We start from the raw sequence: 72,089 nt of genomic DNA on the forward strand, positions 1-72,089 counted from the left end.
GATACTCTCACACTTCCCCACATTAAATCCTGCTGAGTGATTTGGAAAGCTCCAGTGGGTGAAGCAACACTTTAAGGGAAAGGATACCATAAATAAACCAGTTCTGTTTCTGTAGAATAGGATCAGGAGTTGATTTTGCTGACCAAAATTCATTTTAAATTGTGTTTTATAGTCTACAAAATTGATGGTATGCTTAGAAAGTGGGAAGCCTCACTTTTCTTATTTTCAGTTTGTTTTTGTTTTGGACATCCTGCAAGTGACTTTTTTGCCAGAGAGATCTTTCATTGTTTAATGCCTTTAAATGTATGAAGTGAGAAGTCTGATTTTTTTTTTTTTTTCATAGTAAATATTCTGTTCTTCTCTTTAGGGTGCCAGTGGCAAAAATACAGATGTGGGTAAATGTTCTGCTATTGGTGCCTTTCTCCTTCAGGTCTGCTGCACCACTTGTGCCTGGCACACTCAACAAGCATCGCATCTCTACAATCTGCATTTACTAATTTACTAATTGTGAATATAATTGTCGTGTTCTCATTTCTCAGAGTCTAGGTTTGGGAAAGTGTTATTTATTTTAATATCAGCTTTTATTATTAATTAACTATTTCTTTCAGACTCATCTCTGAATTAGTGCATCACTGTGTGTGTAAGGCTTTGGAGCAAGTAGGGTGTTTATTAAAAAAAGTAAAAAAATATCAGTAGTTTGAACAGTTTTTCCTCCTGTGGAAATCCGTAGTCTGAGAACAAGAGATTTATAAAGAATATGGGAGTTGGCTGTGACCATCTGTAATTTTGCCTTTTTGCTCTAACTGCTGTCCTGTTCAGTTAAGAGCAGATGTCTTTCTCTCTGGGCTGTAGATTTTAGACAATGTTCATTGCATAAAGTAAGATTGCAGAGGAACTTCCCCTGCATTGATCTTTCATTTGTGAAGCTCTGCTGTTAAATTAACTGCTGACAATGTCACATAGAATTGGGCTGAAGATTAATATATTCTATAAGGATTAAATTTTCTCATTTTTCAGACTGGAATACTCATGCAGTACTAAGTATCCTCTTGGCAGAAGCCACCCCTGAGTTAATGGTGTAGCATAGGATGACAGCTTAGTCCTTCTAAAATCCTTTCTATTGCTTTTTTTATTTTCTTTTTTCATTTGGAGCTTTACATAATAGATGGCATAGTAATATATCACAAGCTTGGTACCAAAAAGCGTCACTCTTATTCAGGGAACTCTAATTTCCTCTTGAAATGTTGGTTGGTATCTGAACGAGTTTTCTTTCACGTTTCTGTCTTGCTGCTTCATGTAACTTCCCCTTATGTCACACCCCGTCAGTGTGATGACAGGTCTTAGTGCTCGAAACGTCAGCCAACACCTGATACGCACAGATCTGGGAAAATCCCTCAAAGAGCAGCTGCAATTCTTGACCTAAACTGAGACTCTCAGAACCAAACGGCAGGGAGCAGTGTACTGGAGGCATTCTTCCTTCAAGTCATTCGCACATCAAACCATTGTTTACAAAAGGATGGAGAAGGGAATTTCTCCAGTTCATTTTTTTCCTTTGCCTTGTCATGATCTCTCCTCAAAGAATTTTGTACTGGTAAATTCAGTTTTCATAACTCACTGAAATTTACATTGGTCAAAATTAAAATTAATGTCTTAATGATGATATGGGGCACAGATATTTGTGTCAGAACAATAACTGGGAAGACAAGGAATCCAGTGAAAATACGTTATCAAAAACCATGCAGTGTCTTGTGCACATAAATACGTAGAAATGTTTTTCTAAAATCACAACATTTGGTAATGGCTCTCAGAAATATTTAAGTATGGACTTTCAAATCATGGCAAATAGGGGAATTCATTTCTTAAAACAAGTGAACAAAACAAACATCCTTTTACCAAACCTCGTCTAAAATGTGACAATTATCATGATACAGCTTCTTCGATTTTTCTTCTAATCATGTTATTTTCAGTTTCACTTTTTACAGAATCTGGCTTTTCATAGTAGCTGTGAAAAAAGCAGCTAATTTGAACCATGAATCTCTATGTGATGGATGAATATATGGCACAGGCTTTATTTTATCGTCTTTTAGTGTAGCTTACAACTGATCATTCATTAGAGATTTTACACAGACCCACAAAAACAGGATCTTTATAATGGTTGTAAGTGACTAGTCAGAGACAGAGACATGTACATAATTTAGGAGAAAGGTAGGGAGAGAAATGAAAGTGTAAAATAATGGGCAAGGTAGCAGTTCATTTGTTTATGATTTTTACTGAAAATCGTTCTTCCTAATCATTAGTTTCTTATTACTTCCAGTTCCACTTCCAGTAACCCAACAATCCCTCACCTCCATTTTCCCTGCCCTTTTTAAATTAATATCCTTCCCTTTAGGACTTAAGTGTTTGATGAATGCAGGTGCTTCTTCCACTTTTTGAGAAAAAAATTGTAGTTTACTAAGGATTAGATTTGCTTAAGAGTTTACATTCAAGAGGAAAGCCTTTAAAAAAAATAAATTATTTGTGCTATTTGAAAATACCTGAAATGTAGTGTGCATGCCCCTGGAGGTGTTCAAGGCAGGCTGGATGAGGCTTTGAGCAACCTGATCCAGCAGAAGATGTCCCTATCCATGGCAGGGGGTTGGAACTGGATGAGCAGTAATGTCCCTTCTGACTCAAACCATTCTATGTTTCTATGAATGTCATCATATTGATTCCAAGCATGTAAAAAGCAAAAAAAAAAAGTCCAAAAGAGGATTTATTTCTCCAAATTCTCATTTGGAGAATTACTGTTACAGTGTAAGATTTAGTTATGCAATTTCCTGTTGTCTGATGTAACATCGGAAAGAAGTACTAGGTTTTCATTGCCCACTGGACGAGGACACTGGGCAGATCTAGACGCAACTGGTATGCTTTAAAGGGTGCATAAAAACAGAGGGCAGTCAAGACTGGGTGTTTTCCAGATTCAGCAGTGAGTTATTCTGTCCTCCTTACTGGCTCCCTTTTCCTTTTTTCTTAAACTTACCTACTTTTACTGCAAATTCATGGCCGAACTAGATCCAAACACCCACTTGCATATGTATGAATGGAAGCTGTTTTACTGAAGATGGATTCTGGGACGTGGGGATAAAGAGTTCAAGTGGAGGACATAGTCTTCTTTGCCAAATTTCACTTTGCTATTCCAAAGTATGAGGCACAGAAGTTTCAGTAAATCATTATCCTGTCTCCTTTGCTGTTCCATATTATACTTTTTCCACTGTAATTCCTTTCATTTATGTGACGGGATTGTTTCTGTTGTTGTTCCAACTAATGGCTGCCATTCCTTTTCCTACCTTTTATTAGTCTTTAGTTCCTTTCCTATGTGATCCAACAGACTCCTTATTTTTATAGGCATTATGTTAACCTAGGAGTTTAAATGAATGGTATATGGAGTGTGGAATTCCCCAGCAAAACCACCATGCTGTTCTGATTTTTTGTGTAGGGTATAAATGACTCCTCACTTCATCTCCTTCTCTCCTACCCCCTCTTATCCCCCCCCCCCCCCGCCTTTATGTAAAGGATGCAGAAATAAAATTAAAACTCTCTCAATAAAATCTTTACCTGTCAAATAGCACAATTTTAAGCCAATGTAGCCTGCCAATGCTCTTGATTCCACTCCAAGAGCTGCAAATAAGAGAGGATATCTTCAGTAATGATCTTTTATTATGAGGCTCCTGTCATTCTTCTGAATATATTTTGCAAGAGAAAAGCAAAGAAAGAGCTAACAACAAAACAGACTCCCATCATGTTTCTTCATTCCTTGCTAGTTATGCAAGTAAGGATGTCACTGTAAGGAAAAAGATCCAAGAGGTCTCAAAAAAGCCATTATTCCTACAATGTTTACAAGCCTCCCTTGAGTATAAAATCCAGACCATTGCAGGTGGGAGCAAAGGTCTGAGGGCTACTGGAACTCTACATTCTATAATGCATCACATTGAAAAGAAGCACCTGTGTTTCATAATTTTGTGCTGATGTGCTCATTCTGTGATCCAGGGATCAGGTAACTTTTGCACCCCACGTTAGCTTGTTTCTAAGCAGTGAGATTCTTGACTTTCACAGCACATTTGAGTCATCTCTTGCACAGGGGCAGACCATTCAGATGAAGGTTTAAATTAGGGAAATGATGCCAGTTTGCTGTCCATCATGCTTCCTTGATGATAATTAGTTGATTTGCTTGTGAACCTGCATATCCTCAATGAAACAGAAGGCTAAAATTAAGCGTGAACTTGCCTAAAGACTCCAGCAATACAATGATACGGGAATACTGGAGAAAGTGTGGATTAATGGAAAAGAATAAGAGGTCAAATCCCACAAATGCTGATTGGATAATTCTTTATATTTAGATAGATCTAACTTCCTGAATCCCCATTTTCTTCTGAATACTCTACCGACCATAATTCCAACCGAGTTTAACACCTTTATCAAAGATCTTGACTGAGTTCACCCTTAGTAAATTTGCAGATGTCATATACTTGAGTGGGAATGTTGAGCTTCTTGAGGGTGGGAGGGGTCTGCAGAAGGATATGGACAGGCTGGATCTATGATCTGGAGGCAACTGTATAGGGGTAAGCAAAGCTCAGCATAGGGTCTTGCACTTGGGCCACAACAACATTATGCAGTGCTACAGGCTTTCAGAAGAGTGGCTAGAAAGCTGTCTGGCAGATAAGGACTTAGGGGTGCTGGCTGACAATGTCAGCACATCAGCCAGTAGTGACCCAGGTGGCCAACAAGGCTAACGTCATCGTTACTTGGATCAGCCACGGTACGGTAAACAGGACCAGGAAAGGGATCATCACCCTGTACTCAGCACTGGAGAGGCTGCACCTCAAATCCTGTGTTCAGTTTTGCGTCCCTCACTACAAGAAGGACATTGAGGGGCTGGAGCATATCCAGAGAAGGGGAACGGATTTGAGGAAGGGTTTGGAGCACAGGGTTTATGGAGATTGGTTAAGGGATCTGGAGCTATTTAGTCTGGAGAAAAGGAGGCTGAGGAGAAACCTCATCACTCTTTATGACTACCTGAAAGGAGGATGTAGCGAGGCGGGTGTCAGTCCCTTCTCCAAAATAATAGGATAGGAAGAAATGGCCTCAAGTTGTGGCAGAGGAGGTTTAGATTCAATATTAGGAAGAATTTCTTCATGGAAGGGGTTGTCAAGCATTGGAATAAGCTGCCCGGGGAAGTGGTGGAGTCACCATCTCTGGAGGTATTTAAAAGACAGTTAGACGTTGTGTTTAGATAAATAGTTTAGTGGTGGACTTGGCGGTGTTAGGTTAAAGGGTTAGACTTGATGGCCTTAAATGTCCCTTCCAAACTAAACTATTCTATGATTCTGTAAAGTACGAAAAATAAACACAGGACTGCAAGTTCTTGTCAGACAATTATATATCTGTATCATTCCTAATCTTGTGGGACACAGGTTTAAAACCTTGCATCCCCATGCAACATGAAGAGTTTTTAAGTATAAAGTTAGTCTTAAGCACTAATTTTCCACTGTTTAGTCACAATTTCCATCTCGGATATATGTTATGGCCAGCAACCATTCTGGAAAACAAAGTTTATTCAATTCAGACTGGGACATCCTAAGAATCTATGTTTCAGGCAGAAACTCCTTCGATGCCTACAACCATGGGGTCCGAGTTTTCTTAGTGGTTTCCCTCTTCAATGTGATGTCAACTCAGCAAAGAGGAATCTCCTTCTCTTGGTAGGGGGGGACCAAGCATGCAAATACTAGGCCTTCTCATAAGCTCTGTTATCTAGTCCTGACACGTACTGTGTAATTATTCTGGTCTGATTAGTGTGTGGTACTGATCTTTTACACAGTTGCCTGGTCATCAAAAAGCTTCACAGAAGTGAAGATATGAGTGGACAAGTCTGCCTTATACCGAAAAGTTAAACTGTTTATGAGAGCATAAGGTTGTATTTAACTGCCCCCCTGCAGCTGAGATCTCCTGCTGACCTGGTTTTAGAGGAAATGGTTCAAATGCTTACTTCTGACCAGCTTACCTAGAATCTTTTGGTTGCATAACTAGATGAGGAAAAAAAGCTGTGTCCTGTTTACGTCAATAACCATCGTCTCTGTTCCATGTGGCGTCAAAGGATGACCTAAAAGAGGGTTTTTTCCCAAACCAACCAAGAGGCAAAATGCAACATCAGGAAGACAAGGAGAAAGCAGATTTTGAAACAGCTATCTAACAGGGTAACAAAGACAGTGTGGATTCCTACTGCCAGCCAAGGGCTCTTTTTAGCACTCATGTTGAATGAAGCTGATTGATTGGACTAAGGCCACAATTTTGTATATGATTCTAGCAGCCCTAAAGTCTCCATGTCACACTTGTTCTTTAAAGTGGTGAACAAATAAGGTTCATCCTTACCCAGCATACACATTCAAAAAGCTGTGCAGGGCATCCTCCTGTATCTTGCATCTTGCTGTTCTCACGGTGGCTCAGAAAGCCCTGAGGTTTCTAGGAGATCTGGTCTTTAGGCAGTTGTATGCCTGCGACTCCCATCAGCCAAGAGGGAGCACCAGTTGTCCATGCCGTGTGTAAGAGTCCTCACCTTTCCCACTCACTGAAAGATGGCTGGTGGGTTTTGAAGGTTTTGTGTGTACTACGTGAATGCAGTTATTGATAGGAATCTGAAGTCTCTACCTCCCTTTACCCAGGAGTGTAACCTGATGCCTGCCTGGACCCATTCTACTTTTCCTTTCCTGTCCTGGTAACTCCAAGAAATGTGTCCTAGATTGCCTGAATTCCCACAGGCTATAGCAGAAAGATTAGAAAATACTATTTCACATGTTTTCCTACTGTCCCTATAGGAAGATGTGAAATAAGTGGGTTCATGCCTTGACCACCACCTTCACTGAGACCTAACCTTCACCTGCAGACAGCACGTCTCGTGAAATACATTCCTCAGGGCCTTTTGGGTTCTATGGTTTAGACCCTCATTGGTTGATGTACTGACTTCCTGTCCAAGCCTACACGTTACACCAGCAGAACTGGAGCAATGCTCTTCAGTCACAGAGGTGGCTGACAGATTTTAAGTGTTAGAGATTAAAGTATCACAAAGCACAGAAACCTGCCATGTCATGTGTCCCAAACGCCCTTGTTCAGTGTGTGAGTGTCTCGTATTAGCAGCGATAAACAGTTTGCTTTCCAAATGAGAACTGATATTTTCTTGGGTGGTTAGATGCCTAAACATTGCATTAAAGACCTGAATTTCAGAGATTGTGGTAATCCCACTAAGTCCAAGGGATGCTATGCTCATTAGTTTTATCAAGACTGTAACATTAAGGCTAAATAGGAACCTCACTGTGAAAGTAGTCTCAGAAGTGGAAGGGAGGGTCGGTATTAATTAGAGTTTTTTTAAAAAGAACACTAAAAAACCCATATTTTTTACTCTACCCTTTGGTTTACTTTGGTTTTTTTTTTGTTTTTTTTTTTTTGTAGTAAGGTCGACAGGAATAAAAAAAGCTCTGATTTTTTCTGTTACGTACTAAACACTGCTTTATCCTTGGAGTTCATAGCAGTTTATTGTTTTTCTTCTTAGAAATATATATGTGAAATATCACATAAGGTTAGACCTCATTATTTTGCAACAGGAGGTATATTGTGATATGTTTTCTATGCACAGCAAAGTAGAGACCCAGTGTTTTACATTGTGTGGTTTTATTACAAGCCTTTAAAACATTGTTTAAACACCCGCCTTCCTAAAACGCATGCATGGCAATCTACAAGGCCTTTAGTGTCTCTATGGTCACTTTCTGGAGGTGGAATACATCAAGGAGGCACCTTCAGAGAAGGAGTTTTGAGTATCATTTAAGATCTTTAGAGGTACCTTGAAGAACTGGTCTTGTTCCAGGGACTATTTTTAAAAATATTTTGTTGAAATGGTCTGAAGTTAGCCAGGGGCAAGGGAATAAAGTCTATACATGAGGATAAGACAAGGAAGACTAATTGCACTTCTGGGAAATCCTGACTTGGATGATTATATTGTCAGAATCATTGATCTTAGTTTTGCTATCCCTCTCTTGAGAGGGAAAGAGGAGAGTCATGTACCTTATAAGCTACAGAAGGAATGATACTAAGTATAATTTTCCTTATATAAATAACTATGATGAGAATTGGGTGCAAAAGAATGTTTGCTTCCAAGCAAAAACAAAAATGTGTTGTAAAAGCAAAAGGTATATATTTTGTTCAGTGCCTGTAGGATTTAATCATAACCCAAAGCTGCCAATTGTATTTATTATATGGGACTAACATCTGCAGTTCAGCAATGTAATTGGGATTTCAAGTTCAACGTGAAAGAGCTCTGTTTATTTTTCGCTATTGTATATTATTCCCCCGTTTGTGCTAATAGCCCCTCTGTGCGTGTGGCCCATATTGTCTAACTCTTGCACTAGATAAGTTCATTTGTGCTTTGCTGGTCTCAAACACACCTGCAAAAACCTGTAACTGCTTTTAAAGCTGAAGATGTTTCCCTAGCTCCCTTTAGCACATCAGTGATGACTACCTCAAGTATCATCCTGAAAGACAGGGTAATTACAGCTGAATATAAAGAGGGAAGGAATGCAGTGGTAGATAAAATATAAACATTTAAGTATGTGGAACAACCTGAGCCAAATAGCAGTGGTTAATGTCATCGACCTCCTGGAATTACACAGCTCCTTTCTTATTATTTAGACATATACAGCACTGTGAGTTTAATCCAGTTTAGCAAATAAAAGAGTTATTTTGTTTGGAAAGAAAACTTTTCACGCTGAATTTTGCAATTCTTAAGATAATTTACACTGGACATGATCTGAAAAGTAAATGTGGTTTGGATAAAATGGTATGTTTGGTCTGGGAGAAGATTGCTTAACAGCTGTGTTCAAGGCTAGTTCTAATCGGGACAGCAAAATGCTCAGGACTCATTTTTTGCTGTTTGATTCTTTATTGAGGTTCATTTAAGATACTGTTTTGTGATGGACTTAGTTATGAATCTTAACAGCTGTCTAGGAAACACACAAAAGCGTGCAGAACAGGGTCTGTGCCTATTGAAACCTAAAAATTCTTTGTCATAGGATTACTACTCACTCTTTTACTTTAAAACCTGAAAATGCCAGTTTCTCTGACCTGATGATCAGTCTGACAGCTCAAAGCAGGCTTAACCAGCCAGTTGAGGATTCCATTTTTAAGGCTATAATGACTCCTATGATAACCTGCACTGGCTGTTGTCTTGGGGTCAAAGTATGACGTGCTGACTTTCTGCTAATTCCCTCCCTGCTCGAACAGCCTTCTGGGGTCAATGGCATGGTAAAATGAGAAAAGCTGTGGCTGCTGTAATTCCCAGAGTATCAGAAAGGGAGCGAAAGAGCATTTTTTAGTAGTCGATTTCACTTCTTCCTATGTCTTTTAATTGTGCCTAAGTTTGGCTCTTTAATTTCCCTGTTCTTGAGAGCGAAGAGGTGCATTTTGCTATATTTGTGTGAGAAAAAGACTTCAGGGTCTGCCAGTTTATGACAGTGCACTGTCAGACCGTTGTGTGGTCATTTACACCTGTACGAGTGCCTGAAGTCTTGTATGCAAGTATGAAAAGAGAATTCTGATGAGGAAGAGCATTTTATAAGCACTTATAATTAAGGCTATAAATGATTCCATAATGTGCAAAGCCATGCAGACTGAGGCCTGATATCTCCCTCATATGAATAAGTGATTCTCGCTTTTTATTCTGCTCAGCATACACATTTGAGATATTTTCAGTAAGGAGCAAACACGTTTTGCTGAAGAAAACCATCTATTTGCATCCTTGTAATCTTTGCACAGCTGTATATCATGATTTCTGATCTATAGAGTTCTTCTGAAATGGATGAATCTGGGACACCTGAAAGTCAGCTGAAGATGTGTAGGCAACAGCTCTGCTCAGTCTTTTTGGTTCATTTCCTGTAATACAGGACTCTGATATGGTTTGTTGATTTGTCATTGTCAAGAAGTATTCAAGAAGGCTAATAAACACAACCGGGCTGCTTTTCTAATCTTCAGTGTCATCAGCATTAGTCCTTCCTTCCACCTCATGTTATTAATCAGTTTGCAGTTATGTTTTCATGAAAACAGGTTATTCGACGCCAGTAAGAATAGATAGTTTCTCAGCTTTCTGATTTTATTCGATTACACATATTCCACAAAGCAGCAGTTTCCTCTTAGCTACTGAACAACTTAAATTATTGTAGGTGAAGCTAGAGCAACTAATTTCCTTTGCTTCTCTCCTTTTTTTTCTTTTTTTTTTTTTGCACTGCACAAGAAAACAAAACCGACAAGGGTCCAAAAGGCTTTAGGGTGTTTATTTGCTACTGGAACAGATCACCAATAAGGCCAGATAATATTCATGAACCTTGAAATAGCTATTTGCTAAGTCTTTGTGAGAAGCAAGCTCAGTGAAAATTAAGAGAATTGACTTAAGCTGGAAAAGTACACAGTTATCTGAGAGTTTAGAATACAAATGTGAAACTAAGGCTGAGAGAGTTGCGTTTGTTCGATCTGGAGAAGAGAAGGCTTCAGGGGGAGATTACAGGAGTTTCCAGCATTGAAAGGGAGTACAGGAAAGCTCACGAGGGGCTTTTTATCTGCAAAGGCAATGATGGGATGTGGGGCAGTGATTTTAAGCTGAAAGAGGGGAGATTTAGATTAGATTTTAGGAAGACATTTTCCTGTGAGGGTGGTGAGTCGCTGGCATGGGTTGGCCAGAGAAGTCATGATATCCCACCCTTGGAGGTGTTCAAGGCCAAGCTGGGTGGGGCTTTGGGCAGCCTGATCCAGTAGGAGTTGTCCCTGCCCATGGCAGGGGAGTTGGAACTACATGGTCTGTAAGGTCCCTTCCATTCTAAGATTCTATGATCTCTTCAGGCAGGTAGCAGACTAGTTATCGTACAAGACCACTTCTCTAAAGTTTGTAGCAGACAACAAATTGTGTTAAATGAAGTTAAATTGGCCTGCAACTAGCCTTTGAAATGATATTTTTCTTGTGAAACGTCAAAGTTAAATAGGTGGCAAACAGAATAAAAATATCACAATGCTATTAAAACTCAAAAGAGGCTCAGTACAAAATGAGTACTGGGCAAAATTTTGTGTCTACATTATTGTCACAAGTTTGTGCAGCTTTAGCAAGTACTCTCTTTTAAATATTAAGCAGAAAGGGGGCTACTGAGAAGTTCTTTGAGTTGCCTCCTTTCCAGGGAACTTAACATCTCTCTAAAGGGCCTGGCTGTTCATACTGCTTCCCATTTATAATTTTAAAAGAAAGATGAAGGTCATTTTGAAAGCCTTTGGTTTTTTTTCTGTGTCACTAAAAATATGGGTATCTTTTTGCCTTCCTGCCTGTTAATTCAGTGACAGATAGCGGTGTTATTTTTAAAGGTAGCCCACCCAGCTCTGCCCCCTTGCGAGAACACCCCGTGTGTGGGTTGGTCAGATGATAACCATGTGGAGCTTTGTGTGGGCCCTTAGTCAAATGGGCGCTAGTATCGTTACTCAAATGAGTATTCATAGCCACTACTTGCTTTATTTTTTTTCTAGAGCAGCAACAAAATGGCAGAGACGACAGCTGCCACATCATATACATACACACACTCCTACACAAACTATGCTTTGTACATCAGAAGCAGCATAAATACCATGGCATGTGGCAGTTGCTATGGCAACGTGTTTTTTTAATGAATAGCAGATGGAATAGGCATGTAAAGCTTACATAAGTTGTTAGTAATTTGTAAGTTACTGCAGACCAGCTACTGCAGTAAACTTTTTGTTTTCTCTGTTTCTATTTTTTCCATGTACAGTCTTAAGTGACTCCTTTTCTTCCCACTGAGTTTACCCTGATCTGGAATATAGGCTATGGTGGTGCATAATAAATAGCGATGGCTAATTTTTTGTGGGTGAGATTCCATAATACAGACAACACAGGAAATAATCCAATTTAGCACTTTTTTTTTAATTTATTTTTAAAAATTGTCTTGATATAGCTTTTAATGGTAGAACTAGAATAGATTGCAAAAACGCATCAGCTTTCCTTCCTAGGTACAAAGTTCTTCTGAGTGCATAGTGAGCATTAAAAATGGGGTGGACAAGTGAAACTATCTGCATGAAAATTCATGTTTTAAGTCACATTGTGTCTAAGGTTTGTTAGGAGATAAAATTTAATAGTTTTCTGATCAGCAGGGAAAGATGGGAAATGTTCCTCATTGTAAAATTTCAGCTGGTGGAATGCTCAGAACAGGTTGTTCCTTCAAAATTTGAATTGTGAGCCACTAAATTCTGTCTGGGACTGCTGCTTCTCCTAGATCAACTAACTTACCCTTCTTCCTGTTCATAATAACGATGATCACAGGAAGGCTCCTTGTCATCAAACAATAGCTTCATGAGAAGAAACCCACAGTGTCTCTGCTGTCTTCTGGCTGGAACATGCTGAAGCATTATTTCTACTGAGCCTTACAGTGCTCTGGAATCTTTTTTGTCACTTTTTTATGTTTCCATACTCATTGCAGGGGATTAGGATCAGAAAGAACAAGGTTATCACAAAACAGGTAGTAAATAAATCAGGCTTTTCTCTTTTTACTGTTATTGAGAACTCCAAAGTCTTTCTTTTATTCTCCAGGGGTATATTTTCAAAGCAGTAAAATTAAGCACACCATTCCCATGCATTATCCATAACTTAAGATACACAGGTAGATCTATGCTAATTGTTCCTTCTAATGTTCCAGGGGAGTTATAGCTAGGTAAAATGAACACTTGATTTAGGCCTCAGAATTCAAAGTCTTAGAAGTTATTTTCACCCACGAAACTGCTGATAAGAGCAATTACTCCAGTCTTCTTACCTCTTTTACCAAATTAACCCTTCATTCTGTGGGAAGCTAAGTGAGAATTAAATGTTCCATCTTCATGATGGTTGCATGTATTTTTAAATTTACATTTTATTAACAGAGTAATTGTGGACTTAAATTTTGTTTAAATGGTATGCTTCATATAACTGCTAAGTAGCTGTTATACAATTGTAGAGAAAGCTTTGCAAGACATTGAGACACTAATGGCTTTTCAACCTCAACAAGACACCTAATATAAAAAGACGTGAGAGCCTTGCAATTAAAACAATCTTCTCAGTGAACTGTTGATATAGAAAACAATCTGCTCTCCTTTACATTTTCCGTACTAACTGACTGAAAATAGTATGTTTTGTGAAGGTGCACTTTAGTAATTTTTATGTTATAGAGAGCACTCTAACTCACAGTGCTACCGTGAAATTCTACTGAGTGTTGTAATTTATCAGTATTAGTACGAACTAGAAGTATATTGTTAGATATTTCTATCTCTAATCCAACAGTTTTTCCAGCACTCCTTCAGTAACCCAGAAGCCCTCACCGGAAAAGTGTGCGTTGGGAATCTGACATCCTGAAGATTTTGAAGGCAACAGCTGGATGCATGAGGAACAGCTCTGTGAGCCAACATGGCCTGGTTTCCTGTGGATTTCTGCTTAGCAGATAGCTATCCCAGTGTCTAAAATGCTGTGCGTTCTTTCTTGCGCTGGAGCGTTCAGGGTATCTGTCGATTTTCCAGCATGGCTGAAAGTGTGTTTTCTAACTGCATTCCCAGGAGTGAGGGCAGTGAGGGAGAAGGAAGTCCTCTGTCCCCCTCCTCTATTCACACAAAACTTCCCTAACTTGGTTCTATCATCTAGAGGTTACACGCAACACCACAAACACACAAAACAACAGTGACAGCAGATACCAGACAGCGGACAGGATCCCTCTTGACAAAGCAATACCTGTAATGAAGAAATATTACAGGCAGAAGGTGGAGGTGGGTAAATTATTAGATCAAAATAAATGGAAGACAACTTGCTTATGATAATTGAGTTCAAATGGTGCAAGTAAAATTTTGTTAGCATTAAACCCAAAGCTTTCCACATCAATTAAAGAAATTGCAGCATACTTGATCAAACTTTTACATGTTTCCATAAATGAGAACATGAACATGCTGTTTTCCTAACCACCAATTAACAGCACAATTCTCAAGCTAAAATTAAAACCAAAAGACAACTGCCTTAAAATGCTAAGTTAGTTGATTCCTATTAAGGTTTTTTGGGCCATTGCTGAATGTGAGTCATAGTCCAGTTTTTGTCATTAAAATTCAACCATGCCTCTGCAGTACCAGCCTCAAAAGATGTTGTCTGAGGCTATTGATACCAAAAGGGTCTTGTCTGTACATTTACTATGTGTTATGTTGTTCCTCTCCTCCTCAAGAACTGTGGAGGACTTCTGTGAATAATTTTGGGTTAAAACTGTTCCCTATCCATGTACTTGCCAACATGTCAATAATCGGCATGGTATTTATTCCCCAATTATACTAGTTACACTCTGGGCACACTTCATATGTTGTGCAGTGTGGTGCATCAGTGGTACTTGCTAACTAGTAATTGATGGTGTCACCAAAATGATAGTGGTTTTTCTTCATGCACATACTTATCAAAGATTCTTTGTATCCACAGATGAATAGTCGCCTAGAAATGAAATAAAACCTGCCTGATGCATTACTTGTGAGGCATTCTGCCATCTCAGTAGGATCTCCGAGTCTCAAAATGCTTGCAGTGTCTAATAATTAGATTTGGATAATTCTTTCTCTTCCAGGCATCACATTTTATTTTAGCAAGTATTTCCCTCCATAGTACTGCTGTTGAAATTTTGAATTAAGAGTGATACATAAAGAACATGTGTGTGTGTGTTGGGGGGAAAACCCTTAAAAATGCTCCTTAGGGTGTGGAGTCTGCCTGGGAAGAAAGAGGTGTTACAAACTTCTTGGTTCTTGATGTACAGTTACAAAAGGAAATTAGCTCATTTGTAATTTCAGGCAGTCCCCCTATCCCAACACACATACACCATTTATAATGAGTTGAGAGAAAAGAGATCCAGAGTGCATGCCTGCTCAAATAGAGCGTGTACTTAATAGTCCTGTTCATACAATGCTCCCCAAACCTGCGTGCACTTCCTCCGGGGGCTCTGACTGTGCTCAGCAACTGGAGCTCTGTGGTGCAAGGATGCCATCAGCCCCATGCATTCCACAAAATCCTTCCTGAAAAGAATAAATTAGGCTAGAAAGCCACTACGTGATTAGGGAAGACAATGTGATCCTGTTTAGAAAGCCAGGAAAGTACTATTCTCTTCTGCAAATGCTCCTTTGTTGTGTGGGTTCCAGCAGAACCTGGTGACACCATTTCTATTTTTGTGTGCTCAGGTGTTACATCTGTGAGTACAAAGTCTCCTCCAAACAAATCTTCAAAGGTTCAGGCCTAATGCCCATCAGTGTTTGATTCAATGAGTTTACAGAGATCTTCCAAGTGCTGTTGGAATTGGGTGACAAAAATGGGCAAGAAAATACTGTCTTTAGCTTTGTTTTGAGGCTTGGGTTTTGCGGGTTTCTTTGAAGTGGTGAAAAAGTCTGTGTGTCTCATTGGGAGTATCTTGTTTGTTTTGTTGTTATGACAAACTAGTATTTTAGTGTATTTATCAGCTGTGGGGGTGGGTTTTTTTTTTATTTTTCAATGATTTTTCTTTTTTAATGAAAGAGCTAGAATTTTAAGTAGCAAGTGTTTGCCATTAAACTAGAAGGTACCAAATACATTGGATACTCTAATGCAGATGGCCATCCACACTCCTCAGATTCTGCCATATGTGGTTTAATAAGGAAGGATTATATAGATTAAAATTTGCCCTTTGATTCCTGTCACAGAAATTGCCATTGTGGCCTTGATTTTTTTCTTGCTGTACAAACCAGAAAGCCCATAAGCTAGCACTAGTTTACAGGGACAGACAACCTAGTTTATATCCAGTGAGAGTTCTGAAAAACAGGTGTACAATGACCAGGATAAAATGGCGGACACTGTCAGTTTTTACGCTTTTAAGAAGACATTGGTCACAAGCTGGGGTCAGAAAGTAATTCATAGCCATTGTTCTCAGGGCTTAGCATTAAATAGTTTGATGCACTCTGGGAGCTTTATTCTCTTACCCATAATAGAGAATAGTTTTTCCATGTTGGTTGCTGTAATGATATTGCAACTTCTCTTTGCATTTGGAAATAAGAAAGGAGAAATGTAGAGGGTCTCTTACAGGAAGAGAAAGAAAGCAAACAATTATTGACAGGAGCTAATGCAGTCAACCTTATCTCCTCAGTTGTTTCATACTGTTTCATTTAATATCGACAACTTTTGCTTCACATTTTGGTTCCATACGTGAATGCTCATAATAGTCCAGAATACAAGAAAACTAGCTTAATCAAGTCTACTGGTAAATCTACATGTAACAACCATCAAAAATAAACACGTAAATAGGAACATTAACCTAAACTCTGAACAAATCACAAATATGTTAAAATAAATAAGAATTATAATTAAACCAAAAATATACACCACTGCATTAGAAGGGAATTCTATTCTTATGATCTTAAAATATCCCTCTAATTTGAACCATAATGCCCTTAATATATAAGGAAATCTAACACTAGCAGATGTGCTAAATCCATGTAATGAAAAGAAGCCCCTTTGTGGATTCGCCCTTTGCTGGGACTTGGTTTCTCCGCCCCATCCCAACAACTGATGCAAGTTTCAACCATAACCCACTCAAAGCAAAAAGCGAAAGCCAGCCAGTGCTCGAAGCCAATCATCTGAACAATAGATAGCATGCCACCATATGGGACTGCTCTTGAACATCCTGTTCTTACAGGCTCAGCATGAAAGCCACAAGAAAACCAATGACTGGAGAGTGTGACTGTTCCTGCAAAGAAAGAGTAAATGTTAATAAACAAGAGTGTTTTCTGGGGTATGTCAAAGAGTGATCCACCTAGAAGTATAAAAAAGGCTGACAACAAGCGTTTGTATCCTCAAGATATATTAACCTTTACTGTGCCAAGATCTTTCCCTCATGATTTCAAGCAGAAAGAACCAAATGTGTCTTCTTTCACTAGACCAATCTTTAAAACAGCCAATGTACCATGACCTGTATTAGACAGTAATGAGATCTTGTGTTTTGCAAAGTGATTTTGTCACAGAAGCATGAAGGGAAGAAGAGGAGAGCAGACAAGAGACAACTGCCCTTTAGGTTTTGCTGTTTTCCTCCTGTGCAGAGCCCCCATGGTAGCAGATGCACAGGGAAGGACATTGCCACTTGCATGGTGCCACAGAAACACGCCTCAGCAAAAGTCTGGTGTACCATACTCTGAACACAGCTGTCTGCCTGGCTCTGCTTTCAGAAGGGTCAAGTTTACCTTTTCAAATAAAAGCTGTGCTCGCAGTGCCAGCTGTACTTTGTGTTTGTGCTCACTATCACAATGGGAAGAGGTGCAGGGCCCTCTTCCAAATGAAGCAGCCTAAAATAATCTGATAATGGGAAATAAAGTTGAAATTAACAAAAAAAAAAAAAAAAAAACCAAACCTTCCAGAAAATGAGTAAACCAACTTCAAGCATTTGAGATTACAAAGAAGGGAAAATACAAAGCACAGTCCTGTGCTGCAACCTGTGCAGAGTGAGTCGTGTCCTATCAGTAGTGTTGTAAAGTAACATGGAGTGTTTCATGAAGAGTGAACTTGTACTTTAAATGGTCCTGATTTCATGTAAACCAAGATTACAGAATCCAGGCTTCTGGAAGTATACCATTTTTCCTTAAGCATCCACAGGATCTGGCCTTTCTGACTGCAGATGGAGAGAAGGTTTGTAGCACTCGTGCCCCCCTGTGGGACTAGGGTCCTTAGGAATTATATCTTCTTAGGAAATATTGCTTTTGGTGGCTAAGAGGGGAGGCAAAGACAGCTCAGCACAAACAGTAGCCTAACTCCATCTTTTTAATGAAACATCACACACATCTGCACACAGTTGTCACCCATGGTCTGTATGCCTCTCTTTACCCTGCTTTGTCACCTCAGTGAGCAGGACCAGGGCTCTCAGTGGACTGTTTTGGGTTGGGAGAGAGGTTGTGGTATACTTTTGTAATGCTACATGTATTTAAACTCTTAGATATGTCACACAATCGTCACCCTCAGTGTGAAGACTGTGACATCATGCTCTTTTACGTTCTATAGTATATGAGTATCACTACTGGTTTCTTATTCCGAAGAACAGCCTTGAGGCTTCACCATTGGAATCTACTGCTTTTCCTGGAGGCTGTCGTGTTTATTGTGGTTACTGATACCTTCATGATCATTAGAAGGTCAACAGAAATAGACTGAAAGTACGTTTAACCATTTTCTTCTTTTGCTTTTGTGCTTAGGTAGTGTTACCCACCCTTCATGGTGGCATCCTGCAAATGTTAAGATTAACTCTATATCTTTTTTCTGTTCCTGAGGAATTTTCATACATTGGTAATATTTTAGAAATCAGAGTGAAGGATGCAAAGTAACAAATTGTGGTTTTTCTGTGATTAGTCTGGCTTTGAAGTTAGTTCTTTTCCTTCTTGCATTTCTCAAGTTGCATATCTTCATTTCTGGATTTAAAGAAAAGTTTCTCTTATACTTTTAGGGTTTTGGTCTATCTTTTTCACTAGGTATTTTATCTTCTCACTTAGACAAATATAATCCTTAAGGAGGCTAACCAAATTCATTGCCATTCACCAGTAAAATTGTTGTGCATATTTTTAAAAAAACACAGACACACATGTGTATTCATTTATGCATTCATTTGTATATGTATGTATTCTATGTGTATATGTTATGTAGATGTATAAATTGTAAGTGTGTATATATATATAAATACATATGCACACAAACCAAGACAAACAAAACTATGTATACATGTCTATACATGTGTTTATGTGTACACATACCTGTTTAAATAAACATGTTATACATGCTAAGTTCCAACTCTGCACTGTGCTATGCATGGTGCAGTGATATATCATTTAAGCAGAGACTCTTGGTAGCATTATTCCTATGGGGAATAAAATATACTACTCAACTTGTGGAGTGTTTCGGTTGGAACAAGGTGCAGCATATGCTCTGCTACATGACTATTTTTGTTGGTTTGTGTAGAAGAGATAAAGACTGCCATGTCTCTTTGGCTTGTGGGGCAATACTGAATAAGGAGCAATAATCATTATTCAGGTGCAGTAACAACTGCAGTTGACAACGATCCCTTCTACCAAGATTGAAAGTGTCATTGGGACTATGTGAATGCATAAAATATATTTTTTCTGTGCCAAAGTGTGTGAAATCAGTGAATGTTAGTTACATTCTGCAAGGCTGGTATAAGTTCTTTAAAAAGTGGCAACTTGCCATGTAAACTGTGGCGGGCAATAAAAAGAGGTTTAGCGAAGGCCATTTACTAAGGGAGCAGGGCAGAAAAGACACTGACAAAAGCTGGGGTACATGATATCCAGAGAGGCTCTTGGACCCCATAAGGTAGTCATTGCACCCAGCTCTTCTTTCGGGAACTGAGCTGTCCCTGAAGGTATGGGTTGTTGGGTACCCTTGTTTTCCTGCTTGGTCTCCCTCACTGTTGATCAGCATCTGTGGCCAAGACAGTGATGAGCTCTGAAAGAAGACTCAGGCAAGGCAGTAAGTGAAGCAAAGAAGAAATAACCATGTGTTTCAGTGCCTGATTCTGCTCCTGCAGGGCTGTCAGAGGAGTGTTTGTGCAGCAAAATGTGTATCAGGCATGAGCAGCTAGCTCTGAAGATAAAATGCCATGTGCATGAGGTCACTTGCTGAAAGGGAACATTGCAATAACCGTCTGCAGTCCTCTATAGAAAGAAGTTTTTGAAGCGAACCCACAGTTCATGGGCAGCTGGGGATCAAATCTCTGTCTCCTCCACAAAACACCAGACATTAAGGTCAGAAACTCCGGAAATGTAGAGAGGCATTTGCACTGTTTTAGACCTCTTTAGGCTGTTGAGATAGAAACTGGGCTATTTCATTATGTAGCCAAAGCTTCTGGCTTGGGAAAGATTGGTTATTCCATATATAGCATAATACATTTTTTTCACCCTCCCCAAAGAAGGAATCTTCTTATCCAAGCTTCTTATACTTTTCTTAAGACTGAAGTAGAAGAATTAGCTTGAGGAGACTTGAACGTGGTCTGGTTTAGGATCACACAAATTCAGGGGTAGTGACTGCCTCTTACTTACTCCTTTCCAGCTGCTTGTTGCCATGGGAAAGTGATATGAATGTTTGCACCTCAGCTTGGACCCAGCTCTGAACTTGCAAAATGATGCAAACCTGCCTCAGCTGAAGGACCAGGTACAAAATTCCTCTCCTTGGCTCCTAAACTATATAGAGTAGCTTAAGGTCTCCCTAAATTGTCCTTGGATCTTTGTAACACAAGTAGATCTGCATTGTGGGGAGAGTTAACAGAGGCTAGACAGTGGATTGGCACCTTCTTCCAAGTCTAACTCACCAGTACAGTTGTGCTGTAGGACTAATTTCTGAAGAATCTTTGCTTTGCTTTTTTTTTTTTCAAATATCAGGCTAACTAGCTTGGAAAACCCACATCTTCTGGTCATCAAATTCATTTCTCCCAAAGCAGACTCCCTCATAAAATCTGCATCGATGGCAGAGATGTGTTCATACCAATACCTCACAGAGGTGTAAGCATCCCTTTAGCTACCACAAAATTCTACAGATCCTGCTGGTCTCATTGCTCTCTTGTCCTTGTTTTTTTCCATCTGATCCTGATGCTTGCCCTTGGGAAACTGTAATTTGCCTTTAGTTTGTTTTGTTAGAGAGGAGAATTATGATGCTTTAATTATTTGGAAGAAAAGGAGGTTTTTCCACACATCCATTTAAAATATCAGCCACATCTATGTCTCTGGTAAATGGAAGATTTTTGTATAGGACTAAATAAAAATTTGGATGAACAACCCAGTCAGCCAGAGAGGAATGTAATTTAGCTGATTGAGCAAAGGCACTACAGAGATGCTAGAAATAGAGAGGAAAAACTCCCTAAACTCTGAAAACCCACATATATTTCTTATTTGAAGCAGTAATTCCAGGATACTTGGGCACCATATTAGCCATACTATTTATGCTAGCGTTTCTACAGTAACTGCCAGGTTTCAGTTCTCATGCCTCTGACAAACTTTTGACATTGACAAACAACACAGAGCAAGGCCACAAGGTTTTCAAACCCCAATCCCAAACAAGAAAGCCAGGGAAAAGCCAGACTGTTATTTCAAAATGAAATCCTTTTGTTGATTATCTTTTCAGCAAGCAGTTCTCTCTTCAAATAATTTTGTCTGAGTGCAAACATCTAATTTTTTTGCTCCTTAGTTTAATTAGTGTTGGTGGAGAGAAGTGTGCATGGCTGAAGCTACAGAGTGGAAAGAATGCAGATAAGTGTCTTTGATTATTCCGCTTTGCTTTAGACAGAAGGAAAGTCAATGCTTTCTCTTGTGCTATCAGTTCAGCAGAAAGTTACACGAGCACAACAGCACCAACTTTTCCCAACAAGGAGCAGAGATGTGCCAGTCCGTCCCACAAAGCTACATGGCAATCAACAAAATAATGTTTTTGCACTTGAGAATGTGTGACTTGATTGATAATATCTAATTTTACATGACTTATAAACAAAACCAACAGAAAGATATGGAGACTTTTTAGGAGCAGTGGGAGAATGAAAAGCTGAATGAAGAAAATTGTGCTGCACATCATCGTGTCTTATTACTGTTAACGCCAGCAGTCATAATCAAGAGTTTATTGTACAGGGCAATCTGGATGATTAGAAACTGGATTCAAGTTCATAAAAAACATCTTGACAGAAAACTCTTTTTTTTTTTTTTTTTCACCAATAACACCAGGAGGCAAATTCACTCCCTCTCTCTGCAACCTCTTTTAATTCAGTGGAATTATACCAGAGACAATTCTAGCCACCATATTTCAGATAAATGTACATTTACAGAAATATTTTATGTCATGATCAAAGGTATTGATATTGTAAATTTAAGTTGTTCCTAAGGCTACCACTTGTATATTTGAAACTTGGAAGAAATAGAATGTAAACTGGCCAAAGAAAAGTGACCGGCCAGACTATTTCCTTCTAAGCTCTTTTGCAGTTATAGAAGAGACTCACTTTCCTGTAGTTACTTCTCTGAGCTTTGTCAGGATGTCAGGATGGCTGTGTTGGTTCTAAATTGGAAGTTATTGGTCAGAGACACATCTGAGATGCCATCCAGGAATTTTTCATCATTGTTTTACTCAAGGACATTCTCACATTGTCTTTCTTCCTACAGATTTTTTTCTCCCCCTGTGTCTTCTTTCCCTCCTTACTCTTGTCAAACACTTTTTGTCTCTCCTCAGTTTTACTCTTTTCCTGTCATAAAAATGCTTCCTGTTTAGTTGAATCCCTCACTCCTGGACCCTTTTTTTTTCCCACCTTAAAAGTAAAATGCTTTTTTTTCCTACCTCTTAAATTGCTCTGGGCTAAAAGGGATATTTCTCATCTTGCCTAGAGCTTCAGCCTACTTGGGTTGTGACTGCTAACAGTCAACTTGATTTTTTCCCCCTCTAGTGACTCTAGTGGCTTAGTATTAGTTAAGATTGGCTCATGGTGAGTTTACCACTAGATAGTTTGTAGAAAGACTGCTGCTGCTCTTCTCCTGTTAAGTCAAACAGTCAAGAATGAGGGGAAGGACTTAGTAAGCTGTGACCCCACTGAAAGGGAAGTCCCAAGGAGAGAGGTTTGCATGCAGACTTGTGTCTCTGCTTCATGGTTCAATAATGTTATGTGGTATGACATAGAAATACCACGTGGCCATCCAAGCCTTTGTACTATATATACTGCTCTATTAAAAGCATGTCATTCTTTGAAAATGCAGTCATGTCTGGGGTGGTACATAGATGCTCTGTAACAATGAATTACAACCTGGTCTCACCAGACAAGAACAATATGTTGAGAAATATATTTAGAGTGCAACTTGATAATATTGAAAATTATGTCTGTATACTGTCCTACATCTCCATATTAAGCATTAGGTGGGATTTGCACAATCTTGAAGAACCTTTCAAAATAAATGGCTGGGCCTATGACATGATGAAAATCACTCTGTGGCACTATCACAGAGCTAAATCATATTTATTTCTATGCTGAAACCTTCATTTTATGAACAGTAGTTGCAGACACCACAGATGGAGATTTGAATGTGGTGTGATACAGCACATCAGGAACTAGTTAAGGTAACTGTTTTGCAATCTGCAATCTAGTTCTGTGAAAAGATCCCATGGCACTTTAGCTGAGGGTAGGGGTGTTAGCCCCAGTGTGCTGGATTACTTCCAAGTTCTGCTATATGCATCTGGATCATCTCTTCAGTTTCAAATGGATAGGCTACTCTTCAGTTCACGTCCTCAAATCTTTTGCATTTTTCCTGGTGATGGGAAGTTGGTATGAACACCTCAACCAATTTTTTAATTTAAAAAACAACAGTATTCCTACAAGTAAGCTGCAGAGGTTGTATTTCCCAGGGGAAATAGGCATGCTTTATACAACAGATGCAATACTGTGCCTCATTTTGCACTTTTTAACTATCCATTTATTAGCAAAATAAATTAATCATAATAAATCTCCAACAAGTTTCAAAATGATTTCATCAAAAAACAAAAGTAACAAGATTTTTTTTTTCTACTTGAAGATGCAGGATCATATTGCTCTATGATAAACTGATAAGTTTATTGATAAACTCTTTAAACTCTGCAATAAAGTGGTGTGCTAGAACATGTGCAAGTCAGTGTTTTCGTTGAAGAGTTCATCTGGCCCACAGAACTACCTTGAGGCAGGAAGTTAAGTTATATGAGGAGCAGCCCTGAGGCTGCTGCTCTAGTTCAAAGAGAAAGCTGATCGTGGACCAGGGACATTATTTATAATAGGTGACATGTACAGCACAACTGCGATCATAAATGTTCCTGTTGAGAAACTATGCACCGAATGCCACAGGACATCAGAGACAGGCAGTGTAACCTCCATATACTGAAGCTTTTAAGATTCTTTATCTATTCTTTAACAACAATGTCTCTATGCATTTAAGTAAACCTATTTGTTATTACAATGAATAACTAGAATTATAGATAAAATATCCACTGAAAAGTTGTATTGCTTTTGTCCAGGATTTTTCTGGGTACCACTGTATTTCTGCAACATTAAGTGTTAAGAAATGCTTAGAAACAGCAAATGCTTCACTTAGGCTCAATATGTGCGTAATAATTCTCCTTATTTTGAGTTACAGTGACTGTAAGATGGTCAAAGGAGAAATTACAGAGTCTTAAAGTGCTTAGTGAAGAAAGTCTAATAAAGCAAACAACATTTCCCTACAGTTTATTTCTTCCTCCTTTTTGAAACTTGTTGTCCTGTAACATAAAGAAAGGTACAGCAACGAGGGGATGGTGGAAAGGGGGAAAAAGAGGAGCAGCCTTTAAACTAGTTTTATCAGCTTCAGCAATCTAGCCAGGAGAAAAGGAGCATATGCTAGTGCAAACATTGCTGCTAAGCAGTGCCTCAGTGCAGATGTACACACTAGGAACCAGTAATTCACTCTTTTATGGCAAAGACAACGAAAATCTAAGCTGTGCTCCCATTTGCAAGACAAAAAGCACTTCCATACATCAGGCTTTAATGACTCTTCAGGTCTTCTGCCTCTGCCAGGTGCAGATGACTTTCCATGTAGGCCAGCAGCACACTTCCCTCTCTGAATTGTGGTTTTCTAGGAGGTTTGAAATGTGTTTTCCCCTTCTGGAGCGCCCAGTGACTTATTCCTCTTTTTGGCAGCATCACACTGGTTTGGGGATGTGTTCTTGGGGTTTTTGGTTTGAATGAAGTCTTTTTCTAAGACTGTTGCTACCATAACATGTCAAGAGCTCATCCAGGCTTTCTGATTTTGGAGACAAAGCCTGAAGATGAATAAGGCTATAAGGAAGCTTTGTAGCTGCTTTTGGAGCTGCATCACCCTTGAGTTTAGCAGTGTAACATATTTTTCCTTCCAGTGTCATCTGCCATATTTCAGCCTAAGTCTACAGAAGCCAACAGAGAAAAACAACAAGCTGAACCCATTGAAGCTGTCGCACAACTGCCTTAGGTGGACTGATATCTGGTGAAAAAAATTGTAAAGGAGTTGTCCATTTGATAATTGTATGTTTTCTTGGAGAACATTAAACCCTCTATTGTTATGTCATGCACTTACTGTTGGTTTAACTTGACGGAGAGATCAAAGTCTTACACCAGAGGGAGGCTCTTATTTCTCTCTAGGTTTTACAGCTCTGAAACTAGATGCGAATTTCTTCCAAGAAAGCAACAGCAATGAGTCTTCTCAAAACACAGTCAGAACAGCTCAGTATGCAGCGCTTACCCAGGCTTTGAGAAGATAAGTTTCAGATTTCCATTTGGCTTGCAGGGATTTGAAGTCCTACAGAGGTATATTTTCTGTCAGCAATGGGGTGTTTGGTGGTAGTACGCAAATCATTTTAGGCTTGTAAACTGGATAACCAAATTCATATCTTAGTGTGCTCAAACTAAGTGCCTGGCAGAGCTGCTCCTGCAGTTATATGACTTCCCAGCCTGAAACTGGCTTATGCCTATGGCAGGTGGGATCCATCTCAACCCTTTCAGATAGACATGTGTGAAGTTCCTCTTTAAACCTAAGTCTATGCACCTAATTGCAATATTAGGTCTCATAATGCTTTTAAAATATGGTCTTTTATGGTCCTCATCTTACTTTTTCCGGTGTTTATCTTGAATAATTGGGTGTTAGACACATTGCTGTCAGCTTTGTATATCTTTCTGGTTTTGAGTCTGATGCACTAACAGCCATTGCCAGTCAAGTGCCTCAAAAAATTGCTGTGCAATTTTTTTATTATTCAATTCTAAGTGAATTCACGTTTAATGTGTTTACACTCCCACTTTGTCTGCTTTTCACGTACATCCTAGCAAATAAGTTTGGTTGCAGAAGCAGCAAAATTTTAAGTAAGAATGAAAAGTATTTGTGGAAAGCAGGTTTTGTAGTCATCAGAAACCTTGCTGTAAGAAAGATCCTATCTATTCAGAGAGCTGAAATATGCTGGTAGCCTTTAATTAAACTTGCTCTATTTTGAAGATTCAACAATTTGCAAACAACCTAACAAACAGCACAGATAGCAAAGACTTTGGGAGTCACTGCCTAAATCACTTTGCTGTCTCCACACACCATATTACAGTTCATTTTCCATGCAGGCTTAGTTCCATGTTAAGAGTGAGAAGGGTTTCCGTTCCTTGTGTTCCTGCTGGGAGGTTGCAGCACTGTTTGAGAACAACTAATGGCCGCTCTGGGGAGAAACAGACAAAAAACCACTGGAAGCAGGTAGAAGTTTAAAAAAGTCATATCCGGTCTGGCCTCAAAGAGTTCCGGGGGGTGGGCATGTACAGCTTACCTGGCAACCTGTGCCAGTGCCTCACCACCCTCATCACGAATAGTTTCTTCTAGTGTTCAATCTAGATCTTCCCCCTTCCAGTTTAAAGCCCATCACTACATGTTCTTGTAAAAAGTCTCTCCCCAGCTTTTCTGTAGACCCTGCTCACGGCAAGGGGTTGGAACTGGATAGACTTTAAGTTCCCTTCCAACCCAAACAATTCCATGATTCTATGATTTCTGCTGCCATCATTGCTGTAACTCTTTACATACAGCACATTAGCTCATAGCATTCATATTGGAGTCTTTTATTTTGAGATCTCATTCAGCATGCCCCTGTCAATGAGGCCTGGTTGACTCTTTTCCTCTAAACCAAAATCACTTTATTTCCCTTGAACAATATCTCTGTTTCCAATGAATTTTCTTTCAGCAGCTGTTTCTGCAGTTTAAGTCATTGGGCCCAGTTCTCAATCCCACTTTTCACTGCTCAGTCCTGGGCTGCTGCTAAGAGTGGTGTAGCAGTTGATAGCAAACTGTGCAGTATAATAAAGTTCAGAGGATGCAAAAGATCAAAGGAGTCTGAAAAATGATCAAATGTTACTTCTACCTTCACCCAGGAGCAGGTGTTTGTCAGAGTGCAGCCAGCTGAATTTACACTGCATTTTCTGAAGGATGAGGATTTACTTAATAACAGCCATAGAAATAAATTCCTATTCATCACACCTAGTATATTCATATGGCGAGACAGTCATCTGGATCTGAATTTAGTCTGAAACATGTGTATTTTTCCATTTTTAAAAAACTTCAGATTGTGTTTCCACTAGCTTGTCAAGCTTGATACAATTTCAAATGCTTAATGTCCAATAGTATAGTACACAACTGCACTTCTTTGATTTCTTGTACTGATCTTTCATATATCATTTTCATTGAGTCCAAAGAAGGAGGCAGAACATTTTACCCAGTCCTAAGCAAAATTCTCCCTCTTTCAGTCTGCTCTTTCCTCTGTCTCCGCTTGCAAATCTCTTCCTTACCAGCGTCAGAAGTGGATATATTTGTGGTGGAATTCTGCACATTTTACAACAACGATGAGTTCAATATGCAGAAAAAAAAAGCAGAGCTTTCTCCAGTCTCCGCACCCAAAACCATCTCCTTTCCAGGGCTGTCAAATCATCTCAGGGTGCTGTAGTTTATCAAACAATTTCTTTTTTTTTATTCATCATCGATATCAGATGCAGGAAACCAGCCAGAGCTTTTTCTATTATTGGTTTAAATTAAAAAATAAGGTTTCTCATGATTGAGTGGAAAACCCATTGAATGTTTCATATTAAAATGATGTTTTGGCAAAGAACCTGAACATACCTATGGATGCTTGGTGTGTGCTTTCAGTCAAACATTAAGTTTTTGGCACAAATTCTTCCACGTTATTTTTTTTTTTTTATGGCATGATATGATAACATTACAATAATACTTAAATACTGACACAACAGAAACATTGCCAGTTTGGACTTCCAGGCACTGGTAGGCTTTTTGTTTTATTTGCAACCCAGCACTCTCTGTAAGCTTCACAAAAATGCTCATCGCTTTCAATGGAGGTGGAGGGAAATAAAAAAAAAGAAAGAAATTGCTTTACGAAATGTTGAGTTGGAGAAGTTAAATATCACAACAAACAGAAGATCTGCTGCACGTCAGAACCTTTTTTCTTTCTTCATTTCCTTGAAAGCATGAGGTTTTACACTGGATTTATCTCTATAGGTGCAATCCATTTCCATTCCACCATTATGTCATCTATAATTTAAATTTACGAGACAAAACTTTAGGCTTGCCAGGGGAGCAGCTGGAGCGCTCTATTCCCCTTGCCATAGAAAATGTAGATGTGCTGAATGTATTGTGTCTGTCAAGACTCGTTGAAAGTACTCCTGTCTTTTCTGACAAATATCCATCAGCATGTAATATTTATTCTTCTGTTTTAGTTTCCCTGCAAGTAATTGACGGTCCCTCGGCAAGGAGTGGGTTTCCTGCTGAGGCAGCACCACCTGTACGGCTTTCCCAAGCTTACAACAGATGCTCTGAAATGGAGGCTTTCATAGTGCTAATGGATAAAATGAACGAAGCAAATGTGGACAAATGCAGGGAAAAAGATTTTTCTCCTCAAAACTGCATTGTTATAATTAACACTATTATGTAATGACACCTTTATATGACATTTATTGCAGGTACAAAAAGACTTTTCAGACTTTTCCACTTCTTCCATTTTATTGGCCAAACAAACCTCATTCTTGGCAGTATATTTGTACACTTTAAGTGTCCTTATCATTCCAAGTTAAATTTTACTGATGTAGATAATATCTGTGATACTGTTCTCTGTTATCTCCTTAATCTAATATTTCAAGGGTGACTAGATATTACGTGGTTTCAGGTGGACAGCAGAAGATATGTTATGGGACTCAATCTTCAGAAAACTTTACTTATTCCCTCTGTGAAAATCAGATACCTCTTAAGAATATCCCAAGAAGAAGCCCTTCCCAATGCATTTAACCACTATGGTGACTGAGATGTCTCATGAAAGCATAAACTTCCATATAGCTCCGCAGGACCATGTGTGTATCAGAAGTGCTGGTGAACCTGGTGCATCATCGAAGAGCATGGAAGTATTCCTGCTCTTCCCAAGAAAGCATCAAAAAGTGGCCAGCTTCTTCCTGATCCTGCCACACAGTTGTTGCAAGTCAAGACATAAACCACTGAAATAGCACAGCTTGAATTTTCAGGTGTCAGAATTGAGTTTGCAGAGCTCGTAGCCTAAGAAATTTCTATTGCACAGAAGTTAATGTCCTTAGTGATTGTTTCTTTAAATGTAAATGGCATTTTAACAATCTTTGTAATAAAAGTACTCAACACACCACCAGTATGGCAATTATTGACTCTTTAGGGGACAAACCCTATATTATTGTGCAGCAAATATTGCCAGTAAGTGCCTTTTATGTGTCTACCTCTGTAGTTAACCCATACAGGTGAACATGTCCCTCGTAGCCATGGTGACACTCCCTGCTTCCTTAGGTCATCATCTTACTTTTAGCTCTGAAGGTCCCACCAGATGAGGTGTGCAAAAATAATGTCACAAGAATTAATTTTATGATTGTTATTTGTTTTACACCAGAGATCCCAGTGAAAAACTTAACCTAGATTGCAGTCCTCATACACTAGCCCTGTGCAGCAGCCAAAACCTGTTCTCAGTCCGTAGTAAAGAGAGGAGAATAACATCCCATAAATCACAGCAAATACATTCCCAAGGAAATCAGGTGTGATGAGAAGAGGGGCACAGCAACAAGGCTGTGAATAATATGATAATCTTTGTGTACATTTTAAGTCCATGTCTGTCTTTTTCAAGGATTGTTCATTGTTTTATTTTGTTCTTTTCTTGTTCTAAAAGGATTTTGTCCTCTTCTAGCCATTTTCAAGATTGAGTGTGCTAATAAATAAGAAGTAATTTTTTTATATAGTTGTTATTATAAGATTAAATGGGTTTTTTATTAAAAACAAGTCTAGAAACATAGTTGATCCAACTTGGCTAAAATCTATAGAGAATGAGGTTGAAGCAAATTTGCTCCAGTTGCCGTCTACAGTGGAAACAAGGGTAAATATGTGGATCAATAAAACACTGTTCCAACATGGAGGGTGCTATCCCCTAGCCATCCCATCCAGGACTTTTCATGCAGAGTAACAACTAATTAAGCTGATAGAAAGATGATTCCTTTGTTTAGTATGCAAAGGTAGAAGGTATTTTTGGGTCCCTTTGTTTATGGCTCAAAACACATTCAAGTACATGAGCTGGATCCTTCTGTGACTCAAAATAACATAGCCACTGAGACTCAGCCACAGTGGAAGGACCGAGGACATGGAGACTGGTCTTGACAAAGAAGACTCGGGTGCTAAGGTGCATTTAAGACCATACTCTTTATAGGGATTAGGTATCTCACAGAGATCATGACTACAAATAAAAAAAAAAAACAAAAAAACAAAAAAACCCCCAAAAAATAACCCCAAAAAACCAAACCTAGCTAAAATTTCTGAATAAATGTAGCTTAGAGAAATGCAACATTTTCTGAGTGTGATAGAGAGATGCCAGACTTTCAGGAGGAGATGGCCTGGGAAATGTGATGTCCTAAATCAGCACAGTGAATTAAGACTTAGTTGTAATTTTTCTGTCTCTATTACAGAATAAATTGACTGGATGGAAAAGGGTCTTTTTTTCTGCTTCAGCTCCAAATATTCTCATTCAGAGCAGCTATCTCTTTTTGTAACTGGGAAGTGAAAAGTCAAAGATTTTTCTGAAAGTATTCACAGTCGGTTCTGAGGCAGAAATGAGCTCTGTGATTTTTAGTGCTTTGGATATTAGGATAATTATCAGAAGCTAATGAGTTTTTAAAGGTTTCTAATGTGAACCTATGATTTTAGAACCTCTCTCCTGTCAGAATCTAACTAGGTTACAGACAACATGACATGATCTATGGCCCATTTCTACTAATGACTAAAGCATGACGGTATAGCCTCCTATGAATAATACTCTTTTACACCAATGATGGAGAAGAAGATTTGGAAATCTGAAATGCAAGGCTCAAACACTGTTATAAAACTGTTTCGGAAGTTTGTGGTAAGCTATGATCACAACAAGCAATCCTTACCTGTGTAATAAAATACAGGCTTGACAGTATTCAATGACATCGAAAAGCATAGCAAAGGTGAGCAAAATTTGAGACAAGGAACAGGATGATTTAAGCTATCTTGCTTTTGAGAACTGGCTCATGCTGATACTAAGAGAAATCTGTTTCCATTGGGTGGCTTAATAAGCATGAAATAGGCTCATGTGGTCAGTCTACTCCTCAGTGGACAAGTACAGGCATCCCAAAGTAGTCGTCCTAAATTATGGTACCTTATCTGGCAATCTCAGCAGGAGAGATAAGATAAAATGTGAATTATTTTCCAGTTCTTAGGTGCTTTCCTCCTGAACTGGGGCTGAAGCATCCTGAGAGCATCTCAGAGAGGACGGATGCACTGCTGGTGCTGGTCGGGAGTGCTGTTAATTTTGAGCCTATGGAGAGTACGCTTTTTCACCACCTTGGGTAGTGGAACAGTCAGAATACTCAGAGTGGAGTCTCATCCGTTGTCTCTTGACCATCTCTTGAATTTTGCCACCTTTCGTAACACTTGAGGAGTGTTGCTAGTTACAATTCAAAAGATACTTAACGTTGTGTCTTGCTATTATTCACCTTAATTACTGCACGGATAGTGTTTTTGTTAACTGGGAGTTATGAAATGATGAAATTAGAACCAAACTTCATCCTCCGTCACATTTACTAAACCAACAGAAAAATAAAGTGCAGAATAGCTTCCCGTGTCATGTACTGGCAAAAGACTGCTCAAGATCTGTTCATTTCTGTAGCAAAGCATATAACGTATGAAGTGAGAACAGCAGAGCAAACCAAAAAGAAAAAGAAAACAACCAGGAAAGAAGTATCTTCCGTGCCACAATAATTTCATCTGGGGGGAAGAGGTCAAACAAAGTGGTCAGCAAGAGTGATTGCTCACCAGATGTGTCACAAGTACACTCATTCTGCGTTATTCATTTTTTTTTTTATAAAGAAAAAAAATAGCTTTCTGAATAGAAATGTTCAAAACTCAAAACTCATCCAAGCTGAACATAATCTATATATATCCGTCTAATCTATCTGTATTGGACTGAAGTTCTTTGGTGCTTTGAGACTCCATTATGATGCATGTGGTTTCCATTCTCTTGTTTTTATAGCTTTTTGGAATTTATTTTAGATCTTTTGAGACCTCTAACCATTCTGGGGCTAGAATGATAGGGTTTCAAACTGCTCGATTTTTTTTCAGAACTTTTCATTTCTTGTAGTAATACTTTGTGTGTTTAATTCAGTGTTAGATTTAATGTTCTCTGATTCCAAGCATTGCGTCACTAACTAGCCTTGTTTTTCCTTTCACTAATATGTACTAGTCCTCTAGAAATAGTGTGATTTCTTACTAAAAGACTGTTTCAGTTTTAATGGTTTTATTCTTTCTGTCTTTACTGGGGAAAATTTTCCCAAATTTTAATTGTTTGACTGCACTAGTTTTGCTGAATTTTGTTACAGTATGTGTTTCTGGCGCCACTTTTTCAAATGTACAGGGAGGGAGTGGAAATATGGACCGACTCTTACAACCGTAGAATTGTTTGGCAGCTTTCATCAATACTTCTATTAGGAAATTTAATAGGCCATGGAAAATAAACTGTCATAATGAAACTGACTCTGATGTAGGCAGGATTCTGTTGTGGAAGTATATTCATACAAAATCTCACTGAAGTCACCAACGCCAAATCAGAACCTGTGTTTAAGGAGATCAAACAAAGGTTTCCTTGTTATCAGTTGTATTCTTTTAGGCTATTTGCTGATCTCTTGAGGAGTCTAAGTTTGCATAACTGATCCACCAAAGAGATGAAAGGATTTGTTCCTGCAATTAATGCAGACTCTTCTCTAAATTATTATTTCTTACTATCTCCAGGTTGTGTAGTTTTCTGATCTTTTTAATCATGTTGCCTTCAGCTGGGTTTCTGAGTTGCGAATTCAGACCTGTTTCTTTAGCTATGTTAAGCAACTGGAGGAAAGTGAACTGCATTTCAGCAAGATGGGTGACACAAATAAGGTGGTGCCTAAATTCTGTCGATCACATAAAACACCTCTATCCCTATAATTCTCCTGTTGTTGTAGTTGGAAGAATGAACTGGTTTTTGTGTTTATCCACAGAAAATGATAGCAGCCCTCTTCCATACACAACTGCTGTGGTAAGTTTGATGCATTACACAGAGCCAGGTCTCTGCCTTTCCTTCTCCTTTATGACAACGTTCTCTCTTTGTGGATGCAGTTGCAGCAGTACCAACTTCCCGCATGTGTTTCCTGAACCTAAGATCTCCAGCCAAGGGCGTCTTTCTTCTTTATGTTCAAAAAAAGTTGTGTTTGTGTTAGGAACTCGTCCAAAGAGTGGAGAGCTTGAACTGATGTAACTGGCATTTTCTTTGATATCCACTATTTTAGGTTTAAAGTCACAAACCCAGCTGGCATTTAACAACTTAGCACTGAGCAGCTGAGCTGCAGTAGCGATTCATGTTCTCAAACCCATGGCAATTAAAAATGAATCAGTTTTGCTTACTCACCAAAATGGGTGATGTTTTAAATTCGTTTGAGCTTCCCTAAAGCCATCTATGGATTCAGCAGGACTAACTACAGGAACGTGAACTGTGTGTTGGCAATAGATATTTACTGGGTCAGATCTACAGTTGCTGCTTGTGCTAGAAAACTTCACCAATCAATATGGAGCTGTGTAGGTTTACATCTACTTTCAGTAGAAATAATCTCTTTAGGAGCAGACTATGCATATTTATTTACATCTCATACTTGTGTTGGTTTACAAATCAGTGGAATATGTAATCAGATACTTAATTAGGAGTGTGCACTGAACAGGAAGCCTCTAGTTGTTTTATGGATAGCTTGTGTAGTGGTGCATTACATGACATGGATGACTGGGAATCAATGTTTCCATGTGGTAATCACAGTGCCAAGTACACTAGTCAAACAAAAATTGCATGCTGAGGCTGACCATTATATGCAGTTCCGAAATGAAGCATAAGCTTTCTGCTCATGAGACGAGGCATCGGTTTTCTATTAGCCAAGAACACATCAGTGGCCATAAACAAACAGAGATGAGTCACTACATATTAAGTGGAAAATCTAAAACTGAAAGCTCTCTGCCTCAAGCTCGTTTTCTGAGGGTGACATACTGGCCAACCCTAGGAAGAGTTCTCCTAGAGGGGCAGGATGCATTCATTCCTCCAAGTTTACACCCTTGCACAGCCCCACGGGACTCCTCTACAGCTGCGTTCCAACTAGCAAATGTAGTGCAGGTGGGCAAGGCCATTATTTCACAGCACTGCAACTTCTGCTTTAGTAAGTTTGTGATGAAGAACTTAATATTCTTGCTTTTCCTTTTTAATCTTTTGTCTGTGTGCAAAAGGGCATAGAGTGCAATGCTATGTTGATGACCAGCCAGGATATCCCATAATTAATAGCTGTCACAGACACAAAGATGAGGCTGCTTCTATACCACCATCTAAAGATTTGCTCCTTTGCTCTCTGCCACTGTAATTTAAATGAACTTCCAGCTCAGAAGCTCATGGATTTAAGCTATTTGCTCTCTTCCTCTCAGCTCATTCCAGTGCCTCCAAGGAGAGGAGGAACAACTCTTCTGGTTGAAAGCTCTGCTTGGATCATGGGGCTGTTCCATGGGAGAGCTCTAGCATCTTTCAGTACTTTGGAGCCAGTACCATTCCTGAAATAATATGACTTGCTGCTGTGTAAATGACATACATGCAGACTTGTTATTGCCTGCCACATAAGACTGTTCTGCCTTTCCAAACCCTTTTTTCTTATTCACACTTTTAGAAAACTGTTTCCAAATGTCAGTGCTCCCCGTAATTATTTTCTTCACGTTCTCCATTGTACTCTCTTGAAAATTGCTGTCTATATCCTCTTTCCTAACAGCAGAACAATTGGCCTAGGGTCTGATAAAACAGAAAAGACTAGTATTTTCCAGAAATATGTTTCAGCAATAGTTTTATTTGCCTAGCACCCCTTATTTACATTCTGACTCCAACGTTATCTGCAGACATTGTTCACTGATTTTTTTTTGGTGTTGGTAGTAGTGAGGTTTTGGGGTTTTTTTTTTGCAGTGTTTCTTGCAAAGCAGCTCCTAGGTCAGCAAACCTTAGCATGGTGTGCTGATCATGCATATATTTAGCACCCTAATCTCTGCAACCAGTGCTTGTTATATTTTTCTTGACATTTTCTGGTATGCTTTTTGACATCTGCTTGCAAACTCCTGCAGCCTTTTCAGTCCTGATATTCACTTGTTTCATCTAATGTTGTTTTCGTAGTCTTTAGATATGCAGATTCATTGCTTTCCTTCACGTCTTGTCTGCTCAGTCATACTGAGACAGTCAGTCCTGAAGGCTTTTTTGTTGTTGCTCGGTCCTGGAATCTTTAGAGAGTCTTTTGGGAACGATATTATTCATTGGTATTTTAACGTTATAGTACTTTTCCTTAAAAAGAACAACAACAACAAACTGCAAATTATGCAATAACCTTATTCTCCAAGGACCCGTAAGGATACAAGATGTAAAGTCCTGTTTTCCTACACTAATCTGAAAATGTCATGGCATATTGTCAAAATAGGAGGAATGGTAAAATATTCTTTTGCAATGAAAGTTGTTGAATCAAGGTGTGTTTGTGTGTCCTGTGGCATTACCTCTTGTCAAAAAAGACCCTTTCAAACCGTAGAAAACTCCAGCAAGTGTCAGGATTTTCTGACATCACGTGCATCAGATATTCTCTTTTGCCTCCTTTCTCTCCTAGTAGAAGATACTTGAGCATTTTGCAGTTCCTCCCACTAGTGTATGTTTCTGTGCACCTTGTGTACAAAAGCAAGACACAGCTTCTCTCTTTAGCTGTATATCTAAGCAGAACATTTATGTGTGCAGTTATCAGGATTGTAACAGCAAAAGTCTTTGAGATTTTGGATAATTCTTCTCATGTGATTCTCAAATTACATGGAAGAAAAAGACCACTAAGCCTCACATTCTGATAAACAATTCTCAACAAATGTTTTGACAAATCTGCTGCTTTTCCTGTCTGACATATATTTATAAAGAGATTTTGCACTTTTTCTCATTTGCTGCTGAAAACTGTTCAGCCGTGACGTGTATGAAGGTACAGCATCACCTCACGAATCTTTAAAGTACTATTCACTGAAATTGCTAATGCTTGTAGTTTTCTCACTCACTGTCCACACCATAACTGACCACAAGGCACTGCTTCTGCCTGTGAACCTTCCTTCAGAACAGGAGGATGGGTTGGCTCAGTAATTTTTGTCAACATATGTATGATACAGGCACAAATTACGTGAGTTTCTGTGGTGCTGCCTGTATGCAAATTTATGCAAATACATATTTGTGAGCTAACTTCCATCATTGATGCAAAGTCTTAAAAAAACATAAGCACACAAACCAGGTAGGGCCCAGAGTAATATACAACTGAATTTCCATTATTTTATTTAAAAGAAAAAGTCAAATATTTACAGATCTATACCACTGTGTATCCTAAACCAGACTCTGTTCTCAGTTACACCAATCTCTGGTCATATTACTATCAATTTAGAGTAATGTAACTCAGGTTAGTGTTGGCTTCTAATATTTATAGAGCAAAGGAAAACCAATCAATAGTACTGTATTTTTAGTTATTTTGCTACATCAAATGGCCATAAAGCATTTAAGAGCTGAGGTCAGATTATTCATACTCTCTCATCCTTAAAGAAAAGAAAAAAGGAAGATCTATTAAGTATTGTGAGGAAGTTATGTAATATGATAACTAAAAATCATTGTATTTTGCATTACCATTATAATATACACATACAATTAACATAGCTTTCCAAGCTACAATCCACTTAGGCACACAGGATTTTGGTTTTGTTGTTTTTTTTTTTTTCTTTTCTTAAATTTCTAATTATTTGTTAAAAAATGTAAGTTAATACGTAACTGTAAAACATAAAATTTCAACTCTACTATTAATACCGGTGGTTAGGAAGGGGTGGACCTTGTGTAGTCTGTAAAAGTCAGTCTTTTTTTACCATCATCACCTCTTTTCTTGTCTCATTGGTTTACTTTCAGTAAATTTAAAAGCATCTCATGTTCAGACATCATATTTGCTGTCATTCAGAGGACTTCCCATCACCCTCCCAGGATGAATTCCTGGACCAGACTGTGCTGCAAACAAGATCACTTCAAGGAAAAAGCTAAAGAGACTGACGCACTGTCTTTTGTTTTATTAGGAGTCATCTGAACGCCCATGAATTTTTCACAGTCTCTTCTAAAGGGAACATATCTCTAATAAAGCCTGTGTTGTAGTCACACTTTGAAACTCGGTGTTCAAATTGGATCAAAATTAGGCAGAATGAGTTCATCTGTCTTTCTTGATTACACTTTATTTTTTTTCGGCAGACACCAAGAGAGAAGATATCAGCTTAATGTAGGTTCAGCAACAATTGTACAGAAACTGAGAACTAATGATTTCTGAGGCATAAGACACAAAAACGTAAGCAATGGGGAGCAAGGACACTGTGAAATATGTAAGTGGTCTTGCAAGGTTTTCCTTTTCTCTGTGTGCTACTCCATATCAGCAGCATTTTCAAATTAAAAAGTGTTACTATCATCTTGTTCTTCCCCTATCAAAAATTACAAGTGATCTGAGAACTTTGTTCTATATTATACATAGGTAACTTTTGTCAGCACTGGGAGTATTGCTTTTCCTCTCCTCTTCAGAGGTGTTTAAAAATCCTCTTCTATTTTTCTCCCATTTTTTCTGGTGAAAGAGCTGTCTTCAATAAGAAGGAAGAACTGACAGTATTTTTCCTATTCCATAACAGCAAATATTTTTACAATATGAGAAAATATCTGGTACAATGGTAGTTCAGACCTTACTGTATTATTTTAGGGAAAAGGTAGGGTAGGCCAAATGAAGAACTGATTTTCTACAGAAATTGATGTCTCCTCCGATCTGCAAACACTGAGCTAAAGTACTTGACTTCCTGAGGTGAAATAAGTTACTTCCAGCAGTTGCTAAGATATCATTAATAATCATACGTGCAATAAATAACAACATGTGAATTAGCTCCTAAGAGATATATGACTGCAAATTGCAGCAACAAATCACCGTGTGTATAAGAGAATGATCATTACTCCAGTGTGTACAAAAGCTGTTTTAACAACTGTATTCTTTATGGTGAAGCTCACCCTAATTAGCCTTTCAGATTCCCGAGGGAAATGTCTGCAGAGCATTTGACATTGTGATGTTTGATCTAGTTGGGAGGAAGGGAGGTTTGTTTCTAAACCTAGAAAGCATGGGGCCACGAGCTGAGCTTTCAATTAGGTCACTTCTATTAATGGGGGTGGGAAGTAAACAGTCCTTTCAGGAAAATATTTTGGGAGTAAATGAATAATTAATCAGTTTGGTATATGCAAATGTTTCACAAGACAGCTATTTAGTGGCAGGATCATCTTATTATTAACTGCATGTGCAGAGGTACACATTGTGCACACAGTAAAAGATCACTGCTGTGTTTTTCTTTTGCTAGCTCTACACCAGTGAGCTTTTCCTCTTCATCTACTCTGTTGACAAGTGTTGGAATTTTTCAGGAAGCTACTAAAATAATGCAGCAGGTCACATTTTGCTAACCCAGATATTAGGGGACTAGGCTGAGGTTGGCGCTGTTACAGAGCCATCCAGCCTCCCCAACAATCCTGGGCTGGAATCAGTCAGACATTGAAGTGCCCGATGATTGGACACTCCAATGAATAAACTGTAGATGATATGTTTCCTAAAGGAATTCTGAAAACTAATGTTGAGTTTCTAAGCTTGTGGAGGCTGAGGTGCTTTCAAAGAAGACAATCCACATTACTTTTTACATTGGACAATGTGAGCAAGAAGAACTGTTACCTCTCCTACAGAGAGTAGATTTGAATCAGGCTGCTTCTGGGCTGTCTTTTTTTGCAAAGCGCCAACACATTTATCAAATGAAAGAGGGTGATCATGGCAGAGAAGATGCCCTTGTGTTATGTGACAGCTGCTAGTGCACCACTCAGCAAACAGGATGCCTGAGCTCACATCAATATTTCCAGCAATCTTAGAACCATAGAATAGTTAGGGTTGGAAAGCACCTTAAAGCACATGCAGTTCCAAATCCCCTGCCATGGGTAGGGACATGTCCCACTGGATCAGGCTGTCCAAAGCCCCATCCAACCTGGCCTTGAACACCTCCAGGATGGGGCAGCCACAGCTTCCCTGGGCAGCCTGTGCCAGTGCCTCACCACTCCCACGGTGAAGACATTCCTCCTTATGTCTAGTCTCAATCTTCCTCTCTCCAGTTTATACCCATTGCCCCTAGCCCTACCACTACAAACCTTTGTAAACAGGCCCCTCCCCTGCTTTCTTGTACCCCCCCTTCATGTACTGGAGAGTGGCCAGCAGGCTCAGGAAGATGGGGTTAGAACACAAAATGGATCAAGATTTAAGCTACTTTCTTTTTTTTTTGAGAAAAACCTTTCTCACTGACTCATTGAAATTGCAACCTGTCATTTTGTGATAATATGTTTTATAGAGGACCTAGAAACCTTTACGGAGCCATAGATTCTGCCATGATTGCAAGTTACCTAGTGTCCTTTTGTAGATTTAAGTTTTTGTTTGATACCTAGGTAGTATCCAGGGAATGATTTGAGACAACAATGTTATTTGCTCAGGCATTCCAACCATAAAGGCATGTATCTGGTGCTTGCAATTATCTTTGACTAAATAGATTTTAAAATCAGAGAAACCATTTGGTAATGCATGCACACATAAATACACACTTTTTTGAAAAGGAATATAAGATAAGTTTGCTGCTGTATTACTAAACTATTGCTTGTCACAGAGTCGTATTTCCTACGGCATAATAAAAAAACCTACATTTTCACTGCATGCCCCAACAACTCCTGCTCTAATGAGAGCAGTTTTTAAAAATTCTTTCTAATAGGTTGACACAATAAAATGATGCTAAGAGCTTACAAACTAAGAAGATGCAGTTGGCTTCTGTTGCTTGTTTGAAATAGCTCCTTACTCTGGAGAGAGAGGAATCACGTCATGGAAAACATTTGTTGCAGTTTAAGTTTGGCTACTATCCTAAACCATTCTCATGATCAAATTGACCCAATGCCCACCTTCTGCCCCTCCCTCCAGACTCAATCATGTTTTATATGTATTTTTTTTTTATAAACAGCTAATGAAAACTTTAAGAAAGGTGTGATACGGATTGTATTTTCATATTTCAATGATAGAAGGTTTCTTTAAAAGGTGTGTGTTAAATGCCACTACATATACAAATATGTCTCCTATATGTTTATTTTCATTGAAGTTTGAAATACCTTTGATATTTAGGAAGGAAAACTCTGATGTAACCAAAATAAAAGCATCAGCACCCTTTGTATAATAATTATGGACATGTTTAATAGGTTTTCTTCTTTGCCCTCTGTTGTATTATGGAGTGGCACAGCAATACAGATTAAGTGGATCACTGACTGCTCTGGAGATGCGGTTTTGATACTATCTTTAGTACAATTTTTTGAAATATGCAATATATTTTCTCAGTGGAAATGTGTTAACTTGTAAATTCATAAGCCTATTGTAGTGTAAGGCATAAATCCTGCTGTTTGAGAGGGACTGGTGTGTAGGCTTCAGAGAGTATCTGAGCCAAAGACTCATTCCTGAGAGAGTCCAGTATTAAGGAGCTGAATCAACAAGCACTTCAGCATATGCATAAGTTCCTTTGAAGCCAGCCAGACTCAACACATACTTAAGTACTTTGCTGAAAAAAGGTGGGAACTAGTGTGTTTAGCTTTTAGCACATGCTTAAGCATTTTTTTCTAAACTAGGGCCCAAGTTGCTTAAAAAAAAAGATTATACGCACATGCACTGGCACCACATGCTAGACAGTTTATGAAGAGTAAGTTTTTCCACAACAGAATCAGCAGGAACTATTATTAAACACAGTCATGTCAATAACGCATAGAGTGGATCTGTGAGCCAAGTGGAAAATAGCTCTTGTGCTCAACGATCTGCTCTGACTGGAAATTGGGACTCCCCAACACCAAAGCAAAGTAGAGTCTACAGAATGAAACTGATAAGTGGAAAGGTTTACCAATAAAAATGCAGATGCCTTCTGGAGCAGAGGTGAGTATACGTGAATCTTGAAAACATAATGTTTATTAAAATTAAAAACAATTGGTTCTTTTCCTTGGCTTGGCCCTTTTTAGAGATGGCTGTATTTCAAGGTCTGCAAAGAAAATCTGAGGGTTTTTTTGCTAGTGTGCAGGCCTCTGGATAATGTCCTTGCTTGTCCTTTTCCTTGTTCTTTTATGTGTCAGCAATTATTGACCTCAACCTTCATTTTTGATGAGCTATATAAAACATTAATAAATGATGAGGGAAAAAAATGTTGTGGCGCATGATAAAATCAGCTGTATTACAAATAAAATGTTCACTTCTGAGATGGCCAGCTATTTTTACATTCAGTGCTTGAAGTGTTTAAACACAATAGTGCTTTAAATGAAATGAACAAGAAAATCCATTAAACAACAGAGTTTTGTAGAAATGGTTAAGAATTCTGGTTTCATAATCAGGACTGGTAAAATACAAGTGGGGGAACGTGTAAAGTTTTCTTTAGTGAAAACTATAGACATACAAGTTTTGCTCTATTTTTAAATAGAGGATTTGAGACAACAGAGAAAGTCAAAAGGAGAGCTGGATTTCATATTTTGCTAAAAGTAGCCCAGGCTATGGGCAGACAGGATTTTACAGAATATTCTCTTTCCGAGCTCTAAATTTTGTTTGTCCTTATTCTTTGCCATGTGTCTAGTTTTCTAGAAGAGGTAACAGCATACCTGCAAGGAAGGCACCCTTTTCAGCACAGTGAAATCACTGACTCACAGGGGCAGAGTTCACCTGAGCCTGTGCTGTCTTTCTGTAAAACTTGTGCCAAATAGAAAATGATTAGATTAGATTGTCAATAGGACTATGTCTTGTGAAAATCTACAAGTTTTGTGCTATGGCAAGCCTTCCTACAGGATCTAGAGATAGGCAAATAGTATTTGTTTTAGGCTTGGCTTTCTCTTTGGAGATTTGAAATCTTGATTTAGTCATCAGACCTCCGACCAGCCCTTTGCCACAGCTCAGTCTAGGCATTTGTTAAATACAAAGGGAAAGGATATGTTTGACTTTATTTTAGGACACTAGCAGTGGCCAAGCCAGACTGCCCTGGATACCAGATGCCAGAGGAGCCAGCAGCAGGTGTCCTAACCAGGTCACAGAGGCACGGAGGGCTGGAAAGGAGACACAGAGCTGTGATGGTCCCTGGACATCCAGGTGCATGTAGCACCACCATAGATCCTTGAAGCTGAACCTGTTTTCCTTATAAGAGTTGCCCACATGCTTCGCTGCTATCTTCTTTCATTTCTTGCCTTGCAAGAATACTCCTTCCTCTTTAACCCATGACCTCCTACTCAGAAAGAGACAGGCAGTAGTCATGAAACAAAAGCAGCTTTTTTTTTTTTTTCTAACATGAAAGAGGCAGTGATATACTCTGGTCAGGGATACCTGGGAGAAAGGAGTCTTGGCTCTCTGTCCTTTCTCACTAGCAGGGGCAAATTGCTTAGATCCACAGAAGCCTCTCCCTGCTCTTTGCCTATCCCCTTGTGGCTGGAGGCAGAGGAGGAACAAACAGGAAAGAATCCGGTGGGACTTTCCTAGCTCTTCTTCACAGCAAAGATGGAAGCCAGTATGTCAGGCAGGACTATGAATCTATGATGTTGTGTTGTTGCCAGGCAGCTCCTGGCAAGCAAATTCCCCAAAGTGGGGCAATCTGGGAGGTTTACTTAGTAAGCATTTTGTGGGAAGTTATGCTGTAAAATAATACTGATTTAGGTTCACAATCAAGTTTTGCTGGTATAGGATACACTATAAAAGCGAAGTTATAAGTCATTTGTGTCTCTGAAACTTCTCCTTTTTTTTTTTTTGGAGGTGAAGGGAGACTTTCTTTGAAAGGATGAAAGATATGGTGGATCCTGGTGGTGAGCAAATGGATTTCTGCAGCTGAGATCTAATGCAAATTCCCAGGCCAAGGTGTGTGCTGCAGCTGAGCCCCTGCACTGTGTTAGGCTGAGATCCAAGTTATATCAGCTGCTCTTCAAAATAGCCCTGGTGTGCCTCCGAAGAGACCTAGGGTGCATTTTATCCTGTTCAGGATGACTAAAGCACTAGGGTTTGGCAAAGGGCCATGCATGGAACAGAATTTAAATGCAGACATATACTCTAAAAATCCGTACACTTTCATTACGGATGTTCACTGGCTGAGTTCACTGTATAGCTGCTGGTTAAGTTTCAGTGAATTAGTCTTTTCCCGAGATCACAAACTGTGTTTAAGTATTTTACGTGGGCAAATGCACAACACTGTAGTTAACAAAGTAAAAAAAAATAAAAATTAACACAGTGTGGCTAAGTTTAGGCACCTAAATCCATATATAGGTTCCTAAAAATAAGTCTGGTTCTCAGAAGGTCACAGTTTTTTGAAAATGAAGCTAGTAATTAAGGTAGCCAGATGTGAACTGAGGTGTCTGAGTTTAACCAGTTGGGCAGCAACATTTTTGAATTAAAGCCAAGCCTTTCTGCCTTTGGAGAATACATCCTTGCTGGAAATGCAAGAAATTCGTATGTACAGTGTTTTACAGACATGTTCTGTTCTTAATTTTTCCACAAAGAAACAATGATTAAAAAAAAAGTCTATGAGCTTTTTTAAAGTAGAAGATAATTAATGTAAATCAGTCCTTAGAAACAATACAGGCTTATTTTCACATTTGTTTAGGATTAAGCTGCTTCCACAAAGTACTTCCACATGTATGCTAATTAGTTTTATAACAAAACCAAGCATCCCACAATGAAGAGTGAAGACAAAAGTCTTATGAACCATGCCTTATTCAATCAACATTTATCTCCACGTTCCAGGCCAGCAGGGTCCCCTTCAGGGTTAGCTCCTGCTGAGCACAGTAGACTCCCATTGCTCAACACCTGACTGAGCCAGAAGACCTCTGGGTGCTTGGGAGCAACCTTTTGGAGAACAGCAGGCTGTTTGCGTGAAGGAGGTCATATGCATTCCTCTAGAACGCTGCTGAGACACTAACCTTTGCTTCATGGTCCCAGTCATGCTAAAGCCAGAGCTGCAATAAGTTTCTTCCTTACTTCATTGCAGGGTTAATAACATGAATGGCACTGGCTATTGCTTTTTCTTTCTTTGTCATCAAAAGCAAGTGTTTTTATTATAATATCAGTCCGAATAAACTGTCAATAACACAACGATACAGTTAGTGCCATGGGGAAAATGTATTTTCTCACTTTTTGGTCTTTCATTTTCAGTCTTTACTCCATCTCTCCTCCTGGGATCTGCTCTGCCCGTGATAATACATCTCTGTATTATCTCTGCAGTGACAAATTAGCTTTTTATGTACATACTTATAAAACATGGCAAACACATGCAATCCTCATGCAATAATCTTCCATTCTAGCTGAAATATTTTCTATATACCATAAATGAAACCTGATGGGATGTTGCTCTAATATCTTTATTGTATATTTGAATCTAAGAGTGTAGCCAGGAGAGGATTTGATCACGGGCAAGCAGCAGAGCTATGATAGCCATGGTGTAGACCATGCTGCTCACAGTAGCAGAGAAGGTGCAGCAATATCCTCGCTCCCTGTTCCTGCTTGCATGCTTAGCTCTGCCAATGTAACTATTTATGTCTCCACACTGTAAACTGGATCACTAAAATGACTGAGGCTAAAGATAGCCTGCTTTCTGGAAGGGTAATGAAAGAGAACTTTCTATCCAGCCTTACCCATGAAGTCAGCACGTCGTGTAACCAAGTTATTGGAAAGCTGAGAAGCACTCACAGTCATACCTCTGAGTGTGCTTTTTCTTGTGTACTTTGGCTTTCCTCAAATTTCTGGTGCCTTCATAACCTGAGTCCTGAGCAACAAACTATTAGTGTCACACTATCAGTGATGAAGACAAGGATTTTCTTTAATAGAAATGAGAGCATAGGGTCAAATTCTGAACATGTAGGTGTCACCTATACATGGGCTACACACCTACAAGAAGGAAAAAGATCTAGTCTGGATGCTATAATTTGATTTTTGTTTCTTTAGAGATTTTATTTTGTTAATTTATATCGACATCACTATTTGAAGGCCCAAAGTTACACTTTATCACAGTTGTATCAGAGTCAGGATAAGCAACTAGACTATGGAAATGAAACAGTGATGGCTGCTTTTTTCATACAGTTTGGGATGTCATGCTCATTGATTGCAAACTTAAGCCCATATCTGGGTCCTGTAACTGCATCCCACCACGAGAAAATGTCTGGGTTTTGTGTCCAGCGTGTATAGAACATAATCATATTTTGGTTTTTTGGTGGAGGTCAGTAATTATTAAAGATCATGCCCCACAGTTGCTGTATACTCAAAACATATTTTGGATCCAGATCAAGATAAGTGACTTCTTTTCAGAGTGAAAAGTAATGCTTCCTTATCAGACATCTGTCAATACTGTAATTCCAAACTTCAGTGAATGCTGCATCGCACAGCCACTTTGGTTTTTGTTGTCAAAGCAATTTCTTCCAGAGCTCTTCGGCTGCCTCTCCGCTTTTTGTGCCTGATACTCTTTGCTGTCAGTGACTGGGTGGATATGTTATTTCCAGCAGTGCAGCCCCTCTGCCAGACGCATGAGAAGCTTCTACAGAACTGTTACATTCTTTGACCTGAGTGTAGATGTGCTCTCAGCATTTCACACAGACCTAGCCCTCCGGGTGGTGACAGCTTACAAAAGACAAATCTGATATGAAATAACAAAGAATGTAGAGGTAAATGGAAGGTGTACTCCGGTTCACTTTTGCTAGTTCAATATTAAATGTCTCCCAGGTTATCATTAACAACATACTTACTTCCTTGAGATTTGCTGTGGAATGTATCCAGTATGCAACCATTTCATGCAACTTGTCAGATCCAAAATTGGAGCAATTTGTATTAAGAATACATGGCTGGGAAAATTGCAAGGCTGAGAAAACTGTGGGTTAGCCTCCATGTTTTTTTGGGTCATAACAGACTATAGACTTGAGTGCTAGGGTCAAATAGAAATTTAAGTCACAGTACTTCCAGCTTCAGAAAATCAGACAAAGGATGTGAGAAGGAAGGAAAAAAAAGAAGCCTTTTGAAGCTACTGTAGATGATGACAAGTGTCCGTGATGGGGCATGCTTAAACAATGGGATGCACTTACAACTTCTCTGTATAACAAATAATGTTACTGTAATTAAAATTATGTTCTTAACTGCACACACTTTTATACAAAACCTATTCTTTTTCTGAAACAAGAGCAGCTTTTGTTAGCGTACCTTAAGCTATTTCCAAAGCAGCATAAGTCAGGGCAGATGGAGACAAATCTGAAGAAGGTTTAGTGAAAAAGGTACACAGATGTAACCCCTTTGTGTGAAGCTGTGTGAATGAGCTTCTCCAGACTATGGGATTTGAGAAGGGGAACAAAAAAACAACTACAGCCCCCACTAACCTTGAGTTTGAAATCTGAAAAAGAAAGGACCTCTGAGCAGGAGCAGGAGTGCTCCTCAGGAAGCTGTATGCATCCCAATACAGCCCTCTTTTCTGTGCATAAATATCTCTAAGACTGGAATGAATGTTTCTTCCTGGGGAAGTACGCATCTTTGCGTACTTTCAAATTAACTCCTCCACTGGATCAACATATAAAAAACAGATGAAGAATTTATGTCATTATGCACTGGTAGAACTTCACCTGAAGAAGGCAAAATTTTGACCTGACAAAAAAAACCTTGACCCCTTCACTATTTCCTTTTTTTTTTTTTTTTTTCCCACTGCCTGAGAAATTCATAGATTTACTGAAGAAGCAGATCTTTCTAACAGGTCCTGCAGATATTTTTGTTTTGTATTTTTAAGATTTGAATAGTAGTGTCAGTGCATAGGCTGATATGATTTCACAGCACAACAGGAATACCATTGCATTTTAGAACAGGTTTTAATCTTGTACATAACCTTTAATCTTGTGCATTAAGTGTACAAATCACTTCCTTAAGGAACCTCATGGAATGTTTTAATACAAGAAGTCTGAAAACCTTTTTGTCACTAATAGTTGCCTTAGCCTGCTCCTGAAATGGTTTACTTTGCACTATGGTACTTGATTAATTAATTGAAAAGTCTTGTGTAAGTGTTTTGCATTCTGCCATTTATATTTGAAGTCATCATCTAGCCTTCAAGCAAGACTTCAACAGAGAGGTGGAGTTGTATATTTCTGCTTACCTCTATTCAAGAATGGACTTTTCAGACCTTTCAGCTGGGTGTCTCTGTGCATTACTAATGAGCTGGTGCATACTTGAGCACCTTTCTGAACAATACTAATACAGCACATAAGGGAAAATAACTATTTAAAATGAAATTACTATTTTAATTATTTCTCCATGCTTAATAGTTAAAATGCCTAAACCTAAATCTCCTATTTCAAAGTAAACTGCTATCCACTTTTAACTAATAATCCACTTAGCTGCTTGACACATCATCCAGAGTGATCGAATTATGTAGCAGTAGAGATATCTTGGGAAGCAATGACAAGTGGTACAAACCTTCCAACAGTAGTTTGAAATCGTTAAGGGAGGGGGAACATTTTCAAATGTCAAGACACTAGCACCAGTGTCACCATTTTCTTGTGAATGTGGTTTCTGATTTACACATGTGTTTGCTGTTCAGTCATCATTTCTTGTCTTTAGTGCACTCTTTTCAGAGCTATTTGGACTTAAGAGGTGTGTATTTGCAGATGTGCACATGCATATACTCAGACAAGTACATGTAAAGACCAACTCATGCTTTTGCTTCTCTTAGTGTCATTACAACGGTTCTGGAGAGAAGGTGCATTTGCAGGACATTTGTGCCTAGCTTAGGAAGAAGCATGCTGAAAGAGAGAGGTCCTACCTGGGATGAACACAAACTCCTGATCATAAGTACAACTTGGTGGTTTTTTCCTTCAGGTCTGCCTATGGAGCGAGAAGGACAGATGGAAAGACAATCATATTTGCATTTCTTTCCTTGACAAAACTGTAGTTCAGATTTTCTTAGCTAATGCAGACCACCTGGGCATTTGAGATTTTTTTTTTTTTCCCGCAGCTTTGACAGAATTACTGAGTTAGTAGTCTCTGTTCTTCTTCTTCCTCTTCTAGAGCTGCTATTGAGGGAGATCTGAAAGCCAGTTTTTCTCTAAGATTTTTATTAGTCCAGGAGCCATAGATATGTATGATTTGTTTGAAGATCACCACTTGTTGGAAGAGCTGTCTGTGTCACTTTCAGTTACCGCACAGCTGAGAAAATCCTTCACACCAAGTTGTGGAGATATTCATAAGTAAGAGCTCTAACATCATCCAGAACCTATTTAGGTGCAAATTCACTGAAGGTCACCCTAGATAGTGATGCTGGACATACCTCTGGCACCATTGCATTTTACATCATTGGCTTTTTAATGGGAAAGCCTCAGCTAAAGCTGCTGGGGTCAGCCACACAAAAATACCACTTAACTCTGAAGAACAACTAGCTGCAGGTGTTGTTGGATGCATCATAGGAAAAGCTGCTCAGGGTGTCAGTCCTGACAGAGGATGAGGGAGGATTAGAAAGTGCAGGCTGTAAGCAAAACCCTCTAACTACGGAACAGCAGGTTTAGTGAAAGACTTACATGTCTAAATCCTTAAAATATGTTTCTGCTTGCTCCAGGATCTGACTAACCCTTCTTGGCTCGCTGTTTGCTGGTTTTGGAGCCACCAAAAGGCATGCCCACCAGGCAGTTGGGTGTCTAGCTGTTTCAAGCTGAACATCTTGGAATGTCTCTTACAAAGTCATTGGACTAATTTCTCCAGGAGATAGGAGTGATCCAAACTGTGTTTTCCATGCTTGGTGTTAAACATTACAGTTTCCTTTTCAATATTTTTGCATAAGTTGATTTATCCAGCCCTGTGAACTAAGGTTCTGAGAAGACCCCCTGCCCTTGTGGAATTAAAAAGTAACTATTCCATTCCTCTGAGATGGGAAGACAAAAGTCTGCTGATTCATTTCCTATACTCTTCACTCTGTTTTTCCTCTTCAGAGGCCAGGGCAGAGCCACTCCTCCTTCCCCTCCATGCAAGACTACATGTCAGTCTAACAAATGTTCAGTAGCAATGACGTCCTGTTCAGTGATCCCCAAGAGACTCCCCTCGTCGCAGGAAGCCCTCTTACTCTCAAGAAAGAATTAGATATGACACATACTCTGGATTCTTTTCCCCAATGAGTCAAATTCAGCATCCATGCTAATTGTGTAGCTAAAACTGCTAATTGTGTAGCCATGTAAAAATTGCAAAGAAGCATTGTAACTCAATTTTTTGTTGCTTTTATGGAATCATAGAAAAACAAGAATTATGTCAGAAAGAGTAATGAGATGAGTTATCCATGACTGTCCAAACCTTGCACTCCCTTAACTTAATGTATAAGTCTATTTTCCAATATATGTAAGACTACTTTAATTTCTAGAAAAAACATGATTTTGCTAAAGACATAAAGATGAGGAATTGAGTAGGCCTCTCAATAATTTTAAATAATTGATAAGATCCCTTTCTATATAACAAAAGAAAAATACTACTTCTTTGCAATGTAAATCACCTATTTAGTGGTTTCTGTATGCAGAAAATATAGTCCATTAATTATGTCAGAATACCTCATTTAGTTTAGATCTTTATGTCTAGCAAACCTCTCAGGTTATACTAAAGATCTGTAAGCATCCTTTTTATGTTTGAGAGAATGTTGTGTTCCAGTTTCAGAAAAATCCACGATTATTGTTTTTTTTAAGAAAGCTTCATCTTGAGTTAACGCAAAAGTTAAAACATTTTTTTTTTCAAATTGAAATTCCACAATATTCTCTTTAAAATAGGAAAACGTAGAAACCATTTAGTGTTTTTGAAAGGAAATACGTTTCTTAGCCTCACTAGGCTCTGTGGCTTCCCACAGGCTGAGCTGGCAAGGCAGTGAAGATGCTGGGATCTGCGAGATTCTGGAAACACAACTCAGGAGCTCCCTTTTGGGCAGGCTGTTGGAAAAGGCATAAAAGCCATCACTTTTAGAGATCAAGGGTTTAGTGGGCTGAAAGGAGTCCAGAACCTATTGACTGCTAGAATTACAAAATTCAGTTAAGCACATCTCCAAGGAGAGAGGCCAATGTGTAGGAAAAGGAATCCAGGAGGAGTGCATGATTAATCTCCATAGATCTGAGTGGAGTAAGGTTAGGAGTCAGAGTAGATCTATTGAAGCCAAAAGAAAATTCTACTACGTATGTAAATAGGTATAAGTCTATCTTTCATTAATTTTGGTGTCAGATATTGTATAACTATCATAGCAGAGATAATCTCAAAGAGACTTCCAATTACACACAGCAGGGTCACAAAACTTTCCCATAAATTGCAACGCACTGGTTCTAAGCTTCTAATTGTACCCTAATATGGCAGCAGGAGATGGACTTGATGAAACACCAATGAACTCCAGGAAACTTGTAACCCTGTATTCAGCAAACTACTTCAGTTTAACCAAATCAGCATTTCACTGCAACACCGTTGGCAGATTTCCAAGTTGTGCTATTTTCCTGTCAACAACATAGATGAGACTACAGGATGCTGACAAATTGGTGGTAGACATTCAGTAGATCGTACCTTCTCTATAAGGGCAGGAGAACCACATGGCAGAGTTAAGTCACTTGAAATTTTTCAAGTATAATAGTGGTTTCTAAAAGCATCTACTTGCAGTCAGGTAGAAGTTGGTAGGGCTCAAGTCCTGAATTCCATGGCAAGTAAGTGTGTGGGAAAGGAAGATTTGACAAAATGCTCCTCAAAAAGGGCAAACTCCAGCCATTCCAAAAGTTTCATTAGTAAGATTTCTCTGCACACAGACTGCTTATCCTTTGAGTCATGCATAGAGTAGTAGAAGTACAGAATGGCTTGGAAGGAACTTCAAGATCTTCCAGTTCCAATCCCTCTTCCCTGGGCAGGGACACCATCCACTGGATCCGGTTGACCACAGCCTCATTTAATTTGTCCTTCAACACCCCCAGGGATGGAGCATCCACGACTTCTCTGGGCAATCCATGCTATTGTATCACCATAACCAAAGTAACAAATTTCTTCCTAAAATCTCATCTAAACCTCCCCTTTTTCAGGTTTAATTGAGAAAATGGATTATTTTATCTGCCCATGCAGATAAAGAGTCCCTCCCCAGCTTTCCTGCAGACCTCGTTCAATTATCGGAAGACTGCTACAAAAGCCTCCTCTTCTCCAGCCTGAGCAAGCCCAGCTCTCTCAGCCTGTCCTCATGTGGGAGGCACTCCAGCCCACAGATCATCTTCATGGCCTCCTCTGGACTCACTCTAACAGATCCATGTCCTTCCCGTGCTGAGGATTCCAGAACTCAATGCAGGGTTCCAGTAGAGTCCTTGTGAGAGTAGAAGGACAGAATCAACTCTGTTGATCTGCGGGTTGCATTTCTTTAGATGCAGCCCAGGTTACTGTTGGCTTTCTGGGCTGCAAGTGCATGTTGTTTGCCCATGCTGAGCTTCTCACCCACCAGCACCCTCAAGTCCTTCTCTTCAGGGCTTGTTCTAATCCATTCTCTGCCCATCCTGCAATTGTGCCTGGAATTGCGCTGACTCAGGTGCAGAATTTGACCTTCTTGAAATTCATTAGGTTGTTGAGAGCCTGTCTAGGTCTCTCTGAGGGAGTCCTGGGGACCTGATGAAAAGTATTGTCATTCCTTTCTGATCATGTGGTTTAGTTTGCTTCAATTAGAAATAAGTATGCAGGAAGTGGAAAGCAGAAGTGGCGTCATCCCCACTTGGCTGTAGCTACAGCCTGGCTAGACATCCCAATGAAGGATTTGGAAAATACTCCGCAAAGACCTACAGTTTACGTGTACCCAATGGGAATTTTGCATTCATTTTGGCAGGACATTAATTTCATCCCAGCATTTATAAAATTATGGTGTATTAAATCTGTTATCTCCCAAGGGAAATTTAACGGACAATTGAAATAACTTGGACCTCTCTCTGAAAATATTGCATAGTGAATTGTATTAGTGATATGCCTTGAAAGATTTCCTGTGGCAAAATAAAATCTTTCCTGGTGATTCCTTACTGGCAAGAATATGTGTCTTTTAATATCTTGAGTTTTCTTTCCCTTTGGTAGTGTCTGACAATGGAATTTATTTTATTTACTTGGCCATGATGTCACCTGGAATTTCTTGTTGTTAATCCAGGACTTCTAAGATGTCAAAGTCTGGCTAACTGAGAAGATAAAAAAATTAATTCAACTGTGGAGAAAAAAAAAAAGTAGTCTGAAAATAAAGTTTGCGTTTATTTATGATATAAAACCAACTTTGCTCAATCTGTAAAAGATTTCAGAAGAGAAAAGCTTCCGAAGCTGAAGTGCTTTAGTTTGTCAGTTGAGCCCAAAGGGGAAGTTTCACTTTAAATTATAAACCTAACATTATTGGAAATGCTGGCAGAGCCATAACAATGACCTACCTAGATTGCTATTACATTCTCTAAAGTGTATTTCATTCTTTTAGAGCTTCTGTATGTGAGACATTAATGGAAAGGACTTTCCATCATTATATTTCCCTGTCCTCGATGTTCTGTCCTTCTCTGGAGTGTTCTGAAAATACTGGTCTTAAATGGAAGGGCACACCAGAGTGCCCTGTGAACCTATTTATTGTTCAGGTTTTTTGTTATGCCTTTTTTCTGTCATTGTCCTACTCCCAAATCTGACAAGCAGCACTGTTCAGGCCTACCCGATGTTCTGTGGATATGCTCATGTTTGGAGTAACCCATACAAATTAAAGCTTCTCTGGAAATACATTCAAGCAAGCAACAAGGACAAGCAGTAATAGTTGCCAGAATGACTGCACTGCACCAAACCCCACCTGTGATCATGGTACCACTGATTATTATGTATATTATTTGTAGATTAATGAAAAGCGTATTTTATATAAGAAAATCATGATTATGGTCAGTGTCTGGAAGTGTTTATAACAAATGCATATTTGCTTGTGTTGTGTACAAAATGACCTCATTGCATTCATGAGCCTTGATTGGAGCCTTAAACCCTTACCCAAAGAACAAAAGCAGGGCAACCAGCCCTGAAATCAGTGAAAATTGCTTCAGCAGATTGAAATGCATGCTCAAATGTTTGTTAAACATAAATCTTCTACAAGATTTGTACTCGTATTGTTTAAAATTTTTACCTACCAGAATAATGGTTTTGGGGGGTTGGGGATCTTTGCCCCCCATGCTAAGTTTTTTTAGGCTCTTAATCTGACAATGACCAATGCTTCTTATTATGAAAGTCACATCCCTGATACAAAAATAGTCTAAACAGGAATAAAAGGTGAAGAATATCACAAATATGAGTATCATGTTTTTTCATCCCTGCAGCTGTCATGACAGCAGAGGAAAAGCTGCTAAGTGCATTAATGAACCTGTCTGTCCATTTCTGGGGCAAACAAACAGAACAACAAGTACTATCTGTGCCCCAGAGGTGGTGGGCTGTGACAGAGCATGAGCACCTCAGCTGCATCCCTGAACACTGGCGAATGCAAGAAAAAGGACTGCAACTCTCAATCGTCAAAGCCACCACATATTTGTAAACTGCTCCCCACAAAAGATGGATGAGAAGATGGATCAGACAATTCATCAACAGGCTTTGGAGGTTTCTTTGTTTCTCCTTCTACATGCACTTTTTTATCCTTGGGAAAGATTCTGGTTGCGTAATATTCAATAAATCTTATATTAGGAGACTTTTAAAAAAAAATAATACCTCTGAACCTGATGCAATGACACTTTAGTTTTTCTGAAGCCAACGTGGAAGAATTATGTTCTCTTTTAAATTAACTGATGTGTTGTCTCTGGCAAGACCACACAGTATTTGCTAAAAATTAGCCATATCAGATGTTTCAGTAACTTAACTAACAAACTAACAAATAAATAATAGAAGAGTCAAGAAACTGTTTTTGTGTCTCTTTTGATGTTAATCATCTTAACAACAAATGTTTGCTCATATTTAGTCTAGACTAAATCCTTGGTTGTAGTGCAATCTATTGAGATGAGTGTGAAGGATAATGGTAGATATGACGAATCCATGTTTGTTTTATTTTGCTGAAAATCAAGCCTTTTGAGCAATTTAGAATCATAGAATCGCTTGGTTAGAAGAGACTTTTGAGATCATCAAGTCCAACCATACTTGTTCACTACTAAACCATAGCCCTGAGCACTTCGTCTATCCGTCTTTTAAACACCTCCAGGGATGGTGACACCACCACCTCCCTAAACAGCCTCTGCCAGTGCCTAAGAACACTTTTGCTGAAGACCTTTTTCCTAATGTGCGATCTGAACCTCCGCTGGTGCAGCTTGAGGTGATTCCTTCTCATCTTATTGCCTGTCACTTGGAAGAAGAGAATAACACTCACCTCTCTACAGCCTCCCTTTAGGCAGTTGTAGACAGTGATAAGTTCACCATTCAGCATTCTTTTCTCCAGGCTAAATAACCCCAGTTCCCTCAGCTGCTCCTCATAAGACTTGTTTTCCAGCCCCTTCCACAGCTTTACTGCCCTTCTCCGGAGAAGCTCCAGGACCTCAATGTCTTTTTCATAGTGACGGGCCCAAAACTGAACACAGGATTCAACTTGCAGCTTCATCAATGCTGAGTCCAGGGGCAGAATCACTTCCCCGGTTCTGCTGGCCACTGTTTCTGATACAAGCCTAGATGCTATTTGCCTTCTTGGCCACCTGGACCACTGCTGTCTCATGTTCAGGTGCTGTGAAGCAACACCCCCAAGTCCTTCTCTGCCAGGCAGCTTTCCAGCCACTCTTCCCCAAGCCTGTAGTGCTGCATAGGGTAGTTGAGTCTCAAGTGCAGGACTCTGCACTGGGCTGTGTCCTGTTCATCTCTACCCATCAATCCAGCCTGTTCAGATCCCAGTAGAGCCTCCTGACCCACAAGCAGATTGGCACTTCCTCCCAGCTTAGTGTCTCCTGTGAACTTACTCAAAGCACATTTGATCCCCTTAGCCAGATCGTTGATAAAGCTATTGAACAGGACTGGACCCAGCACTGTCCTGGGGACACCGCTTGTGACCCTCCTCCAGATGGATTTAAGTCCATTCACCACCACTCTTTGGGCCTGGCCATCCAGCCAGTTTTTCACCCAGCAGACCGTGCACCTGTCCAGGCATAGGAAGAGATCAGGTTACTTTGGCACAATCTGCTTTTCATAAACCTGATTTGATGCAGGCTGGAGTCTATAATATATTTTCAAGACCTTAAAAGAGCTTTTTGTCAGCCTGTGGCCACTGATTCTTCCTGTGCAATGTTTAGTCATGTCCATGGCTCAGAGTACAACTGGTCATAATTTCTTCTAGTAATTATTTTCTTGATTATTTTCTTTGTGAAGGAGGTCACTTTAACTGTGTCAAAACAATTTTAAAAGTGTCAATTTCAATGACATTTAGGATGAAAGAACATCAGAAATAAGAATTATGATATAAAATTATTCTGGTTTGGCAGTCCCACAAACATTTTGATTTCTCATTTCAAACTGATTTAGTTAAACATTAATTTTAATAAAATGTTTACCGTGGGCCGAAACAAGGTAGTTTTTAAAAAATATTTATTTAAGCTCTCCCAGAAAATTCGATGACCAGTTAGACTACTGTAAGCAAGGACTAGTTTCCGAAATAATCAGCACACAGGACATGATGTAGATGATGTTTTTCTCCCATTAATAATGCAGGGCAAATGACCTGATCAAATCCCAGAGCAACAAGTCCAGTCCTCCCACTGTCACCTCTTCTCTGCCTGTTTGACATCACCAAGGGAACAGCTCTGTCCTGTGTTGGCTTCTCATTTAGGAGTGGTCAAATCCAGGGCTTTGCTGCTGAGGAGCAGCATGTTAGCTCAGGGATCATCTCCCTTAAACATTCTATCTTGATCAAGCAGCTGTTCTTCCAGGTTTAGCACACATCCAGAGCTCATGCCTTTGGATTTAAAGCAAGATGCTTCAGATGTGCTGCTTCTGGACTGCTTGTGTCACTTGCGAAAAATTTCTCTTTGTATTGGACTTAGCGTATTTTTAAACTCAAAAGATTTTGAAATCATAGGGGTATTCATAAAATAGAAATTCCAGTGTCCATCTAACTTTAGAACTGATTTAATTGTAAATCTTCAGCTAGACTCTCAATGTTGAATGGTTCTCACTTCTGATTCAAAACAATAAAGCCATGGTTAATCCTCACCTGTTAGAAAAAGCAGATGAAAAGATACATTGAATAGTGATTTATTTCATCAGCTTTCTGGTGCTTAATATTTTCTGTAGCATGTAACTTTTTTTTTGTGGCCTTTGGCACATTGAGTAGGCCAACTATCACATTTTCATTTTCATCGTCTATCACATACATGTTAAAAACACTCAAAAATTACTTCTGTAGAAGAGTACTGTGCATTATGTAAGTGTATCTAGTGCATAGAGCAGTTTAAGCTGATTTCTGCCTGTTCTAGTACACTGAAGCAAACTGGATTGTGAGATAAATGTCTCATTCAGTAGCTCTATGGTATATATTTTACAACACAGTATATGTTATTCAGTGCTCTTATCCCTTTGCTGAGGCTCATCATTGTTTTTAGCATTCAAGGTCTTCTCATCCTCATATCTCTGGAAAGTCTGACTCTAATTTTCTGCTGCTTTCTTCTTGGGTCAAAGAAAGAGTGCTTGGTACTCTTGCTGTATTTCTGTATACTTTTGCTGTATTTCTTGCTGTATTGAAGTATGTAAAAATGGTATATGTATAACACATACCCTCAGATGATCTGTCAGTTACGTAAAAGCTTAATTTGCAAAACAACAATTGTAGAGGGCTGCTGGCAGTCTGGAGTTGAAGTAACTTTGGTAAAAATACCATACCTTGTCCTTAAGCACCTGGAAAGTTTGAGGAAAATTTCTGTGCGGTCGTTTCCACTTTCTTAACTATGGACAGTGAGGACTGGTTGCTCTTTATTGTTGCACAGTATTCTACCATAAAGTAATGCTTTCTTTTTTGATATATTTTGATACAGAAATTTGGATTTGAGAGCTAACAGCCTTTAGATCCAAAATTGCTTAGACATCATGATGAAAGGCACCTTTGATACAACATTTTTTAGATAATGCACTCTGCAGTTATTTCCAGAGGTTGAATTTGTATTTCCTGTTTCATAACACTATGGTTTGGAAACTGCCAGCTAGACAGACAGATTTATGTTGCTATTAGGTGTTTTAGTGTCTTAATGGTATTATTTTTATTTTTTCCTTTAGGGAGGCACTTTATTGTTTTTTCTTGCATTTCCCATAAATGTTTGTAAAGAAATAATAACCAAGAAAAATAACCAAGGTCTTTAGGACTTCTTTGATTTTTGTTTGAATTGACATTGATAAGTCCTTCTTTTTCTTGTCTATAGTTATTTAAATAAAATTTGGAGATACTCTTCGTTTAAGAGCAAATGCTTCTGTTTTTAAAATGGTAGAATAATGGTACACAAAGAAAAACTCTTTCCCTCACTTGAGTCTAAACTCAACTGCCATCAGGACAGATTGTAGCCAAAAATAAATATGGATTTCTCTTTTCTTGAAAGCTTAAATATTTACCATACTAACTTTAAAAGAAAGCTGCTTATATTTCTCTTTACATCATTTTAACCATCCTTGTGTTTCTACTAGATTTTATCAAAAGAGAAAATGGTGGGGTTTTTAACAATACTTCCATTGAGCTTTGCAGATTTTGGGCTGTGTTTACAAGCCGATTGTGTGCATAGACTGTACACCTGCTGACAGAGACTATGTAGCCTGTGGAAATCATGCAAATAGCTCAGGACTCTAAGATTAACCCTGTTGGTAAACAGACTAAAAACAGTCGCAACAGTAAAAATGCACAAACTGTATAAACCATAGTGTATTGTAGAATAATAAATTCAGTACCTGTTTATTCACTGAACATGTCAAATTTTTTGTTTACTTGTGTCACCTGGGAGAGCAAATTAGCACACTAGAGGCATTAATGTAAGGAGAAAACAGATCATATTCTGTGGATTGTCACAAGTCACCACAGCCTTTTGAGTGTATCCCTGCATATTTCTGGCTGACATAGGTTTTGCAATCAGCAATATAAGCGAGGACACAAAAGAGCCTTGTATGCGGGGAAGAGGCTACACATTTTTGCGAGTCCTGGTAGATGTAGAAGAGGTACAGGGATGGCATTCAGGGGCATTTTCCCTAATCACTAAGCCACATCAATGAAAACCACTCCATTCCTATTTTCAGAGGTGTACCCCCATCAAGACCTTCACCCACACCTGGATCTGTCAGGGAGCTTCTTGGTTTGGTAAGACTGCTTAGAAACCTCTCTTCCCACATTTCATTTTGTGTGCCTGGTTTCACACTGTCTGCAACAGGACGATTAATATTCCAGGCAGCATTTCATAAAATCTTCTTTGCTGTTTCTTTGTGCCTCGTGACTGACATGTCTTCACTTCAAGGGTGATTTTCCTATTGGCAAGATAAGGATGTGCCACACCAAGTATCACCTTCAGGAACAAGCAATATAAGTACTATAATGAGATGGGTCTTTGCAGAGCCTGTAATTGGTGACAAGGCATGGCAGTTTCATATCAGACACAGGTGTACAACACAGGGCTTATTAACGAGGCTGGAACATCACAGTTGAGAGCCTTCCAGTCACTACCAGTCAGAAGAATGTAATATATTCTGCATGTTGCTACTATACCCAGTGCCTCTAATTTGCATCAAAAAACCTTTGGGTAGGCCAAATCAAGCTAATCTAGGATGGGATCCTTCTTCCTTTTAGATGGATTATCAGTGCTGTGGCCTGCAATCCATCATTCCTGATCCCAGCTCTCGTAGATGGCAGCAACAATCATCTCAAATTGCAGATCTGCTCGCTTTAATTGGGTTAGTTTAGTAACCCTCCTTGTATTAAAATCAGCTTGGAAAGAGATGTAATATTTTCAGTTATGAAGACCTAGAAAATGGCCATAGTAAGATTTGATTGCAGATCAAGAAATAGGACTTTCATCACGTTAAGAAATCTTCATGGAAATATATGTGGAAAAAATAATGAAATAAAATGATTAACAAAGAATTTTGGAAAGACACCAGCAAAGCAATAAGGAATCTGATTGAAAATAGGTTACTTAAATTGTTCTTTTTGGAAAAAGAACTTTGATGATTTATTATTAGTGGATGTGTGTTTTCTAGGTTTGTCTTTCATGTGTTTTTAGGATTTGTTGGAAAAACACACTCCCTTTTGAAACAACAAAAAACATTAAAATGTCTGCAACAGAGATACCATTTTCTGCTCCTAAATAATAATAAATGACTGTTAAAATAATGTGAGGGATTTTTATGCCTGATGGATTCATTAAGAAAAAATATTTTGTGTAAAAATGAGGGTAGACCCTAAGCATGCTGACATTGTAATTTAAATATATTGCTTTTCATTTCTAGAAAAAATCTTCTGTGTATTACCTGGCATTGAACAAAGTTCTGTGGAAACTCTATTAGTATCATGAGGCTAGGTAAGAAAAAAATGCAAAAGAAAGAAAATTTGATTCTAAACCACATTTTGGTGTCAGACATGAAAAATCTTTGTTAAAGAGCTGTCCTTGCCTCAGCACAAACATTCTTAGAGAGCCCTGCATAAGAAATGTATCTCCAAAGCATTGTCAATTATATTTAAAATTATAAAATGTAAGTTTTGATTGAAGACACTGGGGAGGTTGTTTTGTTTTTCTTTGTTTTCAAGAAGTTATATTGCTGAAGTGACATCACTTATGCCACGAGAAGAAGAGACTTGCAGGCAGTAAGCCACTGCATTGAATTCCTAATAGTGACTAAATAACACTGCAGGCCTGGCATACAAATTTCTCTTCCATTGCTGACACAGAACTTTCAGCCAGTCATTCAGAAGAATTACAGGTTATGCCAATGTTATTTGTTTGTGGAGAGTTTCATGGACAAAGTAATTAATCATAGAATCACCGGGTTGGAAAGGACCCACTGGGTCATCGAGTCCAACCATTTCTAGCAATCCCTAAACCATGTCCCTCAGCACCACATCCACCTGTCCCTTAAACACCTCCAGAAGAGGTGACTCAACCACCTCCCTGGGCAGCCTCTGCCAGTGCCCAGTGACCCTTTCCGTGAAAATTTTTTTCCTGATGTCCAGCCTGAACCTCCCCTGGTGGAGCTTGAGGCCATTCCCTCTTGTCCTGTCCTCTGTCACTTGGGAGAAGAGGCCAGCTCCTTCATCTCCACAACCTCCTTTCGGGTAGTTGTAGAGAGCAAGAAGGTCTCCCCTCAGCCTCCTCTTCTCCAGGCTAAACAACCCCAGTTCCCTCAGCCACTCCTCATAAGACTTGTCCTCCAGCCTCCTCACCATCTTCGTTGCTCTTCTCTGGACACACTCCAGAGCCTCAATATCTTTCTTTTTCTTATTTTATCTAAAACTTAGATTCACTGAAAGAAGTGGAAGATCTGCCTTTTCTTCCAGTTTAGCTTTCACTTATCACTTTCCTTTGAGGCTAACACATTCATATTTAATACTTTTTTGTGTGTGTTAATGATTAAAATAATGACCAGGGAATTCATAGTCCTTGAAGAGGCCAGATGTGGAAATGCATGTGGTAAATCCACATAATAAAAATCTCTTAGTTCTTCTAGTGGAAGCCAACTTTTTTTTTTTTTTCTTCTCTATTAGCATTTTAGGTTTTGGCTTTATTCTTCTGGTTGTGGTTGTGTTCTTGTTGTTTGCTTTCTCTTATGCTTTTAGCTAATACATGATCCTTATGCCCTGTAAACTATTTTTAATATCCAACCAATGGCAGAAGTGCAAAGTGTAGTGATCTAATGTTGCTTGGAATTTCTCATAAATTTTTAGAACAAGATCTGATTATTTTAAGTTGAAGTTTCCATTAAATCTTTTATCAGTATTTTAATGAATTCCAATAGAATAGCATGATTATCCTTTGAATGAAAAAGTAATCTCTTCTCACATATCAAAAGCAGTAGAAATCTATACATTGACTATAAAGAACCTTGAGTAAAAAGATGTAATTTTTCAGGGCTGAGCACATATTGAGTGTTTTTGAAGGAAATGTCAAAGGATTTGTAGTTGCATGAACAAAACACAGATGCATACCAACTCCATGAAGAAATGAGCAGAAGGCTGTCAAGCCACTTGGTGCAAAGACCAGCATGTCATGTGACAGGACAGGGAAGAGACACCAAGCACCAAAATGAGAGGCAGAAAGGAGCACTTCTTCAGAAAAAAAAAAAAAAAAAAAAAACAACAATGCAGCTATGAGCTGAAATAATCGTGGTTTTGCTGGTGGGCTCTGAATTGGCCCATTCTGATATTTCACTGTTATGGCAAAAAGGTCCTGTAATGAGAGTTTTAAGTTTTTGGCAGCCAAAAATGTTACTTGATTATCAACAACGAACTTAACTTTGTTAAATAAGGACCACATTTGCAAAGGTGCTTTTAACTGGGCAGTTTCCATAACAAAACCACTGGCCGGATTTTCAAAGCATATTAGCCCCCACTGCATGCCTAACAGGCATGGTTTGTATAAATCTGGCAGCCGTTGCTGCTTATCATTGCTCCTGAAAGTCAGTACCATGATTAAATGGCAATCCATCTTTTCCCTTTCTTTTCAGTTACAATTTGTAGGGAATTTTTCTATTGTGTTGTTTGTTTTTTTCTGTTCTCTTTTTAGCATAAGAATAATTGTTAACTGAACATTGGCTTTGCTTTAGAAGAGGATAAAGGAGTCCGTAACTCTTAGCTTTTCTGTCTTTGCTGGCAAACAAGGGTTCAGATATAAAAGCGTACATTTTTTCTTTGCTAAACAACTACTCGATATCAGCTGTTAACTAAAAAATGTATGGGATGGGTTGTGATCTTACAGTCTGTTTTGTAGGTATAGTCCTTTGGATTTCGCCTGACTCTCAGGAAAGGTCAACATGGCTCTTAAGAGGGTTCACTTCTGTAACTTCAAGTGTAATACAAACCTGTGCATCCACAAGAGAAGGGAATTATTGGAAAAAATACTAATATAAGGAATTACCTATAGTGTTTCAACTTTTGTAGATCATAAAGATGTCTATAATGCTGTAACCTGAATAGGTTATGACTTTTTTTAACTATCATTTTTGCGCTACTCGGAAGAATTATGGTAGGACACCTAGATATCTTATTTGAGGAGCTGGGCATGTAGCATGGGAAATGTCTGTGGTACCACAGAAGAAAATTTTGTAGTACTGACACATGAATTTATTATTGACAGTTTTGAAATAGCGAGGTTTTTGAATGGCTTATTATTTACAAACTGACACTTGAAGGAGGTTTCAAGCAAAATGTAGAGCTAAGTTTTTGCTCTGGGCTTGATGTTTATTTCTTGTTTGTCTCTGTTCATTTTACAGTTCCCCTTCTGAACTTATGAACCCATCCAAAGGCCATAGAGTACTTAACTCACTAAAACCCTGTCAGCAGAAGGTGTTTGCTTGACCCTTTTGGATGATAATCTTCCTTTCTCAGACACATCATCCATCAACTGGCCATTTACGCGTGTTGGAAAACAGACTATCCTATGAGTAAAGAATCTCCTTCCCTAGCAATGCAGAAATGAAGAGAAAACTGATTTATGACAATGTGTTTTTTTTTAATACACTTGCTTCCTTGGCAACAATAGAAAACAAGACACAGTGATCTAGAGAGAGGAGAGGAAGAACCAGAAGAAACAGATTAAAATTTGGCAAAAATCATGACCTGAACACAGATGTAAATGTCCAGACAAATGACTTCCAGAAGAAATTTTTGTTTTCTTTGTTTGTGCTTTAGATGAGTAGGAACAAGGTCAATCAAAAGATGATACCTTTATGTCATTGTAGCATTTATGTCAAATTGTGTGGGTGCAATCCTACCCACTGACTGTAACAGGCAAAAATGCAAAATATATAGCTTTGGTAATTAAGAGAGAGAGTCCCGCTTTCATTTTCTCTCATCCAAGATGGTTTCTTACTCTTTTATGCCCTGGTAACTGTGGTGACTGGCCAGGTAGGACCTATTCTCTCTGAATGCAGTTCTCTGGTTCTCTCCAGGAAGTTGGAGAAAGATGTCAGAGATGTATTTGTCAGGGAAAGATGACCCTGATAACTCCCCTGCACCGAGGAAGGACTTTAACCAATAGATGGTTGAATAAGGGGCTTAAATTTTGTGAAAGAGATCAATGATAACTCCTGGTAGCTATTCAGTGTCAAAATGACAGTGTATTCAATGTAGGAGGTTCCAAACCATCACTGGATCCTTGTGTAAAGTTCTGGATCAGAAAGATGGGCTTTTCAAAGAATCATAAAATGAGTTAGATTGGGAGGGAACTTAAAGACAATCTAGTTCCAACCCCCCTGCCATGGACAGGGACACCTGATCAGGCTGCTTAAACCCCATCTAACCTGGACTTAAAGACCTACATGGTAGGGGCATCCACAACCTACCTGGGCAGCCTGTATCAGTACCTCACCACCACCATCATGGAGAATTTCTTCCTAGTGTCTAATCTAAATCTTCCCACTTTGAATTTAAAGCCATTCACCCCATCCTGTCACTACATGCCCTTGTAAAAAGTCCATCCCCAGATTTCTTATAGGCCCCTTCAGATACTGGAAGGTCACTATAAAGTTTCCATGGAACCTTCTCTTCTCCAGGCTAAACAATTCCAACTCTCTCAGATTGCCCTTATAGCAGGGGTGCTCCACCCCTCATATCATCTTTGCGGCCCTTCTTTGGGCTCATTCTGACAGTTCCATATCCTTCTTATGTGGGGGATTCCAGAAGTAGACTCCAGGTGGGGTCTCAGAAGAAGAGTAGAGGGGCAGAATCCCCTCCCTCACTCTGCTGGCCACGCTTCTTTTGATGCAGCCCGGGATATGATTGGCCTTCTGGGCTGCAAGAATACATTGCTGACTCATCTCAAGCTTCTCATCAGCCAGCAGAAAGCTCTTTTTTTTCCTCCATCGAAAGCTGCCCTTTCCTAGTACTGCTTCTTCGTGTGTGCACGAATGTATCTCATTGAGCAGCACCTAAACCTCCTTGCCTACTTCTCTTGGGAATTCAGCCACATCACATTCAGACTGTAGAATCCTCCTTTGAGGCCTGGAGTTAGATGTTGCAACACTTAGCACTGAGACATTTGCACATGGGGGAGGGAATGGGTGATAACTCTTTGGTTGCTTTTGAAAAAAAACCACAACCAAAACCAAGTCTTAAATCACATAGCCACTACTTGAAAGCAGATGAACCAGATCTTGTGAAATTCTCAACTCTTGGCAGTTATATTAGGTTCTGAGATTTGATATAAAGGGTACCCTGTCAACAAATTTATCACATCCATCACTGAGTGTATCCAGGGGATTAAAACATTGAAATAAAAGTTTTCCCATCCTCTGGCTGCCTTCTATGCAAAGACAAGCTTCTATGCTTGTGCCTTTTCAGAAATACAAATAAGATCGAGATAAGTAGTAGAAGGCAAAGTCAGGATGGAGATTTGTCCATTTATGTGAGATAAAAATTTGATCTCGGTGTTTGGCCTGGCAGGAATGCAGGTGGAATTTCTACAAGCTTTAACTAATAGTTATGCAAAACATCTCAGATATCTATACATCTCGAAATATTTTAGGTAATTTGCAAATAATGTGGAACAAAATCAGATTTCAATTTTCTATTGGATTGAGAACGGACTGCTTAATGCTTGTTTTGGGGACAAATGCTCCTTCTTTTAAATTATTCTTTCCAATCCCAGTGCCTTAACCAAAATCTGTTTGCAATCAAAACAAAGACTGCTGTGCAGACTTGACAGTTCAGATGAAATATCTGTTCACACGGTGAACCTGGGGTATTGGTGTTCTTTGCCCTCATTAAGTCCTGTATTTGCTTCTCAGGGCGGGAAAGGAGGCAGGGATCAGGCAAGCTGGCAGGAGCTGCTCAACACTGTTTTCAGAGAGATTGTGCTACAAAAAGAAGGAGGGAATACACACACAGCAGACGGGAAGCATATACAGGAAAAAAAAGTATCTTATTCTTCCTGCCAGCAGGAAAAATAGGTATGAAAATCAGTAATTAATGGTTAGACTACATTAATCTCCTTCAACTAACCAAAGTTCCTGAAGCTCCATTGCCTGTCCTGTGTAATGTCACTTACTACTCATCCACCTTTTTAGTGTTCTGTTCCTTCCTCTTGGAAGCTTCATTTCCCATAAAAGCCACTTTGAAAAGCAGCTGAGCTGTACTGCATGTAAGGATGTTATTTTACTCGTTATTCTTATTTCTTTCAGAGCCATCTTGGCCTTCTTGGATTTTGTGAGACATGAAAAGTCTGCTGCAGTGCCTTTGGAGAAATGAGCATCCTTGAGATCCTTCGGCCCTGACCACCATTGGGTGAAGGAGGAGAGCAATTCCTCTCTGATACGTCAGAGCATTCCAAATTTCCAAGGGAAAACAACAAAGTGCCCAGAAAGGAATGATTTTACTGTCCATTAGGTCAACAGTGTTCCTGAACATGAGAGAAAAAGACTCTCTGGGACTGTCTTAGCTGCGTCAGCTGAACTGTAAATGTCAGGGTTTGCTGGAAGACAATATGGTGCTTACAAAGTCTCCTCTACTAGGTTCTTTTATTGAGATAGGTTTCTGCATCATCATAGAGTGTCTGTTATAATTAGGAAGAGCTGCTCTGGAGGGCAGCACTAGCAGTCTACGAATGAACAGGGCTCTGGCAACTCTACTTTGGGAGTCCAAACCCTTGGGAGATGAGCAAGGTCTCTCTCTAATTCCTGAGAGCAGTAAGCCAGGGGTAGAAAGACCCCAATTAAATGGCATTTTCAGAAGAGGTGAATTACATGTAACTACTGATATGCAGTTAGTTTCTTTGAAAGAATAAATGTGATATGACCTGTACTTTGATGAAAATCCTGTCAACGGCAAGGTTTTACTGTTCACTGCAGTCAGTTCAACAGGTGAAAAAGGTGGGGTTGTAGTCTCTCTAGTCAGACTTCTTTGTCTGAACACTGTCTTTTTGTATCCAGAGACCTGCTAAAAAGTCTATTTATTTCATTCCCATCTGCTAGCAGGTTTCTGAACCAAGTTCATGTGATGGTAAGAAAGATGAATATAAGAGAAAAGAAAAGTTTGGTGGATACAAAATAAAAAATGAAGAAAAATTCCAATGACTATTTCATTCACATACACAGAAATGCTGAAAAAAGTCAGAGGTGTTCTTGCTTATTTCTAAACAAATGGGGGGCAGAGGGAGCAAAATTATTGATTTAGGCTCACACTTTCTCAGGACTAGCTGAAGCCAAACCCAGGCAGCATCAGTTTATCCTTTTGAGCCCTAATAGGGTTACTGTTGGAAGTCATCCTGTCCTTTCAATAGGACTGGAAACTCACATTTTAGATCACGTTTTTTTCTTCTTAAACTACATTGAGCAGATCCAGCCTTCCTCTTATTCTGTTTTCATGATTTTAAAAGAGGAGCTACACAAGCTGCCCCGACACAGATTGCCATGGTTTGGTGAGAAAGTGGTGTTTCTATCTCTTAGAAATGGCAAAAAATTATGCTGAAATAAATTTTGACCTAAAAAAGAGTCTAAGGGATTCACAAAGCCAAGACATATCCTTAAACATGTTTTAGCAGCTATAAAACTAGAAAAACCTTGCCTACCTTCACACCTAGAATCATAGACTCATAGAATGGTTAAGGTTGGAAAAGACCTCTGAGATCATCAAGTCTTACCATCAGCCCAACACCACTGTGGCAACTGAACTGAAGCGCTGCATCTACACGTTTTTTGAACACCTCCAGGGATGGAGCCTCCATCACTTCCCTGGGTAGCCTGTTCCAATACATCACCACTCTCTGAGCAAAAATATTTTCCTAATAGCCAACCTACCCACAGCTTGAAGAAAAAACTTAGAGATTAATTTGATTCATAACTCAGAAACTAGTAAATAAGAGGCAAGTTCCCACTGAATCCTGTCTCACGTAAACGAAGTATGTTCAATTAGTGCTGGAAAAGGACAGTTTTTAACCTGACTTTTTACAGCTTAGCACTGGTCTTGGATCTATGAAAAAACAAATTTTAATGTAGATTTTACCACAACTATGAAATCATTTCTAAATGCAGTGTGCTGGAGGATGGATTCACACTACAAACCCTAGATTCTTACACGTGCCATTCTATGGAGACCCACCTTTACCGCAGCCTCTTTTGCTCCTGGTTGGCATTTGTCATGTAGCTCCCAGCGCTGACAGAAAAAGGCCTTTGTAACTGTTGGCAGGAAAAATCTTCTTGTGAGAATATTCTGTATTTGGTCAGAAAGGCTTTGATGAATTTGCTTATCACAATCCAGTTACAGCAACAGAAATTTTGCAGGTTTACGCTTACCTTAAGAGTTGGGAGGGGTTTGCATTTTTAAAAATGCTCTGTAATGTACACATTCTGGATATTAGAGAGATGTGCAGAGATTTCGTTTAACCTTTATGAAGAGACTGCACCATACTGAAGGCTGCTCGTACCTCTTGTGCCTCTTGCTTCCCATGTAATCTTTCTGCAGTTTCTTGAGCTGCCCCCTGCATGTCAAACTCTAAAATCCCACTCCATGCACATTTGCTGGCAATCAAACTCATCCAGTTTCTGGCACCAAAGGAAGTTCACAGTTAATGTTGAACACCATCTCTGTTGTCATCTTTTTTTCTTCTATTAGTTTCTATTTTAATCCCACATGTAGGTTTCAAGCCATAAGAGTTTCATAAATATTTTATCATTCACACTCCTAAAAATAATTGTCTCTCGCAAGACCAAATGTCAAAAATCCACTTTGAATGTGGTGCAAAACTATTTGAACTAGTGCAAAGATAAAGTTTATGGTGACATAAAAAAACAGGGCCACAGGCTGGAATAAAACCATCACTATATGTTTGAGGAGCCGCAGAGGAAAATGTGGGAGCTTGTGAGCCACACATTCAGGGCAGGGAAGCAGAGGGAGAGCAAGCAGAGCAATTGTGTCAAGAACTTACCCGGAGGAACTTGGCAGTGCGAGCAGGTGAATATGGAGCTGGAGAGGAGCAGCAGGCGAGCACCATCCACTGTCCTCCTGGTGCCTGGAAGGGAGCAGACAGTCCAAGCTGCAGTCTCTATAGGATCAGCCTCCTGTAGCAAGAAGATCAGTGGCAAGACTACTAACAACAGTAGTTAACTATGGTTTATCTGAAATCAGTCATATGTTTCTTAGCACTTTTTATCTTCAAATATTGTAATCACATTAATTCCAGAACATATTTAATTGAAGGGACAAGAAATGCTTTTGAGCTGAGTAAACACATAGAAGAAGCTTTGGTCAAGAATTTGAAATCAGCTAAAATTTTAAGGGTTTCTAACTCAAAAAGGATCTAACATTTTCTGACAGTGGATAAATCTTTCCCCTTCTTTCCTGGTGATTTGCAGGCCACTGTGGTTTCCCAAATCAAAGTGTATGGCCCAGAAACTAAGCTCTCTAAGAAATCTGGTTAACTATGGCCACACGGCTGCCTATACATCATCTATAATAACTTTAGAATTGCCACTACATGAATATTCTGAATATGAAGACACATATTTTATTATGCTTTGCAAAACAGATAATTACTACCATACCCAGGAATGAAAGGCGAAGGAACAGCTATTAATGGTGTAATGATTTACAGCCCAGCTTTGCTTCCAGACAAAAAGACTCCAAAATTGCATGACTATTCATTAAAACTTGCAAGTTCATTAAAGACACGGTAAGATTTCTGAGTGTCTTATTGAAAGTCAGCGACTCCTAAGGTCCAAATTTCAATAGGAATTAGGTATATAAAATTCTTAGACAATTCAGGAAATCCCACAAGAGCCCATATAGAAAACAGAGAAATACTGTAGACAATTAAGTGCATTTAAACAAACAAAAGCCCATGGCTCATAGCTGCTTTATATTATTGTGGGCTCTTCTATTTGAATGGGTGGATTTCAAACTGAGGTTTCAGCCCCAATATTTTTGTTTTAGTACATCTCTAGATCAAACCTGGCTGAAGCATCTACCTGTGAGCAGCCAGATTTGTGAGGGGCTGAAGAATCTGCTTAGGCAGATGCTGGGTATTTCACAGCATGGACCCTCTGGTTAAAAGCAATGACGAGTATGTGAAAGATGGAAGCAGAACAGATGATAGATCTGCCCTTTCAACTGATGCCTCACTTTTTGCGTTCTGCTATGTAGACAGTCATCAGCAAGAGAACTTCAAGGTCTTACAGATATGGTCCAAGGACTGGGGATCCAAACTCCATCAAAAGAGAAAGAAAAGAAGGAAGAGGATGTTGTGACTTCTTCAGATACAGTCAAGTTTCTTACAGCCAGAGTCTGGTCGTAGAAAGAGGCAGAATCAACCATTGCTTTCTGTGTCTTGGGAGGAAAACTGATGTCTAGATCTTCCAAACACAGATATGGATGCTCTTGACCTTTTTGAATGCTGAGTCTTATGGCATCCCCTTAGTGTTCAAAGACTTTGTACCAGCTTCAAAGAGCGAGGCACCTCACCACTACTGATTATGTACTTCAGTAGAGACATTTACTTCTGGCTTGTTTGAACAAATCTAGCTCTACATATATTAGGCCACGACTGTGAAGGAGGGTATAGGAGATAGATATATATACATATATATATATACATACATACTGATATAGAATTGAACCGTTGAGGTCCAGATTCCACAGCAGTCATTTTTGTCGTGACAGTAATGTTGCATACCTGGGTTTGTAGCTGACTCAGTTTATCTGCACAGTCCTTTGCTGTGCCACAGTTAAACACCAGCTCACTTGGAGTTAGCCCAAGACTTTTTGCACTGTGTCCTGAGTGAGCCTTGAATGTAGGCCTCACAATATGCTGAGTGCTGTTGGATATTGCCTACAGGAAAGCTGTGGAGGGGCTCTTGATCGGGGATTACAGGAACAGTGTGAGGGGGAATGGTGTAAAGTGGGAAGAGGGGAGATTGAGATGAGACATTGGGAAGAAATGTTTTCGTGTGAGAGTGGTGAGGCCCTGGCTCAAGTTGCTCAGAGAAGTTTTGGATGCCTCATCTTTGGAGGTGTTCAAGGCCAGGTTTCGTGAGGCTTTGGACCAGATCTGATGAAAGGTGGTCTGATGGACTTTAAGGTCCATTCCAACGCAAACCGTTCTTAGAGTCTATGATTCTGTGATTCTATGATTCTAAATTACAAATTGTCTTAATTAGATATTGCTTTACAAGTACCTTTCATGGGAGAGACATTTAAAAAAAATACACATCCTAAAAAAATAGGTTTATATATGTACATGTTTATTATTTTTGTGGGAAGAGATGGGAAGGTGGGTGAGCCCTAAATCCAACTGCAGTGTGGTATCGTAAGGCAACTTCACTGGGCTCACATAGACTTGATTTCAGAAGCGCTTCTTCAAATCCCCCTACCTGAGGTTCTTGACGCAGCTTATGTCCCCTGGTTACATCTCCATCACTGCAGAACTACTCAGCAGTGTACCATATTTTCAAATCCAGTGGCTTGGGAACTTTCCTTGGGGCTTCTGCGGGGCTCTCTAATCTTTGATGTTCTGTCATATTTCCCCCTTTATTTTACATGTGTGCTAGAACAGAACTAGTTACTCCAACATATTTATGTCATTAGCAGAGGGTTTGTTTTTTTATGATGAGTGATACCATGTAATTTAATTGCTGGATTTCATAAGTAGGGTTAGTGATCTCTCCCCACTCCAGATCAGTAGAGATACCACAAGGATTCCTATCATATGGTGCACTTAATTATGATAAATAAGCAGGGATAAATTAAGCCTATAAAAGGCCCAGATGGATATTATATTTGCATCGTGAATGCATGCTATGATGAAAATATGGCAGTTGGAGGGCCCCTTTGAAGCAGAGCTCTGGATCCACACTTAATCTGTATTGTAAAAAAGATGTGAACAGTAAATTCAGCAGTTCATGACAAGCATATTGGAAGGTTTTGGCTTCAGCAAAGAACCTCCTTTTAATTTGAGTGGAAGAGAATAGGGGTGGAAACCTCAGGCATGAAAGGTCTGATAAGTTTAGCTGGCTTATAATTTTTTGGTCAATTACAATTGAGACTTAGGGCTGAATAAAACCAGACACACTAGTGTTGTTCCAAAGTTCCAGGAAACCTACCTGATTTACAAGTGTATTTGTATTTGGACCAATTATGGTGCAGCCCCTACAATTGCTATGCAAGGTCAGGAAAGATGTGGTTCATGTTAACAATATGACTCCACTGGGAAACCAGTGGTTTTACTCACTTCTGCTCATGAATAAATTACATTTTTTAAAAATTCATAGGAGACAACAAAATCATACGAAAATAGGCTTGCATTTCGAAAGATAGCTTACTATTTGGGAGCTGAACATTTCTGAACTTCTCTAAATCAAGCATAAAAATATCTTATTACATCATTTTTATTTATACTGAAAAGCAAAACCAGGCAGAGAGTAAGAAGTCAAATTTAGCATTTAGACAGAAACTCTGAGATAACAGAAGCTAATTTCTTGAGCATTCAAGCCAGTATTGGCCAGAACTATGGAAAACAATTGGAACAGAATGGGAAAAGTACCTGTGTCATATATGGTATTAAAGAAGTAATTATTTGTGTCGTTTTTCTTTCTTGATTTTTCAGTTTGCTTTGTAGTACTGTGATGTTAGTTATGTATCGA

The 72,089-nt window shown here is 39.1% G+C and overlaps 1 long non-coding RNA gene across 1 annotated transcript; it reads left to right on the plus strand.

Annotated features, from left to right (window-relative positions):
- The first annotated feature begins 41,120 nt into the window (after positions 1–41,120).
- On the plus strand, positions 41,121–52,317 carry LOC128850494 (uncharacterized). The gene is made up of 3 exons (XR_008447907.1): positions 41,121–41,255; positions 43,101–43,202; positions 51,374–52,317. It is a non-coding gene; the product is annotated as an uncharacterized LOC128850494 (long non-coding RNA).
- Positions 52,318–72,089: the final 19,772 nt, after the last annotated feature.

This window comes from Cuculus canorus, chromosome Z (genome assembly GCF_017976375.1).
Source record: "Cuculus canorus isolate bCucCan1 chromosome Z, bCucCan1.pri, whole genome shotgun sequence".
NCBI lineage: Eukaryota > Metazoa > Chordata > Aves > Cuculiformes > Cuculidae > Cuculus > Cuculus canorus.